The 72,089-nt window shown below is 39.6% G+C and overlaps 1 protein-coding gene across 2 annotated transcripts; it reads left to right on the top strand.

Moving 5' to 3' along the window:
- The first annotated feature begins 25,097 nt into the window (after window positions 1-25,097).
- On the top strand, window positions 25,098-28,963 carry LOC133788827 (uncharacterized). 2 transcript variants are annotated; one of them, XM_062226442.1, is made up of 5 exons: window positions 25,098-25,480; window positions 25,681-25,745; window positions 25,888-25,948; window positions 27,924-28,070; window positions 28,718-28,963. In XM_062226442.1, the coding sequence occupies exons 1-5, from the start codon at window positions 25,240-25,242 to the stop codon at window positions 28,762-28,764; spliced, it is 561 nt and encodes a 186-aa protein (XP_062082426.1). In that variant the 5' UTR covers window positions 25,098-25,239; the 3' UTR covers window positions 28,765-28,963. The 2 variants fall into 2 exon arrangements, with proteins under 2 accessions (XP_062082426.1, XP_062082425.1); XM_062226441.1 differs by having other exon boundaries at window positions 25,102-25,480; window positions 28,683-28,963.
- Window positions 28,964-72,089: the final 43,126 nt, after the last annotated feature.

Here is a 72,089-nt window from a genome sequence, read left to right on the forward strand (position 1 = left end):
AATCTAACATTGTCAAAATAACTAATGAACACACTTCGTAGGGGGGTGAATCAAAGCATCTCGAGGCCCCATTAAGCTATTGACCTTGTTAAACCAATGGTGGAGATCGAATATAATTCTTAAAATAAGTTCATTATAAAAAAAAGTATTTATATTATTTATTTTCGAAAATTAATGACTATGGTTCTTTAAAAAATTGAAAAGATTAGAATTTTTAAAATCAAATTCCTATAATTTCCTATTAATTCTAAAGTGTTACATCGAAACAAATTAATTTAATTTAGAATTAATTTGTTGCTAATCAATATTTAGGTTTAACTAATATAATGAACCTATACAATTAAGTCCAACTCAGGTAAATGGGCCTTAACAATAGGGCTTATATGGAGGAGGGTTGGGTCCAGTATGTTGTTCCCACTACAATGGCCCTCATACTTCCATACAAGGTCCAAAAGACAGGAATTTAAACATTCATTTTATTAATTGTTATTAATTGATTAGGCACACTATAGTTATACAAAGCAAATGAGCCTTCAAAAGTATAATCACCCACAAGAGATGAATTTAAACTTTACATTTTCTAATGGGCTCAAATAAAACCTATCATTTTATGAATATTTTATTTGGCAAAATCCATATATCTAGCAAACATATGGGCCACTATATGCATCTAAGCCCAATTGCAAAAATACCACATATAGTGCAAACAGACATGTTATAATTAGATAGGTCTAATCATGTTACTATATGAGCAATTCTATGAATTTATGCAAAAATTCCACAATTTATTTCATTTGCAAAAATACCACAATTAATTATCTAGAATTTATCAAAAAATTCAAATTAATTAAATTTTTACAAAAATAAGTCAATTTAAATGAAATTTATCAACAATTAACAAAAATTAATTTAAATTTCATCTGTCACCAATCAACTTGATTTAGGTTAATTTGAAAAATATTAATTTAATTTAAATAGGATTTATCAACAATTAACCAAAGTTAATTTAAATCCCATTTATTAAAAATTATATATATATTGATAATTGGTTGAAAAAATGATATTTTTCAAAAAATTAACCAATTTTAAATTTTAAAATCAATATCTTAACTGTTTTTCAAAAAATATATTGTGTTGTTACAACAATAAGCTAATATTTTAACCATTTTAAAAAAATAAAATATTAATGGCTATAACAACCCTAAAATATCTCAAAACAGTTAAACAAATTCAAATAATCTAACTAACAAATTTTAAATTTCAAATAATTTAAATATTAAAAACTATAGAATAAACGGATCTTTATATTTTCAAATAAAGATTTAATAAGTATTTTAAAAAATATATCTTAATTATAATATTTTAATATATTATTAGATTTGAAATTAAGTTGTTAGTTATTTTTAAATTTGAATTTGAATCTTTGTAGAAAATTTCTAATTATTTGAATCTCAACCAACAAAAATATCTCATTTTAAAAAACAATTTGAAATGATAAAATAAATCTGATATTTTTGGCTTTGATTATAAATAATCAATTTCATATTTTTTTATTTAAAAAAAAATGATTAACAGTACTCTACCGAAGGGCGCATGGCTGGGCGTGCGCGCGCATATGCAAGGTGCACAGGGGTATGCGCGGGTGCGCGAGTGGGTGCGCGCTGGTGCACGTGCGAGTGTGCATTCTGGTGCGCGCAAGCATGGGCATTCAGGCCAAAAAAAATTCGAAATTTTTTTTGTGCAATTTTTCAAACTAAAAACGTTTTCTAATTAATTTTTAACATGTTTTACACAAAATAAAGCATATATAAAAATTAATGGCATAGAAAACACAACAAAATAACCTAAAATTGCTAATAATCACATAGAATTCAATATGCTTCATAAAATCATGAAATCCATCAAATTACTTAACACATCCTCTAATTCAATTTTTAACATGTTCATGCATGAAAATAAAGATTACCAAAGGCTCTGATACCAGTTGTATGGAAACTTATACAGGATCTTTATTTATTTTCATGTAGATCTAATATTAAACAAGTTTATATGAGACAACCTAGAACATGTTTCTAAAATTGAATTCAAAGAGAAATAATTATAAGAATACTTACATTATACGCAGCGGAATAATAGAGTCATTCCTTCAGTTTCTCTAACCCTTGTATCCTTTCTGTCGCAGAGTATTACCAAGAAATTAAACCGAACTTCAATTTTCTTCATAGCCTTCCAAAGTATCCTTAGAATCACCAAGACTAGGGTGGGCAATTATCAACACATGAGATAGATACAGAGTGAAGAAGAGAAAAGAACAATGAGGATTAGAAAATGACTTATGTTTAGAGAGAATCTAAAACCTAACAGAAACTTGTGATTCAGAAATCTGAACTTATGTTTTTGACTTTCTCTTAGCATTCCTTTTATAGACTCAATTAGGTCATTTATTTAATTAAAAAAAATCAATAAAATAATAGCCAATTAATAGTCCTAGGTCAAAATTATCATGGGCTTTAGGCCCGTAAAATTTCCCATTTGATTATAAGCCCAATGGACTTAAAATTAAGGCTTGTATTATTTTCTATTGATTTAATTAATCAAATAATTATTTGAATCCTTTATCAAATTAATTATTTATAATTTGAACTGTTATCCCCGTTTCTCCCCAACATTACGGATCCGTGTTCTGGGTCCATGGGCCAGCCTAAAGGGACTCAAGGCCCAGATCAGGCCCGATAGACGAATACGGAATGAGCTTTGGCAACCCAAATATCGGTAAAGCCCAAACGACATCCTGGAATAAAGTCAGGACCATCATGGTGGCATGTTGCATATTCTCGGACCCTTCCTCTGATGTCTCCTGGGACGCAATGAAGACATCGTAGCTCCCAAGTCCAAAATTAGACCGGGACGACGATGGATGAACCCAGGTCCTAGTAAATGAACCAGGACCCTGATAAATGAAGAGGGATGTTAGTAAACGACCCCGAACCAGATGACCAGGTTGAGCTTGATAAGTTGTCCCTGATACTGACATCACTCTGAGAATTGTGGAGTTATGTCCTCATAACTAACCTGCAGAAGAGGTTACATAAAGAATGTACATCGTCGGTTCAGAACTGCACTGCCACTACTCTGACAGATCCAGACTGAAGCAGCATTATGTCGTTAGTCTCATAGTGTGGTTACGCTTAGGCAGGCCCAATGGGCTCTGATTAATGCATTTTATATATTAAAATCCTTTGTATTAAGCCTCCATTAGAGAGAAAATAATGTTTATACCCTTATTGAGCCCGGACTAGTCTGGCCCAAACCCAGTGCACTCAACTGCCTATAAATATGAACAGTTGTGCGGTGGGAAAGGGGTCCGTTTTTTCTCTGATAAGCATACACTCTGCTCAAATTCTCAGAGACTTCATTACTTATGCTCCTAAAAGCTCTAATACAAGTGACTCGTGGACTAAGGCTCTTTAACGCCCCAACCACATAAAATCCCCTGTGTGATAATCTATACTCTTTACTTTCTAAGCTCTCTTATCTTTTATAATTCTAGTTTCCGAATAACTCGGTAAACATTTTGGTGCTTTCATTGAGAGCTTGAGGAAAGCTAATTGAAAAAAGATATCGGATATCTATAACAATGGTGAACACAAGGCACACCACTTTCGACCCTGTTAACCAAGAACAAGGCAATGGAGAGCCACTGCCCAGTCAACCTCTTCCTCATAATCAACCTGAGGATGCACCTTATCAGATGCCCCAGCCTGACGAGTCAAAGAACTACGAAGATGGGGCGGATTACGAGGAAGATGAGGGAAATGAGGGGGAATACCATGATCATGAAGCTGAGGATCCAGCGATCCCAGAAGAAGTAGACCCCAACCAGGAGGACCCAGAGATGACAAAACTAAGGCAACAAGTCCTGGACCAAGAGGCCAGGATAGCTGAACAAAAAGAAGCCACTCACCAGATGCAAGAATCCCTCCTGGCCCTGCAAGCTTTCATTGCTGCCCAAGGGTTGGCGGCCAGCCCTCCAGTTGTTCCACCTCTAGGAACACGACCATCTGCCTCGCAGGCTAGGACTAACGTGTCCGAAAATGTGAGGTCGGTCCCTCCTCCAGGACAAGATCCCGAACACGCCCCACCTAACCCAGCTCAAGAGAAAGGGAAGGCTAAAGCTGGCGACCCCGAGGGAAAAGCAAACCCCCGGAGTGTAATGACCCAACTACTCTAGACTTTGGACCATTACTAACTTCTATACTAATCTTACGAAAACATACATTTGAAATAACATATCTTTATTTCAGAACTGTAAGGTAAAGGTTTAAAACTATATAAAATTCATAAGTAGGACATTGGGATCCCATTGTTTGGAACAAAACATAACTTTGACATAATGAAAACTTATTACAACCAATTGCGGAAAAATACATAGAAAACCATAATTAAAGGGACTTCATCCGCGAATCGAATGCTCGGTCCATTGATTCCATCCCGCCTCAATACACATCCCTAAGCTTCCAAGAACCTTTCCCGCCACCAAAGCTATTTTCCTGCACATATAAACATAATGGAGTGAGCCTAATGCCCAGCAAAGAAAACCTAACACGTAAATCATATACATAAAATTCATATCGCAACATATACTAAAACATATCATAAACATATATCACATATACTATAATGGCCATTATTACTTGGGGCTTATAAACTAAACAAGTCATATGCCCATTAGATTTGCGGGGCTTGCTAGCTAAGCAAGTCATATGCCCATAAATTTATTGGGGCTTGTTAGTTATACAAGTCATATGCCCAAGTCTATACATAACATAACATAACACATAAATCATAAGTTAACATAGCACATAAATCATAAGATAACATATAGCATAACATATAATATCCTATCCTATTTTCCTTACCAAATATACCGGGATATGTGAACAGGTTTGGGACCTTGGGACACTCCTAAAAACCATCAAAGGAAGGTGAGTATACTTAAAGAAAAAGGGATGAAAATAATGAAAGAACTATACCATCAAAAGATACTTACCAAGAACCTTATGTTCAAGATCTTAGATTTCCTAACCAAGAATAAAGAATAAAGTTAGGATGTTGAGTAGAAAACTATAAGAACTTAAGGAAAACAATACCAAAATGAACTAGATTTTGGAATACCTTGAATGCTTCTATGACCGATCTAAACCTTGAACCAAAATGTGTTATAAACCTTACTTCCCAAGTGTTTGGTAAGCTTATAATGATTAAGCTTATAATCCCCAACCTAAGTGTTTAAGCACTCAAAAATAACCTAGCAGCTTGTAGCCTCTGAACTTAGCTTGATGAATGAATAAATGGCTGGGTACTAGGTCTTATTTATAGAGTTCAAGAATGAAAAGATCTTCATTTAACTTGAATAAAATAATGGCTTTTTAAGTGAAAAATATTTGAATTATCGCTCAGCAGAGGCTGAAGACTCGGTCAGAAAGATGCTGGACTTATCAAGAGGTTAAAGATTAAAATGAGAACGTTTTCAAAAACATTCAAAAATCCATCAAAGGAGCCGATATATCGCCCCTAGTAGGCGATATATCGCCTGGGCCAGTATGCCCGAGGTTCGTCGAGGTGATCGTGCGAAGTTATGTGTTTTTCGTATCCCCGTATTGCGATATATCGCCCCCTATAGCTGTGATATATCGGCATACGCTGAATATTTAAACACGAAATTGCACATTTTTAGCCTAATTTGAATTGAGTAAACAGCCTTGACTAAGTCCTCTAATGTTTTCAAAGCTACTGACAAACCCTAGGATATTCAAATATTACTCTTAATAAACTTATTCCTCAAAAATACTTAATTATCATTAAACATACACAAGACAAGTGTTACTATCTTATTGGGTCTATCTAAACCTTATAATATAATAAATATCACCATCAATATCAGTCATATTAATCAAACCTTAGGTTAAAATTAATATTCTTAAACTATAGGTTAAACTTAGAAAATCTACAAGTGTTACTACCAGTGTCCAATTAAATCTCGGTCTGAACCAAAATCCACAGTCATAAAAATACTACTACTATTACTATTATTACTACTATCTAACTAGCTAAGTAAAGTTCTTGGACTCTACACGGAGGAAAACCCCTCCCGTTCCAAAAATAAGGGCCAACCCCCGGCCGCTCCCTAGTAGAGAGCGACTGCGTCCCATCCCAAGACGGGATCACCCGATCAATCTGCAAAGGATGCAGCGCCCGCAGGGTACCAGGCCCCGAACTGTCCCTAGGCAGATTGAACGGGAACAGCTTTTCCACCCTAGCGCCTCTGTGAATAAAAATCACCAAGGACGCCAGCATGTCGATGAGACAAACACCTTAGCTCAAGGGACGACACGTCCCGGGTAAACCTGTACAACGGGCTGAACCCTCGAAAGGAGGGGGCCCGCAAGGAAAATATTTTCCCACGAAGGGGTGATCTGAGAAACAATTTCAACGATAGGCAAAATGAGAGGGTTCCCCTAGATGATGGTACGACCAGACAATTCATGGAACAACTGGTTGCCTTAAGAAAGGTCATGGATTGCCTGGTCCGTAAGCAGGAGGGAGGAGGTTCTAATTCCAAAGAAGAGGAAAAGAAACCCTACGCCAACAAAAACCTAGATGTGGTGCTCCCCAAGGGATTCAAGATGCCAAATTTGCCTGCCTATACCAGGAACACCGATCCCAGAGACCATCTATCGCGCTATAATCGGTTAATGACCATAGCCCATGTCTGCGAGAATGGCAAGTGCCTCTACTTTTCAATTACTTTAGATGGACCTACGGAGGAATGGTGGAAGAGGCTCAAGCCAGGATCCATTCAGTCTTGGTCTGGACTACAGTCGGCGTTCCGCAAATAGTTTGTGGGCGCCATGAGGATGGATATGCAAATCAGCGCCTTCGCTAACATCAAATAGCTCCCCACGGAGACTCTGAGGGCCTATATCCAGCGCTTCATGGAGGAAGCCTCCAAAACCAAGGTGGATGATGGACAGCGCTTGGTGGCCCTGTCGTCCGGGATCCACGCCACGCCCCCCCTTTGGGACGACATGCAGCGCAATAAGGCGGCCACCCTGGAAGAATTCATAAGGAGGACACAAGGCATTATCAACTAGGAGGAAGCCCTAATCAATGCATTCTGATGGAAGACAGCTCCCTAGCCAAGTGCCCAAACCTTTCCAGGGTACGAAATACAATATACGGTCCCTTAGTATCTAGTACCCCCGATAGCACCTGGATCGACGAGTGCTCCTAGAATGACTTTAGCAACCCCGACAGTCTACGGCCCTACGTCCTACGGCCTAGCCGTCCCAGATGGGGGGGGGGGGGGGACTGAGGCAAGTGTAAACCCCTCACGGGGAAAAGACAAAATCGGTATGAGCCCTCTAAGAAGGGCAAGAGGGGCTACGAGCCCCAGTATTCAGAGTACACCAATTTAGTGGATACCAGAGAAAATATATACCTGGCCACGGAGAGGACAGTTCATTACTGGAAACCTGCCCCCATGTTCAAAGGGGGAAAGAATTCGAGGGACACCAGCAAAAGGTGCGCATACCATAAGGAGGTGGGCCACACGACCGAAGAGTGTCTGCAGCTGAAGGACGAAATCGAGAATTAGATCAAGCTGGGACATCTCCACCAATGGGCCAGGATGCCCGTGGGTGTTCCAGGAGTGCCAGCAGTTCCTGGACAATCCACGATCCTGGGTGCACTTGGAGCGTACCCGCCTCCCCAGGGAGGATGCGCGATGGGCCCGGGAGCACAGGTCCCTCAGGGGGCCCCAACTGTGTAGGCGCCCAGACCCGAGATGTCCTATCCTTCCAGAACCGCGCCCCCGCAAGTAGATGGTCATGTAGCCACCATCTCGGGCGGGCCACATCTAGGGGGACAACCTCGGAATGATCAAAAGCGCTACCACAGTGAGCTTGACTACGACCAAGAGGTATGCACCTTGGTCCAAGCACCGGCCCAACGCCTAAAGCTAATGAAACTCCCCATCACCTTCACGGAAGACGACGCCCGAAACGTCCACTTCTCGCATCATGATCCTCTGGTCATTGATGCCCAAATATCTAACAAGATGGTGTCCCGAATATTGGTGGACGACGGAAGCTCTGTCAACAATTTTTTCAAGCCAGCCTTCGTCGCAATTGGCTTGACTGAGGCAAACCTGGCCTCATGCCCAACCCAGATCTACGGGTTCAATGGAGACTCGATACTCCCAATGGGGAAGATCCAGCTACCCGTAACGCTGGGGAACAAGATCCAAGGCTCGTTCAAGTTTTGTACATTCATAGTAGTGGACAACCCCACTGCGTACAACATCATCTTCAGTCGGCCCGCACTAGTCGATTTTGGTGCTATCACTTCCATCCGCCACCTCAGCATGAAGTTTCCCTGCGACAATGGTGGGATAGGAACAATCTGGGGAGACCAAAAGAGCGCCCGGAAGTGTTACCACGTATCTGCCCAACCCATTTATATTTTTCGCGAAGAACCTCTTGAGGAAAACGTCGACCCGGTCCCGCCTCCTCCCCTAGTGAAACAAAGGGTCATGGAAGAAGACGAGCTGGATCCCATGGAAGAGACTGAAGAGGTGTGCATCAGCGGCTCCGACCCGACCAAGGTGATCCAAGTCGGGAAGAACCTGAGTGCGGAGGTCCAGGCCGCCATCGTCGCCCGGGTGAAAGAGAACCAGGATTTCCTGGCCTGGTCTCATTCGGATATGACTAGGATCAACCGTAATATCATCTGCCACGACTTTAATATCGACAAGGGCGCGACTCCGGTCCGGAAAAAATGGAGACCTCTATGGGCAGAAAGGGCAGAGGCCTTCAAACTAGATGTTGAAAAGTTATACTCAATCAACTTCATTCGAGAAGCTTTATATCCCGTATGTCTAGCCAATCGGGTGCCGGTGCCTAAGCCGAACAGGACTTGGAGAACTTGCATCGATTTCACGGACCTCAACAAAGCTTTCCCTAAAGATTGTTTCCTGCTACCCCGGATCGACCAGATGGTGGACGCAACATCCAGCTACGAAATCTTGAGCTTCATGGATGCCTACTCAGGCTACAACCAAATCTCTATGCATGTAGCGAACCAAGAACATACCAGCTTCCAGACCGACAAGGGGGTGTACTGCTACATCGTCATGCCTTTTGGACTTAAAAAATTCGGAGCCACGTATCAGTAGCTCATCAACAGAATGCTCCAAACCCAGCTAGGAAGGAACATGGAGGTCTATATCAACGACATGCTGGTCAAGTCCAAGACCTCTGGAGGACACACTGATGACATGGCCGAAGCCTTTGCAATCATTCGAAGGTATGGGATGAAGTTGAACCCCCAAAAAGTGCACCTTTGGTGTGGCGTCCGGGAAGTTCCTGGGCTTCATAGTAAGCTACCAGGGAATAGAGCAAACCCGGACAAAATTAGAGAATTGATTGACATGCCCTCGCCATGGAAGCATAAAGACGTTCAGAGCCTGACAGGGCAAATAGCTGCCTTGAGCCATTTTGTCTCAAAGGCCACAGACAAGTGCATCCCGTTCTTTAATATCCTTCGAGGAAGCCAAAGGTTCGAATGGTCGGCCGAATGAGAAGAGGCCTTCCAAAGATTAAAAGAGCATCTGGCTCGATCGCCAATATTAGCAAAGCCGGTGGATGGAGATTCGTTGTACCTCTATTGGCTGTAACTGAACACGCCATCAATGTCGCGCTAGTACGGGAAGAAGGGAAAGCCCAACTCCCGGTCTATTATGTAAGCAAAAGGATATTAAGTGCGGAATCATGATACCCACTGATTGAAAAATTGACATTTTGCCTGCTAATCGCATCCCAGAAGCTTAGGCCTTACTTTCAAGCCCATGCCATAAGAGTACTGACCAACCATCCCTTACGACAAGTGTTGCAAAACCCAGAATCACCGGGAAAGCTCTTGAAGTGGGCCATGGAATTGAGTCAGTTCGACATTGCGTATGCCCCCAGAATATCAATCAAGGGGCAGGCCCTGGCTAACTTCATCGGGAATGCATCGGGATCACTGAAGAGGAAGATCCCATCGATCCCACGGTACCCTTGTGGAAGGTTTTCGTAGACGGAGCCTCGAATGAAAATGGAGCAAGAGCCGGAATCATCCTAGTGTCACCACAAGGACACTAGTTACAAAGCGCCATGCGATTCCAGTTCAAGGCATCGAACAACAAGGCCGAGCACGAGGCCATGTTGGCCGGATTGCGCTTAGCCCGAGAAGTAGGGGTCGCAAGCTTGGAGATCTATAGCAACTCCCAATTGGTTGTCAGACAAATCTCGGGAGAATACCAAACAAAAGGGGAAAATATGGCAGCTTATGTGACGCGAACGCGAGAGATACTTCAATCTTTCAAGAAACACTCCATCCGCCAGATCCCCAGGGAACAAAACGTGTTTGCAGACACATTGGCAAAACTGGCCACGGATGCAAAGGCAGAACTCTTTTGGCTGGTCCCAATCAACCATCTCCCCACACCAAGTATTCAAGCCCCCACGATCAACGCTATAGACTACTCCACGTCCTGGATGGGACCCATCATCCAATACCTAACAACTGGGGAGCTGCCCACGGACAGGACATCAGCCAGGAAGCTTCAGTACCAGGCCCCCAGATATGTCACGATGGAAGGAAAACTCTACCGCAGAGGGCTCTCCATGCCATACCTCCAATGCATATCCGGGACCGAAATGAGTGCAATCATGCACGAGGTGCACGAAGGTTTCTGCAGAGATCATACAACCGGACTCAGCTTGTCCAAGAAAATCCTGCGGCAAGGATACTTCTGGCCAACCATGAAGAAAGACTGTGTTGATTACGTCCGCAAGTGCGACCAATGCCAAAGATACGCGAAGATCCCGCGAGCCCCTCCAACGGAAATAACTCTAATGACGAGTCCCTAGCCCTTTGCAATGTGGGGCATCGACCTAGTAGGGTCGCTCCCAACTAGAAAGGGTGGTGTGAAATATGTTATCGTGGTCGTCGACTATTACACCAAGTGGGTCGAAGCGGAACCCATGAACACCATCACCTCAAAAAAGGCCCTAGAGTTCGTCGTCAACAACATTATGTGCCGGTACGGGCTCCCCTACAAGATCATGTCCGACAATGGGAAGCAATTTGACAGCGTCCACTTCACAGACTTTTGTGAAAGGCATGGCATCATCAAAAGCTTCTCCGCAGTCAGCAGACCTCAAGCAAACGGGAAAACAGAGGCCATGAACAAGATCTTGAAGGGAGCGTTGAAGAAAAAGCTTCAAGCCTACAAAAGCAAGTGGCCAGAGGACCTGCCCCGCGTACTATGGGTGTACCAGACAACCGAAAGAATGTCTACCGGACACACTCCTTACTCCATGGTATACGGGTGCGAAGCAGTCATCCTGGTGGAAACAGTTGTCTCACCCCACAGGAGGGACATGTATGATTCCGCTCAGAACCACGCCTTACTCCAGAAATCTTTAGACCTTATCGAAGAGATCCGAGAATAATCCCAGGTTCAGTTGAAGATGTACCAAGGCAAGATTGCTCGGCATTTTAACTCGAAAGTTAAGAGCTGAATGTTTGAAACCGGTGATCTAGTCCTGAGAAAATTCTTCCCTGCAACCCAAGATCCGGGAGTGGGGGTTCTGGGCCCAAACTAAGATTGACCATACTAAATCCAACATGAAGTGTGTCCGGGAACATATCGCTTAAGGTGACTTGACGGAACCGAAATCCTAAGGGCCTGGAATGCGGAACACCTCCGTAATACTATCAATAGTCCGGAGGGCATGTTCCGGGTTTTAATTTTCCTTGTAAATAATGTATGCCCCAGGGTGGTTTCTTGACTAATAAAAATGATGTGTACAAAACATCATAAAGAAATATTGTAAAAAAATGAAAGTTCGCGTCTGCCTTCATAAACAAGTGACCCAAGACTAGTCTTCGCTCACTTGGGGGGGGGGGGGGGGGGGGGGTTACATCCATTCATACGAATGAGTCCGGGAACAAAACAAAACAGGATGCAAAACGCTCTTAGTTCGAACCATACAAATGGGTGGTAGTAGAAACCCAACTCCTAATGAAAGGACGCAAGGCTAACGCCTAGTCCCAACTCGAACTGACATGGTCCGGAGGGTACAAACCTGAAAGGACACAAGGTTAATGCCTAGTCCCAACCCGGACAGACATGGCCCGGAGGGTACAAACCCGAAAGGATGCAAGGTTAATGCCTAGTCCCAACCCGGACTGACATGGTCCAGGGGGTACAAACCCTAAAGGACGCAAGGCTAATGCCTAGTCCCAACTTAGACTGACATGGTCCGGGGGATACAAACTCAAAACGTCCAGCCCAGACATACGTGGTATGAGGGGTACGAACTGAATAAGATGTAAGGCTCAAGCCTAGTCCCTACTCGGACATTCATAGTCCAGGAGTATAAAGAACATGAAAATCAGTCAACCGAACATGGTCCCGGATAACCAGATACTTGTCCATGTCTTCGCCATAACGGCCCAAAACCATTAGAACGTGAGTCCTAGGTATTAGCAGGTCCAAAATAAGTTGATCAACTGATCCCTGATGGCCCAGGCCATTGGAACCTGAACACCAAAATCAGGACAAACAAACTTGGTAGCAATTGCTAACTCTCTAATGGCCCAGGCCATTGGAACCTGAATAGCATGATTAGAGCGAGTTAAAAATTAAAATCTAGAGTTCTACGATGGTCTTGACCATTGGAGCCCTTATTACGAAATTGGTACGAACATGTTCCACAGGCGTAACAATCGTTTTTTAATTTTCCTATATGGTCCTCGCCGTTGGAACCAGGACCGAATACTCAACTTTCATGCAAGGTGGTAAAACACTTACAAATTGAGTGGGAAAGCTTGTGCCAAAGGAAAATTAGATATATAAATTGTCTTGGACGCACCCGCGTCCATGAAAGTGTTACAAAAATAAAAAGAAAGAGAGAAAGGACAACATAAAGCGGAAGACCCGAGCTTAGGCCTCTCCATGCCCAGATGCCTCCGGGTTGGCCCCATCTGTCTCCTCCTCGTCCAAAGGTTCCGCGTCAGCTTTCTCCTTGGCCTCAAACTCGGCTCTTTTCGTGGCGAGATCGGGGTAAAGTAAGAGGTTCATGTTCTTGTCCTGGAGCCAGGCAATGTAGATGGCCTCGTCGAAGGTGGCCTCTAGTAAGGCATCTGCTTGCTCTTTCCCTTGACAGGTCTCCCCATGCATCTTCACCTCCAGCTGAAGCAGATCATCCAATGTCTGGAGCCGAGTCTCAAGGGCGGTGATCTTCTCCTGGTCCTGGTGAGACTGGGCTTCGGCTGCCTCCAGGAGAGCCTTAGACGATGCCTTAGAGCCCCAAACACAAAGAAGCTCTGCCTCCAGACTAGCCACCAGTTTTTTATACTCGGCTTCTCTCTGGGATGAAGTCTCTTCAAGCTGGAACCGGGCCTGAGCAGCCTCTTCACGATCCGCTTTGGCTTGGGCCACCTCCTTGGCCAGGGCTTCTTTAGCAGCTTCTCGCTGGTTCACAACCGCCTCAGGCTTCAGCTGGCTCATCTCCAATTTCATCACCATCTCGGCCACCAAGTCGGCATTCCGATGGGCCAGTAAAGCGTCCTGGAATAAATCGAAGTTAAAAAGAATATACAGAATTAAAAATACGAAAAGCAAAAGGAGATACAAAAGGATAACTTACAGCGGTGGCTTGGTGACAGATAGCCTGAGAGATGAACAGAGTGTCCTAGTTGGCCAGGGTGGCGTACCGTTTCAGCTGGAAGTTGGACATAGTAGCCCCAACCTGCTCCAACAGGTCCGCAGTGAATGGGGTTGTGTCTTGCCCCAATTTGGGATGAAACCCTGTCTCAGCAACGAGCCGATCCACGATCGGCTGGGAAACACTGAAGGCAGCTGGACGCTCGGAGAACTCAACCTTATGATGGATCATCAAGGCCTGATAAACTTCCACCCTCTTTCCCCGGAAGTCTTCCCATGTCCGGGACATCTTCGACCACTCCTCACGCAAGATCATCTCCCCTCTTCAGGTAGGGTCAGATTGATGGGAAGCACAGGTGCCTCCGAAAGTTCCCGGGTGGCGAGCTGACTCTCCCCTGAAGAATTCTCAGGCAAGGAAGAATCTTTAGTCTTGGCCCTCTTCGCCCCTTTCGCGGACTCACCCGTAGCCGAGTCCGCATCTCTCTTCTCGGATCCCCGACTCACCGAAGGTTCCTGCTCCAAGTCGATCACCGGAGGACGAGCAGGGTGAGGTGGGATAGTTTCGACGTGAACGGTCATAGTAGGGACCACGGTTAAGGCCTCCCCGACCGTGTTCATCTCTAACAGCGAAACCCCAAGAATCGCGTCCAACACCTTGTGCTTGGGCACGCCTTTGGAAGATTTCTTGGCCGAGGCCCTAGCCTTGGCAGCCCGGGCCTCAAGGGCCTGCTTCATCTTGGCTACCGGGTTAGACATATCGGATTCTTCTAAAATGGATTAATAGAAAGAAAGTTAGCAAAATATACGAGTCAGGATAAGAAGTGACAAAGTAAAAACTAAGCTAAAAGTCCTCCGGGATGAACCCTTATCTAGAACTCTGGCTCAATTCAATTCTCCTAAAGCGAAGGAATGAATTCAATCTCCCATGTCATCCGGGTCTGGGAAGTTGCCATATTGAAGGAACCCAGACGAGTACATGAGAGTCTTTGGGTCTACAGTGATGGGGGATGAAGGTCTCATTTCTCTATCGGCCCTGAACAGGGGGCCTCGACAAACTAGTCTATCCCTAACTAAGTTCCCAAAATGGGGAGCATAAGTCAAAAGCAAAGGAGAATTACCTTGCCCTTATACACTAGCCCCGGGAGCCCTAGTGTTCGGTTGAACCCCGTCAAAGAGAGCTTCTAGCTTCTCGGAGGTGGGCCTCTCCATTTGTTGAGCTTGTTCCCTCTTCCTTTTTGCCGCATCCGCTCGGGCCGCGTCTTCCACAGCCTTGATATGCTCGAGGGCCAGTTCCTCCCTCAAAGTCGGATCTTTCTCACATTGTAGCCCCCGGAGGTTAGGGGCCATAATCGTCTGGTTGACTGCCAACATCCCGACCACTCACAGGTTGGCGGTGTTAACGTAGCCCCCTACGTCTAGATCCTCCGTGCTTAGCGTGGAATAGAATTTCTTCTGGTCAAAGATCGACTGGGTAAGGGGGGTCTGGGCATAGGGTCCTGTCATCCAGAGCAGTAAGTTGAAAGCGGATAATAAAACAAAATGGAAAAACAAATTAAACTAGGAAAAGGGAGACTACTTACCCACTCGCTGAAAGTCCAACATCAACATGGGGTTCTTATCCAAGAGGAACCCGGATGTCATGAACCAATAGTGTCTGACATCCGGGGGATGTTTCCAGGAACTGGTGGGGGTAGCATAATTTCCACGAGGCTTCAGTCTGTAGAAGCCATCCCGGGTCTTGTCCTTGGCTTTAAGCTGCGGCTCCAGCTTATAAAAGTACAACAACTCAGATGGGATTGGCTCTAGGATTTCCTTCATCGTGCAGAAAATGCGCCATCCCGCGAGGATTCGGTAAGCCTGAGGCAAGAGCTGGAATGGCGCAATCCCCACAAACTTAAGGAATTGCGTGAAATAGTCGTGAAGCAGGAGAGTGGCTCCCGCACTAATGTGGCCCATGCTCCAAGCTCCAAATTCGCCCACTTCGGTGTGGGCCTTTTCCTCCTTTCTGGCTAGGCGATTGTAAAATAGTCTGGGAGTCGACTCCACGCCCAAATTCTTCTCCAAGGCGTCCAACATCCGGTAGTTCTAGAATAGGTTCTTCTCCCCGTTCATCTCCCACGTGTTGCCACTGGGGGTCGTCTGTCCTAACAGGGCGAAAGGTGTCCTAACAGGGCGAAAGGGGCCGCTGGGACGTATTCTTCTGGATGGAGGGTGACGTTGTAGCTCATGGCTGATGATCTGGGAACAAAAGGGAACAAAACAAACAACCAAGCAGTTAGCACCAAAACCCAAAAAGGTTGGTTAAGGTACGGGGGCTCTCCTATGAACTGCTTGGAAGAGTCCCCTCCGGATCAGATCCGGGATCACCAAAGATCCACAAAACCCTAATCGGAAACAAATAAGAAAGGTTTTTTCTAAAGCTTTTCCAAGTCAGCCTATCACCACTTGTTAAGGGACAACCCAGACCTGAGGGGATCCGGGACAGCCTAGACTATTTTTTCTCCTATTCTAATGCACCCAGAGCCACCCTAAACGGAGGCCCAGGCTCTAGTAACCCTATAGTTATAAAATCAATACAACGATATGATAAACACGAGAAAACACAAGCAAAAAGTTTGGAAAGCTTACTAGAAAGAGCTAATTGTAAAGAATGACGTGTTTTCGGCGACAATGACGGCAAAATCACAATCTTGAACAAGTGAAGGCGGCACAGAAGTTCATCCACTGGGCGAGCCGAGGTCGCCCTCTCAGGCAAGGGTGTAGAGATCAAACACGTCAGGAATAAACAATGGCGAAGGCAAAGTAACTGATGGTGAATTTCGTCGGCAAGCTCGAACATAAAAGGTCCCCTGTCTGATTTCATTCGGGGTGTGTAAGCTTTTGAATTAAAATCTGGGGGTATTTATAAGAACCAAAAAGTTGTTTTTGATCTAACGGTTCGGCGCAATCCCACCCATCGGATGATCCTAGATCTCGCAAGGGCATTAATTTGCCTACTCAAGTATCGAGTCACGGTTACCCAAAGGTGCAATCCACGCTGCCTCGATCCAACGACCCACGGGAAGAGTATCTCAAGGCCCATCCCATCCAACGATCCTCTTTAATGCAGGGATATTAAAAAGGTTGTTCGTGCAAATGGGACGCTTCAGAATTTGCGCTAACGTATGACTGCCAACATGGTAACTGATAGAATGTCTCCTTACCAATCAGACTCGAGTGCCTTCGACGCGCCAATTGCAAGGGGACACGTATGCACGCATGATGAAGCTGAAGGATCAGGAGGCATCTAAACGGCCCTGAAGTAAATGAACTAGGGCTCTGGTAAACAAACCTAGATCATAGTAAACGGATCGGGCTTCTGGGATTCAATCAGGGACGCTAATACAGACGCTCACTATACGAGCTTTCGGCAGGCAATCCCCCACGACAGCGGACCCATCACTGTAGAAATAAATCAGGATGTATAGAATTGATCCGGGAAGGCAGCAAGCCTCCACCGCGCAAGCACAGATGAAGGCTTGGGGGGTAATTTTTATCCCCGTTTCTCCCCAACATTATGGATCTGCGTTCTGGGTCCATGGGCCAGCCTAAAGGGACTCAAGGCCTAAATCAGGCCTGATAGACGAATACGGAATGAGCTTTGGCGGCCCAAATATCGATAAAGCCCAAACAGCATCCCGGAATAGAAGCCATGACCATCATGGTGGCATGTTGCATATTCCCGGACCCTTCCTCCGATGTCTCCTGGGACGCAATGAAGACATCGTGGCTCCCAAGTCCAAAATTAGACCGGGACGGCGATGGATGAACTTGGGTCCTGGTAAATGAACCAAGACCTTGGTAAATGAAGAGGGATGTTAGTAAACGAACCCGGACCAGATGACCAGGTTGAGCGTGATAAGTTGTCCCCGATACTGACATCACCCCGAGAAATGTGGAGTTGTGTCCCCATAACTAACCTGCAAAAGAGGTTACATAGGGAATGTACGCCGTCGGTTCAGAACTGTACTGCCACTACTCTGACAGATCTTGTCCCCCGGATCTCCCTCGAAGCCCACGCGACCCAAACTGAAGCAGCATTCTGTCGTTGGTCTCATAGTGTGGTTACGCTTAGGCAGGCCCAGTGGGCCCTGATTAATGCATTTTATATATTAAAATTCTTTGTATTAAGCCTCCATCAAAGAGCAAATAATGTTTATACCCTTATTGGGCCCGGATTAGTCTGGCCCAAACCTAGTGCACCCAACTGCCTATAAATATGAACAATTGTGCGCTGGGAAAGGGATCCGTTTTTTCTCTGATAAGCATACACTCTGCTCAAATTCTCAGAGACTTCATTACTTAAGCTCCTAAAAGTTCTAATACAATTGACTAAGGCTCTTTAACACCCCAACCACGTAAAATCCCATGTGTGATAATCTATACTCTTTACTTTCTAAGCTCTCTTATCTTTTATAATTCTAGTTTCCGAAAAACTCGGTAAACATGAACCTTGATCTAAACATATTTATTAATTTAGATACCAATTTATCTTAATTAATAAATCTGCCATAATTTATATTTTCTTCTCTAAATTGTATAACTCTGTGAAACTATCAAAAATTGACTTTGTCAACTTTGATAATTCTAATTGATAACTAAATCAATTAATTGAGACTATCTAGATGATTTTATCCAAGGTGCAGTGGGGACCATGGGCCTATGAAATCAAGCTCCAATAAGTTATCATAAATCTAACAAATAAATTTACTAACTTATTAATTCCTCGTGACTCCACTAAAGACTCGGAATTGCACTCTTGAATTCATAGAACGCTCTATATGAAATATAGATACATTATTAATTATCCATTGTTACAATCATAATTGTCACTCAATCCTCTATAGAAGGTCTACAATGAGATGGGAATAAAATATTGTTTTACCCATCATTGTATTTTATCCTTAAAACACTTAGTTCCTTGTAAATTATATTTCAGTAAACTAATATTAATTAGTAAAATGAGATCTCTATCATTTAACACCTTGAGCCAAACTAAAAGGAAACCATCGTTTCACTTCTTCATTAGAAGCTATAGATGTTCATATCTATGATTAATAATCCCACTCAACTATACTACTTAGTTCCCAAGATGTAAGTATGGGTTAGTCCGTAGGGTAAGCCGGTAACAAACAAGTCAAAGAACTCAAATAATACAATCAGTTAGAATACTAACCACTCAGAATTGAGATTGAATTGACCTATGGTCAACTATATGATATGACTAGAATAGATAATAACTGTATGTTTACTTATCCTATCTATTGTCAATATCGGTCCAGTCCGATGTAACAAATACATCTGATCTTATCTACTTTGCTAATGTTCTAGAAAGAACATAACACTACAATGTGTAAGTAGATCATATCGTAGATTGGCAAGTCAGTGTAAACCCTGTGCACTGACTAATCTTAGGACTAATTTATTTTGAACATATAATCATATATATATTCCGCTGTGATTATGTCACTATAAATACGATTAGCAATATGCTTGAGATTTAATAGAAGTTTATATTAAACAAATAATCATGAAAATAAAACATGTGAGCAAAGTGATTGACCAAGTCAAAAAAATAATTTCTATTCTTTTATTGATAATAAATAAGATTACAAATAAATTGAGTTTTAATTAGAGCATAAAACCCCAATAAGAACTATATTTATTGATTATATCGATGGACTACAAAGAAAACTCTGTAAATATAATTCTATAAATACTTAGAGTGCAATTCCATATTTATAGTGGAGTAATCATGGAATTAATAAAAAAGATTACTAGAATAAAGAGTTTGATTAATAATCTGGTTTATTGGAGCTTCGTATTATAGGTCTATGGTCCCCAGGTCATCTCTGTCCTACACTATCAAGGGTAACGATGTCATAAGGAATATTTATAAAGAGAATGACTAAATTGCAAATTAATTAATTTTTCGTGGCAAGGACATAATTAGGTGATAATTATGGGCTATTGATTCATTATGAATTAATTAAGTATATAACTATATACTATTTATTTTGAAAAACTATATGTTAAAATAAATATTAATCATGTTTGGATTAATATAGAGAGAGATTAATAATTATCTTATTATAAGATATTTATTTATTTAAAAATAATATTTTAAGATAAAGTTAATTTTGAATTAACTGATATTTATTTTGGGATAAATATATTTTCTTAAATATTAATTAAAAAAACAAATGAGAAAATCAAGGAATGAGAGAGAGTGGCTCACGCCACATTCACTGCATAGTAAGTGTGTGGCGCCACTCTCAGTGATTCCTATCCCTGGGATTTGAATTTTGAATTTCAAATTAATATGTATAATTAATTATATATATTTTAAAATATGATTGAAATTAAATAATAAAATAAGTTGTAACTGGTCAGTTTATTTTAAATAAAATAAAGATTAATTAAATTAGTTAATTATCTTTATAATCCTGAAAGAAGTGATACTTTCATAAAATAAGTTTAAGAAGTTGTTTTTGACTATCAGACTTTCTCAAAAAAGAAATGGTAGAATTTCCTATTCCTAAAATTCTAGAAATTTCTATAGCCTCTCTTTTCTCAATCCTCTCTAGATCTCATGTGTTGAGTACATCTAAAGAGTCTAAATCAACATTTGAACCCAACGTGCCCACACACATCCTTGTGTGTTTGAAGATTGACTTGGAAGGCTAAGGTGTAAGCTTTCATAAAGGATAGGAAGATCGTTGATTTTACGAAAAGATTCAAGGACACTTGATAGGCTACAAGAGGTAATCCCTATTCCTTTTATGTGTTATATACTATATCTATATATGTATGATCATGGCTAGTATTAATAATTTTTTTAAAAGATCATATTCTGTTGCGTATTCTTATTTTTCTAATTTAATACCAAAAACATCAACATTAAATAGCTTTGCAAAAAGAAAACAATCAATCCAGCTATGAGAAACTAGTGTTCGATCTAGCCTTACCTCCACCCAAGCATCTGTGCCACGTCCTTTCTCCTAAGTAATTGGATATCCCACCATCTCCATATCCATCAACCAACCATTTGGGGTAAGGTCTTCCTCTCCGTTTATCTTCATGCCCTAAAACGCTGTTCATATCTCCTCAAAAAGCTTACAGATCAGATCCCATGTCTTCTTTCTAAGAGCTAGGTTTGGGTCTCCATATAACCCAATCAATCGATAATCTAAGTGCTCTTTTGAGTGAACAATAACATCAATATGGTGATGAGAATAGCTCACTAACGAAACCTCCTCTTTTTCCTTCCATAGAATAGCAATTCCATTGTTTCTCCCCTGAGAGTCGACTGAAAAAGAGCCCTCAAAGCCCAAATGTCTTCTCACATGGTCCACCTTTTCTTTTTTACACAATGTCTCACATAAAAAAAAAAAAATTGGGCCTCTTTTGGATAACAATATCATTAAGGAATTGAGCAGCCCATGGGCTCCCAAGCCCACGACAATTTCAGCTCAATATGCTCATAATACTTGGCGGGTCCGTTCTCCTGACCCGGCCCCATACAAGTTTTTTGAAAGCCCAATATTGTCTTGATTCATATCCACTTCTTCAGTACTCATCTCATCCCTTTCATTTTCCTCCAGCATCCTTCTTCTTGTAGCATCTAAAATAGTCAACATATCCTTGTTCAAATTCACTTCCTTTCTCGTTGCTTCTCCTCCAGCTAAGGCAGTTGACTTATTCATAATATTCCACCAAACTATGACCTAAATCCATGCCATTATCGCCCCCACTTAGTGGTTGTCCTCTTTGTAATAACTACCCACTTTCCCTAAATAATTCATGGCTTCTCTCCTCCTCCCGACCATAGTGGTTCCCACTGGAGGATGACCCAGCTACACCATTGCGCAGCCACCGTGACCTAATGAGATGAGTAGTTCGTTGTGGTGCCACTCGCATCCATACTCCATAAGGCTTCTCAATGTGGTCCAAAGGTTCATCAAACAACCTCTCACAAAACGTTTCTGAGTGTTCTATTACTCCACAAATGAAACAAAATGTAGGAACATGTTCATATTTGTAGGTTGCCCAAAACTAGTCACTATCCTACTTTCTCATCTTCATCTTTCTCTTCAGAGGGACCTTTATGTTTATGGACACCCTCACCCGTAGATACTCCCTCCAAACTCCAGTAAAAAAATTTGGGTCTGACTCGATAAACACCCCAATGTAATTTCCAACATCCTTCGCTACTCTTTCAAACATAAAACCAAGTCGCAAATCAGGTATTTGGATCCAAATATCCAACTTGTTTAGCTTCATTAGTCTTGGATTCTCACCAGGTTTCATCCTTTCTATAATCAGTGGAATGCTTTTGAATGTCCAAGAACTCCCATCAATAACCCTCTTAATATCTACCTCATGGTAGAATTGAAATATAGAAAGATTACTCTCCAACTCCTTGACATATAAACCTCTCCTTGGCCTCCATGATTATGCCATCATATGCTTGAATGCTTCAAAGTCTGCATGTGTATCTGAAAGCAATCGACCAACAAGACACCATTGAACATCTATGCCCTCCTCCTCCACATCAATATTATCATAAGACAGTCCACCATTTTCCTCCTCTTCTAGACTCATACCATCCCACCTTTCCTCTAATTCCCTCATTGATCGATTACTTGAAGTCATGGTCAACACCACAAAAACAAAACTACAATCTGGACAAAACCACAAAGAATCTCAAACCATGTCAAAATACAAGACCCACCCCTTTTCTTTTTTAATAATGATAAGTATTGATTCATAGAGTTTGACTACATAATGTGGCAATCCACTTGTTTTGGGGGCTCAATAATTGAGTCACTATTTTTTTATTGCATAATCTTACCTCTAATTATAATTACACCAATAAAATCAATTATCATTAATATCCTTCAAATATAACTATCCCGCGAATTAATTTCATTTTACCAATTATCTCAAGATCATAAAAATTCCCAAAATACCTCTATGTTCGACCCGAGTCGGACATTTTTCCTCGTTATGACTTTTCTGCTAAAACCGCTCGAAATGATCTACTCATATTGAAAATTATATATATCTACATAATAATGTGGTCTCAAGCACATAGCACATACAAATTACAGATATACCGTCAACGGGTCAAAATTACGAAAATGCCCATTTTTAACAAAAGTGGGTCTTTAAACACATTTAATACACATAATCATGCTTACTCAATTATATAATAATATAATTCACATAATTTCCCCACGTGTCCTCTCAGCACGCTAATCAATGTACTAAATCTTATTAGGAGTTTTGAGACGCTACATTATTAGTATTGGAAGTAACCAAAATGTTACTTTTGGAAAGAAAAAAAAACTAAAACTAAAAATTTGGGAAGCAAGATTTTTCCTATTTTTTTCGATTGAAGTGACATAGTATATATATAAATAAAATTTCTTAAGGTATTTTTGTAATTATTTTGCATTGAGTGTGTGAAAAAGGAAACTTTACAAAAATATGGTAAAATTAAACATAGTTTTATAAATATGGATGGACAAAAAAATAATGACACGTCAATATAGGTAGTTGACCAAAATTAAAGTTCCATAAATTATATATGTATAAATAGCATAAACAAAATATACTATTTCACTCTCACTCTCACTCTCACCTGTCTCCCTCACGTCTTCCCCATACCTTCTCTCTTTATTTTCTCTCACGTTGGAAGCTCTCTCATGTAGGCGACCAAAACGGACGTCATACCTCCGCTCACCCCTGATATCTAGTTCTTCTTCTTCCTCGTTGTCTACTGCTTCTTCGCCGTCTACTACTACTTCTTCTTCTTCTTAGTTCTTTTTTCAAATTTGTATGGTTTTTTCTCATAGCTGACTAAGTAACCAGTTACAATCACGATTCTTCTTTTCTTTTCAAATCTGTTTTTTCTTCTTCTCAGATTTGGCTAAGTAATCAGTTATCATCACGATCATTATTTTTAGATATAATTTTTTTTCCAGATCTGACTAAGTAACTAGTTACCATCACAATTGTTTCTTCCCCCTAGATTTGGCTAAGTTACTAGTAATTATTTTGTTACTATCACGATTCGTTTAAGTTAAGAAACATGCTTTTTATTTAGGTTTTAGATTTTATTGTTATTAGTGTACGTGGTTATTGATAGTGATAAATAGTTATCACCACATCACTAAAAGAAATAAAAACTATTTTGACAATGGTAACTAATTATCACTACATCACTAAAGGTATTAAAGCTAATTTCATAGTGGTAATAAGTTATCACTACTACATCACTAAAAAAAAAGTGGTTGTAACTGGTTGCTACTATATAAAATAATAAAAAATTACTTTCACAGTGATAATTGGTTACTACCATATCAATATTTTTTAAAGTAACTAACCGGTTTCTAAAATAAAATAGATCATAAAACAAAATTAATATTACCAAAATATAGAGAGAAAAAATCCATAAAAATGTATAAAAAAACATAAAAACCCATTAAAAAAAACACAAAGTTAAAAACTCCTTATCCTATCTATCAAACTTTAAAAAAAAATTCATATTTCAAATAATTTCCTTTATAAAAATTCCATAAATACAACCGTGGGCCCGCGAATCTAGTGTTCAGCTACATTATGTTTGCAACTCTTTAACTAGTAAAGACTAGAGAGTGGTCAGCATTAGGACTGAGCATAAAATCCGAAAAACCGAAAAAATCGTGTACACCGACCTACCGAACACCGAAAAAACCAAAACCGTTTAAACCGAAAACCGAAAAAACCGTCGACGGTGCAAACCGCCACTGTTCGGTCGGTTTGGAAATTTTGGGTGAACCGACCAATAAAACCGAAACCGACCGAACACAATAAAATAATAATATAATATTATATAATTATTAATTATTAAAAAATTTAATAAAAAAAAAAACTTAGGGCACTTGTAAATATAATTATGTTCTATATATTTATGTTTTAAAAACACACAAAAATGGATTCTAACAATCCAAAATTTTTAATTTTTTAACTAAAACTTAAAAAAAATATATAAAAAAAATAATCAATTCGGTTTGGTCGGTTTAATCGACCAAACCGCGGTCCAAAACGGTCGGTTTTTTTTTAAACTGGTTTGGTTCGGTGGGTTTTTGGATTGCACCAATCCGAACCGAAAACCGAATTCTGGATTATTTTTTGTGAAAAAACCGCCCAAACCGACCGATGCTCACTCCTAGTCAGCCTCCTAGTCAGCATGATGATTTTTGTTATCCAAAAAATAAATTTGTCTAACCACAAACTGGAAAGAAGAAAACTGCCCCTATATCCACTAACATCCATTACTCTCTTCACTCCCATTACTCTCTTCACTCGTACTCTTACTCCCAATTTGATTTTATACATTTATTTTCAATAGAAAAAGAAAGATTATAGCCATAGTAATGGAAATAGCATCCAAGCTTCCAAAGGCTTCTCCGTCGCATAAATTATTCCATCCCAGAGCCTCTGTTTTGGTTTCCAATTTTGTTCCAATTTCCAAGAACACTATTTTACAGCAGATTCGTGGCCTTAAAATCAAACAACGACAGTTCAAGAATTTGGGGGTCGTTTTTGCAAGTTCTGAGCCTCAGACTTTTCCTAATCCTACCATTGTTTCTGATAGATGGCTCCTTCAACCTATTGGTTCGTCTACTTTATTTTTTTTTATTTTAAGTGAAAAAATATTATATTAAGCTGTCTGCTAATTACTGAGTTTTGATCATATTATTTTTGCTTCAACTAAATTATCAGTTCAAAAAATTTAGGGCAGTTACTTGTAGTGTTTTTCATTATAATTTTTGGTAGAAGTTAGTAAAAAGAAGTGCTTTTGTGTTGATTGACAGGTGACGGAGACTCAAGACATATAGGATTTAAGGTTGAAATGCCAAATGCATATGAAATTGCTTCGGTGAGTATTACTATTAATTTTGTTATACTTATATAAATATAGATATTAATTACAAGTTATTTGGGCATAAGTTAAGCTACCAATACCATTAACTGAAATGAAGTAAACATTAAACTAATCTTTTCTAGTTTGCTTTTATTAGGATGAGGTCACTGTTGGTCGTGTTCCGGATAAAGCTGACTTGGTCATTCCGGTTGCCACAGGTACTTGAAAACCTAAAAACAATTTTAATTATGTAAAATAAAATGGTAAATTTCACTTGATTGAGATATCCTAGAGGAATGTTGCCTGTTCAGGACTGGTTAAGTTAAGAGACATTTAAGATCCAATATAAAATGTGATATTTTCCTACTTAATATATATATATATATACATATAATGATAATATTTGAAATTTTGTTTGCAAAAAAAATATGTGATATTTTTGCAAAATTTGAAGCTTCTTTTGGTTGGGGCCTTAGGCATAGACCCGCTTGAGCTGGACCTTCTAATCTCTATTACAACATACGAAAATATAATTAGTGAAAATTACATGGGATTTTTAATAGATTGCAAAAATATAACTTTTTTCAAGAAAAGTTAATCTATGATTTTTTTTTTAATTGTACTTTTGTGGGTTTAGTTTCCCATATTTTTGCATAAATGTTTGTTTATGCCATAATTTTACTCTTAATCAAGTTTTATTAATTTGGAAGGGTATGTTTATAATTTGATTATTTTTATATTAATTTTATATAACTATTTTTATATTAAATTTTTCCATGGTTGTTTTGCAAATATTTTATTAATTTTTTTTGTAATATGAATTGTGTTTATTATTATTTTTTATTTATTATAAATATTTTTTTCCTTTTTTTTAAGTTGTATGTTTTTTTTTTCAAAGTCTGGGTAAGGTAATCAGTTACTTAATTGATTTTTCAAAGTTACGTTAAAAAAAAAATCCTACTGCTAGGTTAAATAATATTTATCCATAGAGGTAACCAGTACTTGTTTGATTTTTCACAGTTATGTAAAAAATAGTCTTAGAGGTTAAATAACATATATCAGAAGGGGTAACCAGTTACAGTGAGATGAGTAACATACTGCCATAAGAGAGGTAACCAGTTACCATAAGAGGGGTGACGAGTCACTCATATTAGAAATGAAAAGAAACATCACATTTGAAGGGGGGAAAAAGGAAGAGTAAGAATGATTTAGTAACCTAAGTAATCAGTTACTATAAATAACCCAGAAATATACACACACATCAGAATGTGAAGGTAACCAGTTACCACAAATTTGAAGAAAGAAAAAAAAACAGATCTGACCACAAACCAACCTCCTCCCTCGCCTCCGACCACCACCAGACACCCCCATCCCCTGCGTGCAAAACCCCGTCGCAACCCCAACCATCCCCATCGTTTTGCGCAGCTCCAAGCACCACGAATCGCACTCAGCCCAAGCGCCACCCTTCTCCTCGCCTCCGACCACCATCAACACATCTCTCACCTCAGCCTATCCTCGTCGTTTTGGATTTGGAGGCTCGCGAATGGAATCGCGCAGAGATGCACGGATTGAGGTTGTGTTCGTCGATGGTGCGGCTGGGTTTCACAGAGGTGTGCACCTAAGGTGAATCGTAGGTGGTGACGGTGGGTGGCCAAAGATGATGGTGAGGCAAGCGAGTGGAGGACAGGGAGGTGGCGGCTAGGGCAAAATGAAAGAGAAGAGGTGGTTGGCTGAAGGAGTTTTTGCTATGTTAATTACCATAGTACCATTCCTTTTGCTGATGTTTTTTTGTTTAATTTTGATTTCTAATATGTGATTAATTTTCTCATAAACTAAGTTTTTGTTAATTAAATTTCCCCATACAAATTAAGGAAAGTTTAATTCCCATATTTTTGCACATTGATGGCTAAAAAGCCATATTTTTTTAAAATTCTCATATAATTATATGTGATTACCTGTCAAAGTGTGATATTTTAATAATAATGATTGGCAAAAAACAAAGTTTCTTTTTTCCCTCCCTTGACGGTTATTTTTTTTTTCCTTACAAGATAAATAGCAATGAAATGAATGTAAAAGTTTGAATAAGTTGGTAAGTTGGTGTCAAATTATGAGTTGGCATTTTCAAAGAGAGTTTAGAGTAGTATTTTGTTAAAGAAAAGCAAAAATAATTGTGGTTTGTGAAATAACATGCAGTATCAGCTCGTCACGCCCGGATTCAAAAGAAGAAAGAGAATCTATTGGTGACGGATTTGGACAGCACCAATGGCACTTTCATTGGTGATAAACGCCTCAGCCCTGGTGTTGTCGCCACTGTTTACCCTGGAAATTCCATTACATTTGGTAATATTGTTATTCACAATCGTATACTATCTTCTTATGAAACATATGCATGCTGGTTTGCCTTTCGAATCTTCAACTCCCTTCAAAATCCCACGAGTAAAACAGTGCTAACCCCAGTCATCATCATGAATTCTCATCCTCTTCCACGAATTAAAAGAGAATTATTCAAGAAAAACTAATTAGAAAGAACACTATATATTATTGGACAGAAAACTTCATTTCGAACCGAATAATGCCATAACATTAGTGATAGACAGACTTGTATTATTCTATATTAGAATATAAACTTTGAATCATTCCAATGAACTGATCTATGCATTCAAAATTACAATCCATAAGATGCCAATGACTTGCACCATAACAAAGTTTTTTTTTCTTTCTTTTGAGTAGTTTATTAGCTTCTAGATGTTGCAGTTGTTGACAGTTGACTTGATGAATGGTATTATTGTTTGTTTGTGAGTCATATAGTTAAGCTCTTTGTCTTAGTGGGTGGACTGCATGTAGCCCATAATATATAATTTCAATTATTAATTGTGTTTTTTTAGGATGTAAAATATGTGTATATATAATTAATATGGATAATAAATAGGTTGAGCATAAATTATCTAACAGGAGATACCAACCTGGCCATATTTCGTGTGACAAAGCTAGAGACGACGACAGTGGTATCAGCAAGCAATGCAGAGGAATCTGATCAAGCAGAAGAGACTCCTCCTAGCCCCACTGTCTCTGAGACTACCTAAAATAACATAGTAAATACAATGTTGTTAATGATATATATATATATATATCATAATCAATCAGTGAACCAAGTTATTATGTTTCTTTTTCTTTTTCTTTCCCTAATATCTGGCAATAAAATATTTGATTAATAAAGCTAATACTACTTTATATGTTCTGCCGCTCAAAGGTTATGAGAACTAATCAACAAAGAAACTTTTTGTCACCAACTGATCATATAATAATATATGTATGCATAGCACAAGGGTTTCTTTCTATTAATATTTTCTCAAGTATTTCTTTTTTTAAAAAGATTATAGTTGTAATTAATTTGATGATTTAGCTAAAGCTAGCCTTTTCAATTATGTTCCCACGTGAAAGGAATTTCTCGAGAGATCTCTCTTTTTGTCAAACAAATGTGAGGCATGATCCTTCTTTGAAAGACTTGTTCAATAATAAGGATAGGAAATTAGGAATACTGTCCTTTTTTTCTAAGACGAGAAGTTTTCTACATATAATAAATACAAATACATATAAAAGAGAAGAGGGTGTGAGTCTTGAACTAGAAATCTGACCAATTCTAAATAGCAATACTCTTTAGTTGAAAAACAAACAAAATCATTATCAGTGTATCGGATAAAAGGTTATTTAAGGTGGTTATAGTCTTGCCATGTGTTTTGGTTGGTACTATTCTTGACATTTTTAAGAAGCACTAAAGTCTACTAATAGATATATAATGCAAGTTGGGTTGAAGTACTCAACCCCATGTCAAGTACTTAGGCATTGAGATTTGGTTGATTTAGTCTGCAACCCTAGTTTCACATTTGGGTGTTCATCGGTATAATTGGAGAGGTTGTGCAACCAGTCCAACCCAAAACTCTGATCCACAAATGCTAACTTGCAATCTGTCTAAATAAGAGCTTAATTGTGCCCTAAATTATTTTATTTGGAATTATTTCATGCATGCTCAATTTTTTTTTTGTTCTCGCATAGTTCACTTAGAGATAATTTTTTCGGTCATTTGGCAAAATGATATAATTTTTAAAGTCATTTTGTACTTTAGCCTAGTTTTGATAATTCTTTAGAAAATGAAATCTAATAATTTAAACGGTTATTCAAAAATTTTAACTGATCGAAAAATTCTGACAACTAGTTTAAAATTTTAGACAACTGGTTGAATTTTTAGAGAGAGGTCATTTTGTAAGAATTATCAAAAAAATAGACTAGAGTACAAAATTACTTAAAAAAAAGTCATTCTCACAAATTTCTCTAAAAAAAATTTCTCATTTTCTTAAGAAAGTATTCACATTTTTCAAATTACTTTAATTGGTACATGTAAAAAAAAAAAGAAAAAAAAAGACGTCTATTCAACAATTTTATGTTTCAATTTATCTTAGAATCAAATTCTCACTAGTACCATTCAAGGGAATGAACACCTATTCTTTGATTTCCATATAAAGAACATTGGGCGAGTTAACCCAACAATATGTATTTTATTTCAACTTTTAACTTATTAAGTTAAAATTTATAATTTTTTAAATGAAAATATGTAAAATAATATATCCAAATAAGTTATTGATTATTTTAATTCAACATATTAAAATTTAAACCTAAACATTCACAATTTTAATATATAATATATTTTTATATAAAAAAATAAATATATATATGTTCAAAATCTCTTTTCTCAAATAAAAACAAATCTCATTTGGTCAAGTTGGGTAACTTAATGGTCATTTTGAAGAAAAAAAAAAGATTAAATAGTACTGTCACGATTGATTAGTGATAGTTAAATGTTAACCACTTTCTTTGATTATGGATGATTCAGTGGATATTATTCGTTTCTTAGGGTTTTTCAACATTTTGTCAAGAATTGGATCAGATGTTATCTTAAAAAGACTTGGTTTATGCTAAACTAAACATTCACGGGCAACTCCCATAAATTATGTCATTTCATATAATAATTTCTTTTTCAATATCAACACGTGTATATATAGATGTACTAATTTAATCTCTGTATTATGGCCATTTTTCCAATTAAGTGTACTTATTTAGCTTTTTACAGTTGGACCTTTCTCAATGGAGAGGCTTTATTTGTTAGAACTTAGACTCGTCATAAACTAGAAAATTTCAAGAAATGTGAATATAGATTAACTAAAATAAACTTTAATTGTGAAACAAAATTCAAGAGAGGAAAAAGTGAAGAGGAGATGGAAATAGAGAAAGTGAATGAGATTAAGACTAGGCTTGGTAAAAGAGATGAGTGAAGATAATTTTCTATTATTTTTTGCATGGTATGAGAAAAGAATAATTGAAACGGTAAAAGAGATTTAATTGTGTATAAATTATTAAAATTATGATATTTTGTATAAATTACATACATATATAATATGATTACATCATTTAATCAATATATTTATATAAAGATTTATTTGAATATCATCTAAAGTGAAAACATTTTTTAAGAGGAAATTACATGTTTTATGGCTTTTTTTTAACAAGTTTACAAAAGTACGCTTTTTTTCACAAAAAAAAAAACTTACTTAAATTTTTTTTTTTAAAATTCAAATTTATGGATTTAGTTTCTCATATTTTTGTATAAAAGTTGGTTTATACCATAGTTTTACTCTTAATTAAGTTTATTTAAATTATGAGGTTTGTTGATGCAGTTTTTCGCTAACAGTGGATTAAGAAATCCGACAATAGAGATATTAGGCTTTTTTACTAAACCGTGATTAAACAAATGAAAGATATCACAAACACTCACACTTTTACGTAGTTCAGTGGTTAAAATCCATCTGGTCCACGAGACAATCTTATTAATCTCTTTAGGGCTCTGGGTGAAATTTATCTTGACAATTCCAGCAGAATTTCTGTATATCCAGAATCGATCCCTTTTTCTGTCCATTCCTCTGGTATATATAGAGGGTTTTCCTTAACAGATTTGGGTAACTGCGTACATTAATATAGTAAATTATAAATTCGGATAACCTCCCATTTACATAGGGATATGATTGCCTATGGAATTTACATCCGTTATCTTAGGTAATAAATGTGCAATAAAATTTGGGCATTAATTAGCGTAAAAGGAATCTCTGAGTCTTTTGGGTTCCTTCCTTGTGCGTCATGATCAAGCTTCCGCAAGTTGGTCACGTCCTTCGAGTTGAATGCCTCAGAAATAACATATCCTGACACATGCTAAGTTCAGAGTTTCAAAGAAGGTGATATGGCCATCATGAATCTCGAACTAGGTTGTCGGCGCAAGAGGCGATCTAAAGGTTATCTGGTTGTCATAAGTTGTCAAGTTGAATTCGAGTTGCTCATTCCATAGTTAACTAGATATTCTATCTGTACGCTTTCTCCATGTGCTTATCTGACAGGTGTACCCCGTGCTAAGTGATTCAGTTCATATTTATTTTTTAGTACAACAAGGTTATTTTAGTCATTTCAATATTTTTTATTTGATTATTTTTATATCAATTTTATTATACAATATTAATTTAGTATTTTAAAAAGGGAGCTTAATATATTTTATTATTTGTATATTGTTTAATCTTTATTTTTTCGTAATTTAATATTACAATTCAAAATTATTTGTACATTTTTACTTTACCATTTTCAGTTTTCATCTCTTCAACTTCTCTTCTCTGTGACGTCTTTTTTCTCATTCCTCTTTCGTCGAGCCTTTTTTGAGAGAGCCTCCTATTCAGTCGCATTACATTCAATTCAAATTATTCCACGATTTGTTTTCGTTTTTTTATTATTGTACTTATATTTTTTACTATATTTAATAAAATTCAATGTTAATTCCATTTTTGGCATATTTAATTTGACAAAAAAAATGTGTATTTTCTTATTATATTCGACTATATATAAATATATATTATTAATATATGTTTTACTTGTTTTAAATAATAAAGGTATAATTGATGACAAACCTTTCTATATTAGGAAAGTTTGCCAAAAATAGTATGACTTTATTATTATAAAAACAAATCTTTTTGAGCTGTCTTTTTCTAGCCGATTACCTCATTATATCTGATCATATAATTGAGTTTTATTGCATGATCGGGTTATAAAAAGGAAATCTTGATTGCTACATCAAAGGATGGATTGTTACCAAATATAGCTCACGATTATGTAGCTACAGAATCAGGAAGTCCTGTAAAATTGAAGAATTCCTTTAGGAAAGTTACCTTGTGGGCTTAGGTCAATTTAGACTGTGTATTAGTTGCCTAACATGAGTATAATGAATATAAATACTCACATTGGCTGCTAGGTTTTAGTTACCTCTTTTTGTATTTCATTCTTATTTGTAAAAAAGAGTCTTTGTTATGTAGAGGTGAGTGAGTTCGACTCTACCTCAGTTTTTCAGTGTCCTTGTAATTGTTTTGAGTCTTCAAACAGTTCTACAAAGGAGGAGAACAAAGTGCAAACCTTCGGGAGAAGGTGGTTCAAGTCTTGCTTCGGGAGGAAGCAAGCACACTTCAAGCAGATCGAAGGGAGTTCGTATTCTTGAAGGGTCAACAAGGTTCATTTGTCAAGGTGGAATACATCAAGCTTGCGGCATATAATAAGAGGGAGTCTATTTATGCATAAGTAAAAAAATTGTATTTTTGAGATCTTACTAATGAATCTTATCTCTGGGCGTGGCCCTGTGGACTAGTAGCAATCTTCAAGGATTGCTAATACCACGTATAAAAGCCTTGTGTGTTTTTATTTTCTGCACTTTAGTTCTTTTTTGGTTTTCTGTTATGTAGTTACAGAACTCTGGTCTGCAGCTACAGAATATCTGTTTCAATACCAACTTAATTATTCTGCATTTAATTAGTTGATTAATTAAATAATAAGTTGGTAATTATAAAATACAAAATTTCAATTGGTATCAGAGAAAGTCACTAAACTCTCAGTGAGATCTTGAGGTTATATTATTATGTTTAATTTGTTTTGTGTGAGATGTCGTTCTTTGCAGAAGGAAACTCCATCACTTGGCCACCTCTATTAAATTACACTAATTATCCATACTGGAAGGTTAGAATGAGGGCATTCATCAAATCACAAGATGAGAGGGCTTGGAGATCTATACTCTCGGATTGGACTCCACCAATTGAAAAAGATGATGAAGGTAATTCAAAGGTAAAATCTGAACTTGAGTGGTCCATTGAAGATGAAAAATTATCTGATTATAATAATAAAGCTTTGCATGCAATTTTTTAATGGTGTTGGTGAAGGCTTTATAAAATTGATATTGTTATCCCCATAATTTCAGTTTGATGACGTGGCAATCAGAAGTAACAAGTGGCAATGCATGGTCAATAAAATGGCACACTAATAGTCAATAAATGTGTTGGCTCTTCGGAGTTGTGAAAAAGTGATCTGACCGATCTGATAGAATTTATGTCCTACCGGTGAAGATTTTTTACTGACCAGTCACCTGTCTTGGCCGACCGGTGGAGTGCATGGCTGACCAGTGATGTGTTTGGCCGACCGATGGAGTGCAAGGCTGACCGGTGAAGTATTTGGCCGATCGGTGGAGTGCATGGCCGACTAATTAGGTGTTTGGCCGACCGGTGGAGTGCATGGCCGACCAGTGAGGTGTTTGGCCGACCGGTGGAGTGCATGGCGGACTAGTGAAGTATTTGGCCAACCGGTGGAGTGCATGTACATCAGATATGCAAGCGAAGTTCCAGTAACGACTTCGGCTATAATTAGTCGTACCTACGCGGGAGTCTCTCAGTTTATCCCAAAGAAGTCGCATATTGTTGTATTTTAAATGTTATTATTAATTAAATATTGTGAGAGTAACAGAAATGACCTGGTCAAAGGGAATATCTGATGTACGATCCATGAGCCCATAAATAAATGGCTCATGACATCATTTTTTGGGGGATCTGATCTTTTTAGACTAAGAAAAACTCTCTGGTTTGGAGACTTTGGGACTGTTACTTGGGGGATTCTTGGGGCATTTTCTAAGAGAGTTTAGAGAGAGAAATTATCTATTTTTCTACTTACACTTAAGAAACTCAGTTGGCTCAAGTTCATCTGATCTTAAGTGTAGGATATATATCACAACTCCAAGTGGATTAGGCTATTACCAATAAATTAGGGCTGAACCACTATAAAATTATCTGTGTCGTATTTTTCTCTTAAAGGTTCATTGTAGTTTTGACGTCTACTCGTCGTTGGCCAAAATCTTGGTCAACATTTTGGTGCTTTCATTGAGAGCTTGAAGAGAAGAAACACGCGACTATCATATCAAGATGGCGCCCAAGAATACCAATGTGGCATCCAAAAATTCAAGCACATCAAAAGAGCCTGTTAGATCAGAAGGTCCTGGACCGCAAAACCCAGAGACTGAGCCCAGGGTCTCTCTCGAGGAGACCACTCCAGAAGTTGAACAACTCCAGGAAGCAATAGGCGCTTTTCAAGAGGAGATGATGCAATTCAATGCTCAGCAGGAGTCTTTCGCTGAAGAGATGGCTAGGCAGAGAGCTGCGTTAGAGCAGCAAAGGCGCGATATGGAGGCTAGAAGCAAATAGCTCAGACAATGACAGGAGGAAGTCGACCGGAGACATCGTGAAGCAGCACTTGCTCTAGAAGCGGCTACCCAATTGGCCCAAGCCAATGCTCAAGTCGCGGCATAAGCAGCCACCCAGGGCGCAAGAAATAATAATGTTGGTCAGAGGACCACTGACAGAGCCAATTCTCGGGGACCGGACAGAAGCAGGAGTAACCCCCCTGGTAGGGAAGATGATGGGGTTCGATTTGGAACTGCCTCGACGCAAAGGGAGAACTCTAGAACCCCCTCCAGGAGCCACCAATTAGAAACTTCTAGATCAGGGAGTCACCGCTCGGGCAATAAAAAGACTCCACCCAGGCAGGATCAGACCAGGACTCCTCGAGATAAGAGGACTTCACAATTCAAAGATGGGCATGGTCGTGATGAGGCTGATAGTCATCACACCGAACAGTCAAAGGAAAAGGAGGGCAACGACCAACAAAGAGGAAAAGACTGCCCGGGGCGTACCGAAAGGCCGCCACTACACCCCGGCCAGCAGCGTAGTAGGAGAGTGCAAGTCCCGCGTAGTAAGCCCTCTGAAAAATAAAAAATTACGCTGTTCGATCGGGCAGGAGAGCATGCTTCCCGAAAGGATCTGAGGGAAATTATCACCAACAAGAGGAGGACCGTCCCGGTCGAAGGGCAAAATCTGAACCACCCTGCCAGTCAAGTAGAAATACTTGACGACAGTGCACCAGATGGTAATGCCCGACCAAGCAGTCAAGACCTTGGAACTTCATCAGTTGCACCAGCCATCCAAGCCCAGCTTGACGTGCTAACAACTGCAGTGCAAGGTTTGTCAAAACAACCTTCCGGGATAGATGCGATAGACCACCGAAGTGGCAGCCCATTTTGTGCCCGGATTAGAGCAGCCCAGCCGCCGGAAAAATATAAAGCACCGGTTCTGCCAGTATATACAGAAAAGGCAGATCCCATCAGACATGTTGGGAAATTTGAGGACCAGATGGAATTGCTCGGAGTAAGTGACGATTATCGGTGTAGATTTTTCCCGACTACATTGTCGGATACTGCCCAGGAATGGTATTGGAAGTTTAAGGCGAACTCCATTACCTCTTGGGAAGCATTCAGGAAGGAGTTTTGTAGACAATTCAACACTTCCCGGACTCCACCAGTTTATGCCAACCACTTGGCAGATATCAAACAAGGAAAAGATGAGTCTTTAAAGAATTATATACAGAGATTCATGAGAAAAGCCAATAGAGCAACTGCTGTAAGAGATGAGGGGAAGATGGTTGCCATATCCGCTGGGATAACTTATCGGAGCCCTTTGTGGGACAGTATACATAGAAATCCAATTTCAACACTTCAACAATTTCTTGACCGAGCATATAAGTATATGAAATTGGATGATGCAATCGAGAAATAGGAGAATGGCATAAACAATCCGGGCGGATCAACTGACCCTCCTAAGGATGGTGGAAAGAAACGTGGAAATAATGGGTCTGACCACCATGAGGAAAAGAAAGAAAAGTTGAGTTCAAACGAAAATCCAATCAAGTATGAGCCTCAGTTCACTAATTACACCACTCTTTTGACCAGTCGAGCGGAAATATATCTTGCTATTCATGAAGAGGTTCCCTACAAGAAACCTCCACCCATCAGGAAATAGATGAGGAAGAGAGATATGAATAAGTTTTGTCGTTTCCATGGAGATTATGGTCACGACACGAATGAATGCAATCACCACATGGACGAGATAGAGTTTCTTCTCCGGTCGGGCAAGTTGAGAAAGTACCGGGCAGAGACACCCCAAGGAGAAGGAGGCAGCAGCAATCCTGGGTTCAAACGACAAAGATCTCCACCCTTGCAGCCCGGACCTGTGGACTTTACCTTAGACACTATATGTGGAGGTCCACACTTGGCTGAGGATAGCAACGAAGCAAGGGAGAGGTATGCTGAGCGGGAGTGCTAGGATCAGAAACCACTGGAGCGGCGAGCATCGGAGGATATATTATCACTAAATACTGCTTTCAGAGTGGTAGTTTAATTTCAAGTTGTTTAACTTGTTATTTAAATTTGGTTTATGAGCTGGTTATTTGCTGACCAGACAGCTATTTTTGAACAATTTTTGTTGTTTAAGACTCGTTATTAGACACGTATTGTCCTTTTTTAATTTACGAGTAATAAAAGAGATTACGCGCAACGTGGTCGATTCTTGCTACAAACGTGCATGTGTGTTAATTATCTGAATAGTGTTCAACTGGTCAGTAAAATCAGACAGTGTTCAACTGGGCGATACGTTCGAGCAATGTTCAACTGCTCGAATATTTTCCATATATTCTATGTGTTTCACGAGTAATTAACTGCTCGAACTGATTCGGTCAAGTAGCAAGTGACTAAGAGTCTTTCAACCCTCGATCACTTAGGGGGCACATGAGGTATACTGGTATATAATTTAACACAGGCAATAAGAGCACGAGTTAAGATATTTGTTTTTAGGCTGACTTGTAAGTTTTCGAAGTCCAAAAAGGCCATTAAGCTAACTTGTTTGACAAAGCTTAAGTAACTTAGAATTTTTTTTAAATTTCAAGTTAGAAACAGATATTCGTGTGACAATAAATATTATGCTCATAAAATGTTAGAGTAAGAAGAGTGTGAGAAAGTATACTTAGTATGGACTTATGAAATGTCTAGAATTTCAAAGTTATAAAACTAAGTACTCATGCGAAAATATAAGGCATACATCAGAGTGACTTTACTATTCACAAAAAACTTATAACTTTTTAAGTCTAAAAAGACTTAGAATGTTTTAAGTTAACAAAGAAAAGTAAAATATAAATGCCAACAGCTCGGCTGTACGAGAAAAATATCAAAGCTACTAAGCAGCAATTGTCTTCATAAGAAAAAAGAGTAAACTACTGGCCAGGTACAAAGTTTAGCTGATCAGGTGCAAAGTTTTCCTGGTCGGGAGAGCAGATACAACTTCCCTGATCGGTTGAGCATATATCACTAGTCGAGTAGGAAACTCTGTTGTTGAGCATGACCAACAACGATGAGTCCTTGGAGTGAATCAAACAAACACGAACAAATGAATTCAAAAGGAAAGTTCAATCGTGGGTTTATTACAAAAGTGAAAGTTACTGACCGGATGGAAGCTTTTGGATGACCTCAAAAACATTTTCCTAGAGAAAACGTTTATCATACGAGTAAATCATATAATAAACTTGGGGGGCAAATGTTATCCCCATAATTTCAGTTTGATAACGTGGCAATCAGAAGCGACAAGTGGCAATGCATGGTCAGTAAAAGGGCACATTAATAGTCAATAAATGTGTTGGCTCTTCGGAGTTGTGATAAAGTGATCTGATCGATTTGATAGAATTTATGTCCGGCCGGTGAAGATTTTTGACTAACCAGTCACCTGTCTTGGCCGACCAGTTAGGTGTTTGGCCGACCGATGGAGTGCATGGCCGACAAGTGATGTGTTTGGCCGACTGGTGGAGTGCATGGCCGACCGGTGAAGTATTTGGCCAACCGATGGAGTGCATTGCCGATCAGTTAGGTGTTTGGCCGACCGGTGGAGTGCATGGCCGACCAGTTAGGTGTTTGGCCAACCGGTGGAGTGCGTGGCCGACCAGTGAAGTATTTGGCCGACCGGTGGAGTGCATGGGCGACCAGTGAGGTGTTTGGCCATTCGGTGGAGTACATGGCCGACCAGTGAGGTGTTTGGCCGACCGGTGGAGTGCATGGCCGACCAGTGAAGTATTTGGCCAACCGGTGGAGTGCATGGCCGACTAGTGAAGTATTTGGCCAACCGGTGGAGTGCATGGCCGACCAGTCAGCTGTTTTGGCCAACCAGTCTTTCTTCAAGGAGTGAAGTTGGCCGACTAGACAGATCATAGTTATGCAAGCGAAGTTCCAGTAACGGCTTCAGCTAGAATTAGTCGTACCTACGCAGGAATCTCTCAGTTTATCCCAAAAAAGTCGCATATTGTTGTATTTTAATGTTATTATTAATTAAATATTGTGAGAGTAACAGAAATGACCCGGTCAAAGGGAATATCTGATGTACGATCCATGAGCCCATAAATAAATGGCTCATGGCATCATTTTTTGGGGGGATCTGATCTTTTTAGACTAAGAAAAACTCTCTGGTTTGGAGACTTTGGGACTGTTACTTGGGGGATTCTTGGGGAATTTTCTAAGAGAGTTTAGAGAGAGAAACTATGTATTTTTATACTTACACTTAAGAAACTCAGTTGGCTCAAGTTCATCTGATCTTAAGTGTAGGATATATATCACAACTCCAAGTGGATTAGGCTATTACCAAGAAATTGGGGCTGAACCACTATAAAATTATCTGTGTCGTATTTTTCTCTTAAAGGTTCATTGTAGTTTTGACGTCTACTCATCGTTGGCCAAAATCGTGGTCAACAGATATCATCTTGTGAATCTGCAAAGGAGGCGTGGAAAATCCTTCAAACTCAGTTTGAAGGTACCGCTGATGTAAATAGATCCTGTTTTACCATGTTGCAAACTAGATTTGATAAATTAAGAATGTTGGAAACTGAAACTTTATCTGAGTTTTACGAAAAGTTGTCTGATATTGCTAATGAGTTTTTTGCCTTGGGAGAAAAACTAGATGAATCTGTGTTGGATCGAAAAATAGTTAGTGTGCTTCCAGACAGGTTTGACACAAAATTTCTAGCAATGGAGGAAGCTAAGGATTTTGGCAAAATGAAGGTTGAGGAGCTTATGGGTTCGTTAAGAACATTTGAGCTAAATCAACAAATAAGGCAAAAGGGTAAGCCGAATCCTTCAATTGAAAAAAGCGAAGGTGTTGCATTTAAAGTTTCTTAAAAAGATGTTTCTGATGATGAAATGGCCTTGTTAACAAGAAATTTTCAAAAGTTCATGAAAAATGTTGGAAATAAAAAGAATTTTTCAAAAACTCCAAAAGGTAACACCTCTTCTAAACCTTTTGTTTCTAACAATAAAAATGGTATTCAATGTCGGTAATGTGAAGGTTATGGTCATATTCAATCTGAATGTGCCAATACATTGAAAAAGAATAAAAAAAAAGGTTTTAATGTTACTTGGAGTGATGATGATTCTGAAAGTAGTGAGGAGGATAATGAGAAAATTGCTTTAACCAATGTTTTGTCAAGTGCTTTTCAGGAAAGAGGAAAAATTTTGTGTTTAAACAATACCTTGACTGATGTTGATAAAAAGGAAATTGACTCGGATTCAGACAAGTCAGAACTCAATGAGGAATCATTGGCTGAATCATACAAGGTAATGTATGGTAAGTGGTTACAGGTTTATATTGAATATCGTTCCTTGGTTAAAATGAATAAAGAATTGTCTCACAACATCAAAGATCTTGAAGAAAAGAATAAATGTTGTAAATTTGAGTTGTGTTCAAAAAATTCTGAAATTGTATTTTTGACAAAAGAACTTGACAAATTGAAAAGAAATGTTAAAATGCTAAATCCAAGTTATAACCTTTTTGAGAAGGTTCAGAATTCAGGTCAACTGAGTCATGCTAGATTGGGTTTTGTTGAAACTCAATCAAAAATGAATACTAAATTTGTTAAATCTGAAAATATGTCTTCTGGATATTCTAATTCAACTTTGCAGGGTTCCGTTTTTACAAATGAACGTTCTGTTTCTACAAAAATGAAGCAGTCAGGTAAACCTGAAAATTCTCATGGGAAAAAGAAACGTTTCATTCCCTCTTGTCATTTTTGTGGAGTAAAAGGTCACGTCGACCTAGATGCCTTACTTTGCAGAACATGTTTAGTTTTAAATTTTTTGGAAATTTTAAATTGTTTCAAAATAAACATGTTTTTCAAAAACAAAAATGGGTTGTCAAAAATAAATGTCTTGCTGGTATCTCTTGTTTTAAAACTCCTGCTTCTCAAATGTGATATTTTGACAGTGGTTGTTCCAGGCACATGACAAGTGATAAAGACTTTCTTGTCAACATTAGACCAATGCAATGTGGAGAAGTTACTTTTGGTAATGGTCTAGCTGGAAATGTCATAGGGATGGGAACTCTTAATTTTGAAGGTCTACCCAGGTTTAAGAATGTAATGTTGGTTGAAGGACTACGAGCTAATCTTCTTAGCATTAGTCAAATTTGTGATCAGGGTTACACTGTTAATTTTAATAGTAATCATTGCTATGTTGTTAATGACCAAGGTGAAATTATTTTGCAAGGGCTTAGATCTAATGATAATTGTTACACTCTACCTATGAAATTACACGCATTCATTTCAAAAATTTGAAAAAACTGTCAAATGCAGGAATTGTTCGAGGATTACCCAAACTGGGTAAAGAATCTGTGGGAAAATGTGAACCATGTCAACTTGGTAAGCAACTGAAAATTTCTCACAAAAGTATTCCTGATGTGAATACTTCCAAAGTTCTTGAACTTCTTCATATGGATCTAATGGGTCCAATTCAGGTTGAAAGTTTGAATGGTAAGAGATACATTTTTGTGTGTGTTGATGATTTCTCTCGGTTTTCATGGGTAGATTTTTTTAGAGAAAACTATTTATACATTTGATGCTTTTAAATCTCTTTGTTTGAAATTGTGTGTGGAAAAAGATTGTAATATTGGAAAGATTGTTCGGATTAGAAGTGATCATGGAAAAGAATTTGAAAATACTGTTTATGATGAGTTTTGTAAATCTAAAGGTATTTCTCATGAATTTTCTGCTCCTAAAACTCCACAACAAAATGGATTCGTTGAAAGAAAGAACCCAACTCTGACAGAGATGGCTAGGGTAATGTTAAACAACAAGAAACTTACCATGCGTCTATGGGCTGAAGCAATTAACACTGCTTGCTACACCATCAACAAGGTGTTTTTGCGACCAGGTGCTCATAAGACTCCTTATGAGATATGGAAAGGTAAGAAACCAAATGTGAGTCATTTTCATGCTTTTGGTAGTGCTTGTTATATTTTGAGGGATCGTGATCATACTGGTAAATTTGATGCAAAAAGTGATGAGTTTGGTACCATCATTCGAAACAAGGCAAGATTGGTTGCTCAAGGTTATACTCAAGTTGAGGGTATTGATTTTGATTAAACTTTTTCTCCAGTAGCAAGACTTGAGTCCATCAGGTTACTTCCTTCTATTGCTTGTATTATTGGTTTTAAATTGTACCAAATGGATGTTAAATCTGCTTTTTTGAATGGTTTTTTGAAAGAAGAAGCTTTTATTGAGCAACCCAAAGGATTTGAGGATCCACATTTTCCTAATCATGTTTATAGGTTAGACAAGGCATTATATGGTTTGAAACAAGCCCCCCGTGCTTGGTATGAACACCTAACTGAATTTTTAATTTCTCATTGTAACGCCCTGGATAGCCAAGACCGCTACACTGTGTACTTATAAAAGTGCAAGACTTGCTAATCAAGTCATCATTTTAAAAACGTGTCATTAAACATGTAAGAGCTAGGGTTAAAAAGGTTTTGGTCTCAAAAGACCCATTTTATGTAATTAAATTGTTACATACACAGGATCCCAAAAGCAACAGAGTTAAAAGTTAATTTACAGACTCCCAAAAACACAAAAACAAAGGTTAGCCATACTAAGGCAAAATAGACAATTTCTGGGTCTCGTGTCCCTGTCTAAACCTCAACTATGGCGGCTGAGCAGCTGGCTATGTACATTTCGCCCACAGAGCTCTCCAATCAAGGCTGATCAAGCTTACCCTTGCCTTTACCTGCACCACGTAGCACCCATGAGCCAAGGCCCAGCAAGAAAACATCATATACAACACAATCAATGATATCAGGCAGTTAATTCATTAAGCATGAACTCTCATCAGATAATCCACAATAGACATTCAACACAAATATTCAGATCTAAGATGCAATTAATCACTTATCTCACTCATATCACATAATACTTAGGGCCGACGACTTAGGCCACACTCTCAGTTTATCCCAATGACTCATGCCGGCTTAAACCGAGCTTAGTGCATATTAAGCTGTCCTCAGCTACCAGTGGCCGAGCCGCGCCCTGTGCGCTAGTGTAACCCTTGGCACCATTAGGTCGTTGGTTCACTAAATAGCTTGCATGGCGTAATACCATCATTTCAAGCATATACAAAAGGGAACCCTTAGTTCCGTCACATATATTCAACCAGGTGCATTTTTCTTACCTTTAGTCTTTATGGTTATTGATTATGAGCAACACTCCTCAAGCACAATCTGTTCCCGAGCCTAAGCTTTTATCACCTAGTCACAACCAAGGTATAGGGTTCCATTAATATTCAATATAAGTTTCAGGTTACAAAACTAACTTCCGGGAATCCGATTTCCACCAAGCACGGTGGTGAAATCAATCCTGAGCATACTAGACCACATTCCCATGCCTAAAATCCCCAAAAGTTCAAGTGCAGAACTAAGGGTTGCGACCCTTGAAACTTAGCCGCGACCTTAGCCTCAAAACAGAACCAAGGACCACCCTGGGCAAAGACACGCGCCGCGGCCCTTGCAATGGGCGCCGCGACGCTCACCCCTGGGCGAGCCTCCTTGGCTCATCTTCATCCTAGGGTCGCAGCGCTCTAGAACAGAGCCGCGGCCCTTCCCTTCGAACCCATAATTCCCACCATTTCTAGGCTTGAAACCTTAGCCAAAACCACCCTTATTCTCCCTACTTCAACACCCAACAATCCCAACACTTTTAGCATGACTTAAACAACATAATTCCACAGAAAATCCAGCCTAACACTCACTAGAGTTCTCTTTTCAATTTCTGAAACTCAAGAGCTATAAACACTCAAACCAGCCATTCAAACACAAATTAAAACTTCTAAATCATGAATTAAGACTTACCTCTTCTGCTGGACCACTTCACCAAGCCAAAACCAAGCTAATTCCCAAGCTTTCCTCCTTAATTCTGTCTTTAAACATCAAAACCATATTTACCTCAAAACCCAACCAAAACCCAGAATTTCTAACCATAGAAAAGGAAATTAAGTGCTTACCTTAGCCCTGATTTAGTTCCTGATTAATTCTGGAGCCTAGCCTCCAAATCCCCACCTCAATTCTCAGAAATTCCCAGCTTGATTCACTAAATTCTCAATGGTTTCCTCTTTGTGTTTCCTTGAATGAGAATAGAGAAAAAGAGATGATAATAGATGTCGGTTTAATTTTCTATCCACTGTTTTCTAAAGCATCAATCTAATCTTATCTCATTAAATCAATCTCGAGACTCACGGTGCCGGAAACGTCCCCGAGGGCAAAACGGTAAAATCCCCCAATATTCCCGCCTAGACTTCCTAACCTCAAATATATCTCCATATATTTATTTTCATAACCCGATACCTAAAATACCCTTGACTTATCCAAAGTCAGCTGTTAAGCCCTATTGTGACTTTTTCACGCTAACTAGCCCTAGGATCGCCTTGAGTCGTGCTCTGCAAACCTACCCAAACCTACCCACATAATAATGTGGTTCTCACAATACCATATATATATCACATTAATATCAATATAATCATACAAGCATTCCAATCATACAATTATACATTTAAATCACATTTAATCCAATAATGCCCTCCTGGCACACTAATCAAGGCCCTTAAGCCTCATTAGCGAATTTGGGGTTGTTACACTCATGGTTATAGAAGAGGAAATGTAGATAAAACACTGTTTATCAAAAACATTAAATCTGATGTTATTGTTGCTCAAATATATTTTGATGATATTGTGTTTGGATCTACTTCTAACTCTGAAGTGCATGTATTTGTCCAACAAATACAACAAGAATTTGAAATGAGCATGGTAGGTGAACTCACCTATTTTTTGGGTCTTCTGGTGATGGCACATTTGTTTCACAAAGTAAGTATGCAAAAAACTTGGTGAAGAAGTTTGGGCTTGAAAACGCCAAACATACTAATACTCCTATGAGCACAACTTTGAAATTATCCAAAGATGAACAAGGAGTGAAGGTAGATCCTACTTTGTACTGAAGCATGATTGGTAATTTACTTTATCTTACTACTAGTCGACTTGATATCTGTTGTAGTGTTGGTGTTTGTGCTCGTTATCAGGGAAATCCCATAGAATCTCATATTTCTGCTGTGAAAAGAATCATTCGCTATGTCAATAGCACTGTTGATTTTGGGATTTGGTTTTCAAAAGACACTAACTCTAATTTGGTGTGTTTTAGTGATGTTGATTGAGCAGGAAATGTAGATGATAGAAAAAGTACTAGTGGTGGATGTTTCTATCTTGGAAACAATCTCGTTTCATGGCACAGTAAGAAGCAAAATTGTATCTCTCTATCAACTGCAGAGGCTGAGTACATTGCTGCGGGTAGCTGTTGTACCCAATTGTTATTGATGAAACAAATGATGGAAGATTATGGCTTTGATTTGAAAACTTTAACCATTTTCTGTGATAACACTAGTGCTATAAATATTTTAAAAAATCCTGTTCAACACTCTCGCACTAAGCACGTAGACATTCGTCGTCACTTTATTAGAGAGCTTGTAGAAAATAAAATTCTTGTCTTGGAATATGTTGAAACAAGCAAACAAATAGCATATATTTTCACTAAAGCTCTTGATTCGGTCCGCTTTATTTCTCTAAGGAAATCCTTAGGGGTTTGTACCATTTAATTTTGTGTTCTTTATGGTTCTTGATATTTTTGCTTTGACTTGATGGACATAATGTTGTTGTGTTTTGTTTTTATTCCAAAAGAATGTTTCAAACTCAAGAGAATTGTTGATTATTTTTTTTTTTGATAATTTTTTGGTGCAATGCTTTCATACAAGTTTAGTTCATGAAAAGATTTTCACTCCTTCTAGAAATATTTGGGTCATTCAATCAGTGTTATGTGTGTGCTACCATTTTAAAAAAAAATAAAGATAAAAAAAAATGTGTGTTCAAGCTCCATTGGAATAATAGAGCTACCTATCTCAATGTGTGAAAGTCATCACTGAGTATGTTGGTACTATGTAATTAGGAGTTATGTAGAGGATACGCTACCATTGAAAAGGGCTACCATTGAGGTAGTGTGATAGCGTCTCCTTTGGTTACAAATACTCAGAAAAAGTCTATTTGACAAATTGGGCAATGTTCCATGCTTACACTTTCACACACAAATGCTTGACACATTTTTTTCGAGAAAAAATTTGAATTAAAATAAAAAAAATGGTTTTAAAAAGTTGTTACATACTCATTGAATTTCTTAAAATATTTTTGGTGATTGAGAAAATTCCTTTCCTGTGTAATTTGTATGGTCTTATTGCAATAAGAAATTAGCTTGGTAAAATAATATCTGTGCATTCTTTCGAGTTTGATTTATTCATCAGGAACAAAGGCAAAGCAAACATGGTGTTTCATATTGTTGGAAAAAATATCAAGATTTGATTTATTTTGTTAAAAAATAAAATAATACTTTGTAACCGATTTTCATGTTGAGCTTAACTAAAAATATTTGTTTCTTTGTCTTGTTTTAATTATATTATTAGACAAAAAAATTGCTCTAAAAGTGTTGGTTGTTTGTCTTGTGTTTCTTAGTGTTTTGTCTTTATTTTTTCCTGTTTCGTTTTTTTTTTCTTAATTAAAAAAAATGCATAAATTGAAAAAAATCATTAATTGAAAAAATCATTAAAAATGGGAGGGGCATTATTTTTTGGCTGGTCATTTATTTTTAATTATTTTGTCCTTTTATTTGATTTGGGGTGTCCTATTTTCATAGGATTGGTCTCTTTTTGGAAACTATTGATTTAATTGCAAAATTATAATGTTTGTTTCCCTTTTATTCTTTTTGGGTAAGTCAAAGGTAAGGAAATGTTATTTTTTATTTTATGATATTGTGGGAGTTATTGCATTAATTGAAAATCTGGTTTAGGTAACTTCCCACTGTGACGCCCCACGTCACTATGGTTGCTTTCTAGAATGACGACTGGCCCTACAAACCAACACGAGTCTTTTCAGCGTGCTTTGTCCTCACTCGCATGCTTCCTAGGAAAACTTCCCAAGAGGTCACCCATCCCTAGATTACCCCAGGTCAAGCACGCTTAACTTTGGAGTTCTCAAGTGATGGGCTACCGAAAAGAAGATGCATCTTGTTGATATAGGTAGTACCCATCAATCCATTTAAGCCATCTTCAACTGTGTAGTCCCATACCTACACAGTCTTAGAATCATCACACTTGACCTTCCCAGGCGGTGTGGGATTGCACAGCTTACCCCGTCTTTCCCCTTACGGATCACGGGATTCTGACTGTCACAATCACCCCCCTTACGGGCCCGACATCTCCGTCGGCCACACTTCCGGCTGGGTCAAGGCTTTGACACCATTTGTGACGCCCCACATTACTATGGCTGCTTTCTAGAATGACGAATGGCCCTACAAACCAACACGAGTCTTTTCAGCGTGCTTTGTTCTCACTCGCATGCTTCCTAGGAAAACTTCCCAGGAGGTCACCCATCTCTAGATTACCCCAGGTCAAGCACGCTTAACTTTGGAGTTCTCAAGTGATGGGCTACCGAAAAGAAGATGCATCTTGTTGATATAGGTAGTACCCATCAATCCATTTAAGCCCTCTTCAACTATGTAGTCCCATACCTACACAGTCTTAGAATCACCACACTTGACCTTCCCAGGCGGTGTGGGATTGCACAGCTTACCCGGTCTTTCCCCTTACGGATCACGAGATTCTGACTGTCACACCCACTTTCCCTTTCTTTTCATTCTCTTTATATTTACCCTAACCCACGATCTAATCCTCTCACTCACACTCTCTTCAAATTTTTTTCCCTCTTAATTTTCTCTCTACGTGTGTGAGTTTCCCTCTATGGTTTTCAAAGTTTCAAGCTTTTCAATGGCAAAAACCAAGAATGCCCGAGGTGTTTCAAAGAGGCATGTTCGTGGTTCCCCGTCTGTCCCAGCTTCTCCTCCTCCTGCCCAGCAACCGAAGCTCCAGTGCAGGCTTTTGCTCCTGTAAAACATTATGGGAAATCAAAAACCTCAACGAGAAAAAAGACATTCACTCCAAATTCCCCGCTTGTGATAGCTTCTCCAATCGCCTCAAATATCCCTGGTCTCAGTGGTCATGATGAAATTCTTTCATCCGAAAAATCTTTGTCCAAGTCCTTTTCTTCTCAAAAGGGAGGTTCCTCAAGAACAATCTCTGAAAGGGTCATTGTTCCTATGCCAATGGTGAGTTCTCGAACACGTTCTCGGACCTTCACTCTAAAGCAAACTGAGGTGCTTCTTCCCAATGGTGTTCCCAAAGTCAAGGAAGTTGGTTCTTCTTCTCGGGTAAAAAATTTCAAAATTCACCCCCCTTCTGCATCTTCTTCATAATCTGATTCAGAAGAAGAAACTGAGAATTTGGAACAAGAATCAGAGGCTGGATCTGATCCTAGTGCATAATTTCAAGAAAAAGAAATTTTAGAGATTGAGGCAGTTAGAGATTGGCCAAGGCTGAAGAATGCTTCATAGATCAGAAGTTTCTTAGGATTGGTAGGTTATTACAGACGCTTTGTGGAAGGTTTTTCCAAGATTGTGTCACCAATGACAGAGTTGACATGCAAGAATCAAATGTTAATATGGTCTGACAAGTGTGAAGACAGTTTCCAAAGACTGAAGAAGATTTTGATCACCGCTCCAGTTCTGAGTCTTCCTACAGATCAGGACAACTTTGTGGTTTATTGTGATGCCTCGAGGCAAGGTCTAGGTTGTGTCCTTATGCGACGGGGAAGGTGATTACCTATGCATCACATCAATTGAAGGAGTATGAGCAGAGGTACCCCACATATGATTTGGAACTTGCAACAGTAGTCTTTGCAGTGAAGGTGTGGTGGCACTACTTATATGGTGAGAAGTGTGAGATATACACATATCACAAGATTTTGAAATACCTCATCACTCAAAAGGATTTGTGTAATGACCCAACTATTTCTAAGACCTTGGACCATTAAAACTACTAGACATAGCTGCTATTTTTTTTAGAAAACATACATAAGAAATAATCATAACTTTATTAAAACCCCAAAATAAACATTGTGCAAATTACAAAATAAGATGTAAAACATGGTATGGGTACCCATTCTTTAATAAAACATAAAACATAACTTTAAATCAATTGTTCAAAAACTAAATGCGGAATTACAAAAGAACATAATTCAAAAGACTAAAATAAATGTCATCCTCAATCGACATGTAGTCCATTCATTCCATTTATCCTCAACACACAAGCTAAGCTGCCAAGAATCCTTCCGCCTTCCATAATCATTTTCATGCATCAAAAATAAAGGAGTAAGCATGATGCCTAGCAAGGAAAATCTACTAAAAACATACATCATAATTCATAAGCATAAGACTATATCATAAACATATATTATAAAACATATGACTATAAAAACATATATCATATAGGACTACAATATTAATGGTCATTAACTCATTAACATGGCATGTGATAAACCATCTAAGTCCTATGTCTAATAATCGAGGTAGGTAGATCTCATGGTATTATATGATAACCCATCTAGGTCCTCTACTAGTCAAGGTAGGATAAATCATAACTCTAACCCATGAAATGATAAATAATCTTGGGGCTCGCTATCTAAGCAAGTCATATGCCCAAGCGACTAAAAACATATCATACATATACATATCATAGCATAAACATATCATAACATATACATATCATATCATATCATAAAAGTACATAAAATCTATCATATTTTCCTTACCAAAAGCCGGGATATTTGGGAACAAGAACGGGATTAGAAACTCCTATAAACCAACAGTAAAATGGTGAGAATCTCTAAAGAATAAAGATGAAATGAGAACTAAACCATCAAGAAGAAACTTACCAAGAAGGACCTTAAGTTTCAGGAACTTAAATACCTAATCAAGAATCAATAATAAGAGTTAGGATCTGAATAAAAGAAACTAAAGAAAACTAAAGAACCAAATAGAACTGAACTTAGGAATAGAAATACCTTGAATGACCTTGTGGATTGGTCTAAACCTCAATGCCAAAATCACACTATTTCTCACTTCCCAAGTGTTTATAAAAGCTTAGAATGATAAAGATTTAACCCAAAAACCCAAGTGTATCTCTCTATAGTGACACTAGCACCTTGGAGGCTTTGATCAAATGCTTGAAGAATGAAGAAAATGGCTGAGCACTAGGTCCTATTTATAGAGTTCAAGGAGTAAAACTAACCCCTTTTAATTTGAATAAATAAATGATTATAAAAATGAAAAGATTTGAATTTTCGTTCAACTGACGCCCAGAACTTGGTCAAAATCATTCAAAGGCAGGTCTAAGAGGTTAAGGGTATTTTTAAAATTCAAAAATCAAACTTTCAAAAATACATACATGGAGCCGATATATCGCCCCCCATAGGCGATATATTGCCTCCCCCTATATTCCCGACCCTTGTTCGATCATTTGTGCAAAGTTGACGTGTTTTCCGTATCTTCCGTAAGCGATATATCGGCCCCTATGCTGCGATATATCATAATACGTTGATATATTAAACACGTATTTGCACTGTTTCAGCATAATTTGAATTGGATAAACAGCTTTGACTGAGTCATAATATGATCCTAACAACTGCTGGAAGGTTCTAAAGCTTCTAGATCTTTCTTTTATTAAAACTATTCATCAAAAATACTTAATCCATTAATAATCATGACTATGACAAGTGTCATGCTCTTAATGGCTCTATCTAAGCCTTAGGTTATAATAAATAATACATCTATGACCAGCAATATTAATCAAACCTTATGTTATAATTAATATTCTTAAACTATAGGTTAAACTTATAAAATCCATAACTATTGCTATGAGTTTCCAACTAAGTTCCGACTTGAACCAAAATCCAGGGTAACTAACATACTATAAACTAATACTAACTACAACTACTACTACTATCTAGCTAGCTAAGTAAACATTCTGGGACTCTACAATTTGAATATGAGGCAAAGACGTTGGTTAGAGCTAGTAAAGGATTATGATTGTGAAATCCTCTACCACCCAGGAAAGACCAACGTGGTAGCAGATGCCTTAAGCCGGAAAGGTCCAAGACAGTTGTATAGTGCCAGGAAAATATCACCCTACAGTCTATTCTTTTGGAGAGGATTAGGGAAAGAAGTTAAGTGATCCACAGTTGGGAAAGATCAGAGGGGACGTACTAGCTGAAGCAACTAAGGACTACACAATGTCAGGCATGGGCTTATTGAGATATAAGGATTAGATTTGTGTTCCAATGGACACTAGGATCAAACGAGAGATTCTGGAAAAATCTTATACTACCCCCTATTCTCTACATCCAGGCACCACGAAGATGTACCAGGATCTGGAAGTTTTATATTGGTGGCCTGGGATGAAGAGGGACGTGACTGAGTACGTGGCAAGGTGCCTGACCTGTTAGTAGGTTAAGGCAGAGCATTAGAGTCCAGCATGGCTATTGCAGCCTCTGGATATCCCAGAGTGGAAGTGGGAGGTTATCACGATGGATTTCTTTGTAGGATTGCCCAGGACAGTAGGCCAGCACGATTCAGTTTGGGTCATCATTGATTGGCACACAAAATAAGCTCACTTCCTACCAGTGAGGACGACTTACACGGTGGACCAATATGCAGATCTCTATGTGAGAGAGATAGTTCACCTTCATGGGACTCTGAGGTCTATCGTGTCTGATAGGGACACTATCTTCACTTCAAAGTTTTGGGGAAGTTTACAGAGGGTGATGGATACATAGCTGAAATTCAATACAACTTATCATCCTCAGACTGATGGTCAGTCTGAGAGGACCATCCATGTAACGAACCAAAATCACTATTAAGGCTTAAGGGCCTTGATTAGCGTGTCGGAAGGGCATAATTGGTATATGTGTGATTAAACGATTAAATGCGTGATTATATGATTATATGACTATGTGACATGCATGTTTGTGAGTATTAGATATGCATGTGGGCCCTTTATAGCTTATAAGGGCATATTTGTAATTTTGGCATGTTGAGGGCATAAATGTGATTATATGTGATAAATTGTTAAGACCACATTATTATGTGGATATATTTGCAACGTATGGCTAGAGATGGTCCTAGTGAACGGATTGGCAAAATAGTCACAGCGGGGATTAATACCCGGCTCGGGGGAGCTTGGGGTATTTTTGAGAATTTAGAAGATATTTTGGGAATTATTAGATATTGACTAAGTTTGTGGTAATTATTTGGAATGACGGGATTAATTGGTAAATACTAGGAACATTTGAGGAATTAGCAGGAACTGGGGAAGAATGACCATTTTACCCCTAGGGACAACTTGAGGATTAGTAAACCTTGGAGGGCAAAATAGTCTTTTCATAGGCAGGGGATATACTCAGAACTTGGAAGGTAGAAGTAATTGGAAACTGAAGGAAATCTCTCTCCCTCACTCTCACGATTTCTCTCTCACTCTCTCTCATTTAGCTTTGTGGATTAAGGAAAGAAAAAGGGCAGAACTTAGGCCTTGAGCTAGTGTTAATTGAAGGAGAATTTAAGGGAAAGGTTGAGCTAAGGCTTGGAAGTCAGAGATTAAGCTTAGGAGCTTGGGGATTTAAGCTCAAGATCAGAAGATTGAAAGCTTGTGGAGATTCAACAACTAATTAAGGTAAGTTCATAAACTGGTTTTTTCTGGAGAGTTTAGTTTATTATAATAGGATTTAAGTTGAGTAATTGAATGAGGAATTGTCACAAATTTAGGATGGAAACTTCAGCCTGTATTGTGGTAGTTTTATGTTTAAACAGGTGAATTAAGGTCTTGAATTCGTAGCTAGCTTGATGTTGAATTGGGGAGGTTTGTTTAGGTAAAATTCTGGGTTAAGGTCTTGAGGTTCTTGGCTCGGAGAAGCATGTGAAAAACCCAGATTTTCTGGGATTGAAGGGGGCGCACCATGACCCATCCCTAGGGCGCCGCGGCGCGTGTGTCCATTTTGGCCTGGGATGCTCTCTGACTTGGGGGCGTTCCGTGACCCACTAAACCAAGTCACGGCCTGCCTCCCCTTTGGTTTGGGTCCTTGCTCTCTGACTTGGGGGCAATTCAGGACCCACTAAGCCAAGTCGCGACCCGCCTTGAGATTTTAGCCTTAGAATGGTTTCTAGAATTGGTAAGGTTCGGGGGTTCAAACCTAGGCGCTCGGGACAATTTTTACTACCCGGTTTAGTAGAAATTGAGGTCCCGAAGGCTAGTTTCTGTCTCCTAAGTATTTATTTGGATTGGAAGTTGATGATTGCCCCTTTGGGCAATGTGACTAGGTTTATCGCTAGGGCTCAGAACTGAGGATCGTGCTCGGGACCACTTCACTACCTCCATTCGAAATTCAAGGTAAGAAAATTGCACCCTTCTGTGGCTGTGTTGGGACTGAGATTCCCTGTATTTGAATACAAATGTTGTATGATTGTGATATGCCATGTGAGCATGAAATAAACAGCCTAAGACAGTCGGGGCTGATAATTTGCGCACAGGATGCGGCTCAGACACTGAGAGCTGGGGTCAGCTAGATAAACACTGGACTCGATCTAAGCGAGTCGGAGTCAGTGGGTTAAACAGAGGGTGCGGCCTGAGGGTGTCGACCCTGAATATTTTATGATGATTGTGATAAACTGTTGAATATAAATATGTTTTTTGTTGTTAATCTGATGCTTATGGCTAGTTGAATATCTGGATGATTGACTTGTGATTCATTGATTGTCATCATTGATTATGTGTCTGCAATGTTGTTATGTTTTTCTTGTTGAGCCTTGGCTCACGGGTGCTACGTGGTGCAGGTAAAGGCAGGGGTAAGATGGACCAACCATGAGTTGGAGAGCTCTGGGCATGAGGTGTACATTGTCAGCTGCTGGTCCACCACGGTCGAGGGATTGTACAGGGACAGAAAACCTAAAATGTGTATTTTTCCATTAGAGTGGCCTTTGATTGCATATAACTTTTGGAAGTTTGTAAATTTGTCCTTTAAACCTTGTTTTTGGGATCCCATGTGCTAAACATTTATTTTAATGAAAATTGTCCGTTTATGACCAAAATCTTTTAACCCTAACTTGATTGTGACTTTAGGATCACATCTTTATTCAAATGACTTGATTAGCAAGTCTTGCACTATTTTAAACACACAGTGTAACGATCTTGGTTATCCAGGGCGTTACAATCCAGATACTGGAGGACATGCTGAGAGCATGTGTATTGGACTTTGAGGGGTCCTGGAGTAAATATTTGCCTCTGATAGAGTTTTCCTATAATAACAGCTACCAGTCAACTATTGGGGTGGCACCTTATAAGATGTTGTATGGTAGGAAGTGCAGATCACCCATTCACTGGGATGAGATGGGTGAGAGGGAATGTTTGAGTCCTAAGGTAGTAAAGAGGACCACTGGGGCTATTGAGAAGATTAGAGCTCAGATGCTCGTGTCTCAGAGTAGACAGAAGAGTTATTTAGACCCAAAGCGGAGGAACGTGGAGTTCCAGGTGGGAGACTATGTCTTCCTTAGGGTTTCACCACTGAGAGGGGTGAAGAGGTTTGGGAAGAAAGGCAAGCTGAGCCCTAGGTTTGTGGGACCATTTGAGATCCTGGAGAGGATCATTCAGGTGGCATATAGGTTGGCCTTACCCCTGCACTGTCTAGTGTGCACAACGTATTTCATAATTCTATGTTGAGGAAGTATGTATCAGATGGGACTCGTGTATTGAGTTATGTGGATCTAGAATTGGATGAAATTTTTTCCTATGAGGAGCGACCAGTTCAGATTTTAGACAGGAAGGACAAGGTCCTGAGGAACAAGACTATACCTTTAGTTAAGGTATTATGGAGGAACAACAAGGTTGAGGAAGCGACCTGGGAGCTGGAGGCAGACATGCAAAGCTCAGTATCCCGAGTTGTTCAGGTAAAATTTTGAGGACGAAATTTCTGTAAGGAGGGGATAGTTGTAACGTCCCAAATTACCTAATAAGGCTTAGGACCTTCATTAGGGGGCCAGGGTGGAAATTTGTGAGAATTATAGATATATGTGATGTGTATGCATGTAAATTATGTGATTATGTGGATTCCATGATAATATGACTAAATATGCATGTTTAGGTGTACTAAATATCCATGTGGGCCTGTTTCTTATTAGAAGGGAAATGTTTTGTAATTTGGTTGATATGGGAATAATTGTATATATGTGCATATACGTGATATATGTGAGAGACCACATTATTATGTGGGTTTATTTGGGTTACTCGGCATGAGACGATCCTAAGGAGCAAGTTAGCAGGAAAGTAACAACGGGGCTCTATACCCAACTCGGGGCGAGTCAAGGGGTATTTTGGGTAACTAGTGCGTTACCGGGTTATCGGGTAACGAGAATAGATAATTGAAGATATATTTGGAGTTAGTGAGAATAGGAGAGAATATCGGGGATTTAGACCATTTTGCCCTCGGGGACGTTTTTGGTACCCTGAGCCTCTAGATTAGCTTAAGTTACTTAAGCCTTAAGAAAATAAAACAAAACATAAAAAACATTGTTAGCAGCTCCCCAACCAACTTTCTCTCTCTCTCTCTCAACTTTTGAGTGACTTACTTGAGAATTAAGGAGATCTTTGGACTGAAAGCTTGGGAATTGAAGGCCTAAACCTGGGATTGGATTAGCTACAACTAGGGGGACTTAATCATAGCTGAGGTAAGCTTTAGACTCTGTTTTCCACTGAATTTCTGTGTTGGTTTGACTGTTCTTGGGTTTTGTGGCTCAAGGTTGTGAACTTGAGTTTTGGGTGGAGTTTATAGTGTGTTGAGTTAGGGTTTTATTGCTGGTATTATGTTAAATGTGTTATGGGGATTGAACTATGGTTCTATGATGATTTGGGGTGGTTTGTGGTTGTGTTTGGCTGAAAAAAACTAGAGAATTCTGGGTTGGTAGGGTCGGGCTGCGGCCCTGTTCTTGGGGTGTCACGGCCCTCTTGAACCCAGAGGCTAGGGGAGGTTTCTGATGCGAGGTCGCACCGCGGCGCATGTTCAGTGAGATGGGAGGCTGGGGCCTCTGACTTAGGCGGGCTGCAGTTCAGATGCTTGGGGTTGCGGTGCTTAAGGGGTTTTGAGCTCTTGGAGGGTTTTTGAATGCGGGAACTCAATCCTAAGGGCTCGGGATCGATCCTACTACCCGGTTTAGTAAAAGTTGACGTCTTGGAGGCTAAGACTCGGTCTGGAAGACTTTATTTGTTCGTTATTAACGAGTTCCTAAATTATGGTTATGATAAGGTTACCGCTAGGGGCTTGGAACCGGGATCGTGCTTGAGGGTTGTTCTTATTATTACTTCAAACTTGGACCTGAGGTAAGAAAACTTCACCTGGTCCACGTTTAGGGCTCAACCCGAATATAGTACAGAATTAATGTTGTCTTGAAATTTTTTTATAAAACATATTGAATGTGTTATGTTTACCTATGTTATGTAATGACTGCTGATTGGTATATCTGATTGGGAATGATCAGCTTATAAGCTGAAGATTTATCCATATTATCTGATGAGGGGCTTGGCTTAATAGTCAAGGGTATAGTCAGTTTTAAAGAACTTGACTTATCAGTCGAAGATTAAGACTCGACTTATCAGTCGAAGGGTAAGACTCGACTTATCAGTCGAAGGTTAAGACTCGACTTATCAGTCGAAGGTTAAAGGCACGCCTTATCAGTCAAAGATTTAAAGAACTTGACTTATCAGTCGAAGATTAAGACTCAACTTATCAGTCGAAGGGTAAGACTCGACTTATCAGTCGAAGGTTAAGACTTGACTTATCAGTCGACGGTTAAAGGTACGACTTATCAGTCGAAGATTGAAAGATTTAACTTATTATTTAAATGTTAAAGGACTTGGCTTATGAGTCAAGAGTTTGAAGGCTCAGCTTAGAAGTTGAGGGTGGTAATAGCCTATTGAACGCTGGTCGATAGGGTTAAGCCGACCCGAAAGGGAGATACATGCTTGAACGCCCCTAGAGACGTCTAGAATGTGAACTATCAAACCCGCTTGGCCAGTTCAAAGACTAGTTATGTGAGAGATGGGCACTTAAGCCCTAGTGTGACTCTATAGTCGATTATATGAGTTAATTCCATGCATGAGTTGGGTTATTACTGCTAGCATGCTAGTTATGATTCTATGATCTGATAATGTTATATTTATAAGCATGTGTTATGTTTTCTTGTTGAGCCTTGGCTCATGGGTGCTAAATGGTGCAGGTAAAGGAAAGGAAAAGTTGGACCAACCATGAGTTGGAGAGCTTCAGGGGCAGAGTGTACATATACAGCATTCTCATCCCCCACAACCAAGGTTATTACTAGGGACTAGGGTCGGACCCTGATTTTTCCGCCTCGGTCGGCTTTTGTATTCGTTTTTAGGTTTGTAACCATTTTAAACTACGATGGGATCCCATGTATTGTAGGCAAACCATTTTAATGAAATCTTTGACTTTTAACCAAAATTTTTAGTACCTAAACATGTGGTTAGTTTTAATTACAACATTTAAACTCAAAGGACTCGTTTAGCGAGTTAAGCACTATTTGAACTCCACGGTGTAACGACCCTTGATTAAGAGGACATTACATTGCCCGTTTGAATCTCATGCCCATCACTTGTGTTATTTAAAGGTCCTAAAGAGAGACCTATCATAAGTGACATGAATGGTGGCACAAGTGTCATACCACCATCCTTGCACTTTCCCATTGATGGCAATGACCTTACATAGTGTAGCCACTAAATCTTCTTCACTTGAACTCACTCTTGGCTCATTTTCATGGATCTTTTTGAATCTACAATCCCTTGCAATATGGCCAATCTTGACGAGTAAAACCCTTTGGAACTTTTGAATTGTCCTTCATTCTTTCTAGGACCCAAAGGTTTGTCACTTTTTCCTTGAGGCTTCTTATGCCCTTTGCCTTTGTTTTTAGGAGGTTTGGCCACTACATTGGCTTTGGAGCGCCCACCAATAGACCCATCCACATGTTTATCCCTAGAACAAGACTCCATAATTATTAGGTGATTTAGAATCTTTTTGAAAGAGATCTCATTCTTGTGAAGAATTTTCTTCCTATAATCTCTGCAAGATAGAGGTAATTTTGCTATTATACTACCAACAAGGAATTGCTCCAGCAACACAATATTAAGGGTGAAGAGTTTATTCACAATGATTGTGATAGAGATGTGCACAACCTAGTTGTTGAACAAAACTCTTGTTCTTCTTGCAAGCTTCAAAACCCTTGATGGAACACCACTTTTAACCTTTGATGGAGATAATCAAACACAAGGCTAATACATGAGATGTGTCATTGTCCAAATTCTCCATTTATTAGCCCTTGATGGATGTTTTAGGCTTTCTCTAGTAGGAAAGAGAATTGGGATTGAACAAGCCGTGAAATTCACAAAGACAAGCATTTTCTTTATGAATTTCTTGGATAAAACTTATGATCTTGAGAGCGAGGGGGTTAGAGAGAGATTTGATAGAGTGATCAAGTCTATCAAAACTCTAAGAGAACCCTTTTATAGTGTAGGCATTGTCATTAAGTCTAACCAATAGGATTAGAGCTTTTAAACACATTATTTGGAGCTTAAAACACGTATCTGTACGGACACATCATGCGACGCGTTGCCTGCTGGGCATAGGCAATGCAATGCCTCTATGGTGGCAACACAACGCCACCTACACAGGTCAAAATTCTCAAAATTGACCTTAAATACCTCCAAATGCTTCCAAACTTTTTGTCCATCCTTAGATACCTCAATGTATCACTTTGAACCCAAAGATACAACTTTAAAATGCCTCCAATAGAAACTCAAATTTCATATCTTCACTATGTGAAACCATTTAGTATTTTACACCTAGCTTGTGTAAGAACACTTGGACTTTGTATTTTAACCAATCCTAACAGTCCATGGGTCCATGCCCAGAGATAAAACGTGATTAGTAAAATTATCAAATGTACAATAATTCACTTGTCTTATGCACAAAAAGACCCCCTCTTTAATTGAGCCACAAGAACCTTGTACCAATCTTCAATCCATGTTTTCTGCAATTACCTTCTAGCTTGAACTCCCTTCAACTGATGGTGATGCATCTTCTTCCGAAGACAATGCTTTCTTTCTCCTACAGAAAGACTTGCAGAATTCTTCTCCCAAAGACTTCACAATTCCTTTATCCCTAAAGAAACTCTAAAAACCCAGAATACACAAAGTACAACATCCAAATACAAAACCAGATTGAGGTGCAAAACTTAATCTTATAAATCAAAGAAGCTTAACAAGATTTTACACTTTTATCCAAAAATACAAAAATGATATTAAAAAAATGATTGAAAATATGTCTTAGATTTCTTCATTTTATAGGTTGAGAAGAGATCTTTCATAGCTATCAAATTGAGTTGAAAATCAAAGACAAACTAAAAATAAACAATATACAAAAACTTGTCAAGATTTTCTTAAGCAACTTAATTAGTTGACTCAGCAAATCAGTAACATACCTAGTTCACAAAGTGAACCAAATACATTTCCAATGAACAAATTTTCTACATTGATTATATAAATATGAAAGATATTCAAATCAATCAGCTGAAAATAAAATAAATATAAATATTGCCTTATAAAACATCACAACATGTGCTACTTCCCATTGCACAATGACTGGCACAAGCTACGGTTTAAAATCCCAAATTTGAATCGTTCAAACGTATCAGTTAGAAGTTTGGCTTATTCTTAAATTTATTTATCAATTATTTAAAAATATATTTTGATTTGATTAAAATATTTATTAAATAAATAAAACCTAAACCTAATTAGTTTTTATATAGAGTATATATTTGATAATTTCTAAGTTATAAAAAATAGAATATACAATATATAAGAAAAGCCTGAAAAATATATTGATACTTTTCTCTCTTCTTCTATTTCTCTTAGCTTTCTCCTTCTCAAACATATTGTTGTACCCTAATCTTAGCATGAGTTCATTCATTCAGCTCGGGTACAGCTGGCAAATAATTACGTGGAAAAGTAGTCAAGTAGAATATCTGATTATTATCTATACGGACAGCTCGAGGTTCATAATGGTTAGACCTGGTGTTAGGCGTCCTAACTTTACCATGAACTACGAATAAGATAAGTCATCAAAGCACTAGCTCGGCGTCAAATAGCTATCAGAACACAAGCTAGTGGAAGATACATAGCTCGGGTGATTCAGATATAACACATATTGCATACTAAGAAATTCCCAAAGATTCGGGATTTGCTTATACATTTATTCATGACCAGGCTGTCATATTTATTATCCAAGATAACAAGACATATCTACTTTGTGATCAAATCATATCCCAATATAAATGAGAATTATTTGTATTGAATGTAGACATTATGTAAATGTGTGATTGACCCACACGGTTACCCAAACCTATCCATGGAATTCCCCTATAAATATTGGGAATATTGGACAGAAAAGGGGGATAATTCTGTAATACCGAAACTCTGCCAAAATAGAGAGAGAAACAAGAATAATATTGACTTGTGGACGAGGTGGATTTTAACCACTGAACCACGTAAAATTTCTGTGTTCTTGATTCTTTTTTATTACGGTTTACCATTAAGCATTAATCTGCCCTTGTTATTTCTTAATACATTATTGGTGAAAAACTGCGTCACACAGTTTGGTGCTTTCATTGAGAGAAAATTAGTACTTCTTCAAAATCCCATTCGATTCTCATCATGGTGCTCACTCGCTCAATGCATGATAATGAGATGGAACAGCCTAGTGGGCAGGAGGCCCATCATATTGCTATTCCGGACGAACGTGGCCCTGAGATTCAACAATGTCCAGGAAAACAACTAGCGGGACAAGGCAACACTGGGAGTTCGGTGTCATTGCCGCTGAATCCAAATCCAGAATACCTAACTGCCTTCAATTTGGAAAACATGCAGTTAAGGAGCCATCTCGCTAAGGAAAGTAGGCAGATTGAGGCGGTTTTGGTTCGTTACCCCCTCTAGCAACCGACGTTAATGTCGAAAAGAGGCAGAGTGGGTCTCATAGGTCCCATAGGAATAACTGATCCAAACCGAGTCGATCAGTCAGAACTAAAACTCCAAGTTCTGTACCTACGGGGCAAGATCGCCAGAATGCTCGACCCAACGATCATCATAGGGGTCGTCACCATGTCAGTCGTTCGGTTAGGACTACAACCCCAAGTTCGGTGCCTTCTTCATCGGCCTCTAGGAATGCCCATGAAAATCCCCGAGGGGTGGTTGGGACAGACTCACGAAGGAAAAATACTCCAACAAACCCTCCTATGCCGCGATTGGATCACCAGGCACAGAGAACTAGAGACATTGGAGTAGAAAATAGGCAGGCTAATTTAGTCCACCCTGATGGAACGAGGATAGCCTCACCAATAAGGCATCCCTCGTAACCTATAAGACATCTGACACCACCTCTTCCTCAACGGGACATTCCAGTTTATGGAGACAGTAGGAGAAATCCTCCACATCTGTCAATACTTACATCCCACAAACACGTGTCGAAAATCCAGATCCTTGGACCCAACCATGAGATGTAAGCTTCGCAAATGGGGGCTATTGGACCGAAATTCGTCATAGCGGTAGGTCCGAGGGCGACCTAAGAAATCAGTTATATTCAGCACAGAGCCCTCGGTACGATCCGTAACCTGATTTGCGCAATCGTTTGAATTCACAGAGAAGGAATCCAGCTCATAATGAAGATATTAGCTATACTCGACAAGAAGAAGGTCCATCCATAGTACGCGATAACAAGAATGCCCCACAAAACCAAGCTCGAGCTTGGAGGGACAATAACCCATCAAACACATACGATAGGATGGGAGCTGTCGAACAGCCCCCAGGTAACCTAAGGACTAAGGACAAAACCCTTGAAAGACTAGCCTTAATGGAAGAGCAAATGAAGAGGCTTTATCTAGAAAAGAAAAAGACGATTGCGACTCAGATGAGGAGCTCGAGCCTTTCGCTCCAAATATTGCAGCGGCCACATATCCTGTAGAATGCCACACCTGTCAAAATTTGATCGAAATGGAGATCTATCATATCACCTCAGAATGTTTAACACCATGATGATGGCTCACAATGTTAGGCTCGATCTAAGGTGTATTTTATTCCCTGCAACTCTGGTCGGGCCATCTAGGCGATGGTTTAAGCAATACAAGAGGCATTCCATAAGCTCATGGAAGAAGTTTTCTTCTGATTTCAAAAAAGCATTCCGAGCTTCATAGGCAGCTCGGGTTGATACTGATTCATTGGCCAATGTAAAGCAACAACCTGGCGAGATGTTGAAAGCATATCTAAGTAGATTTGCCAATGTCGCTGGTAGGGATGTTGATGATAGCTCTAAGCTAATGACAATGAGGACGGGAATCCTCGTCAGGGGTGACCTGTGGCAGGAACTTCAAAGAAAAGGAGTTAAGAGTGTGGACGAATTCTTGGCCCAAGCTCAAGAATGGATTAACCTAGAGGAGGCATGAGCTTCTGTTGCAAGAACCAGCCAGACCCATGTTCAGCCCGTTGGAGCAGTAACGGACGTTGCAACTACAGCTCAAACCGTTACCCAAAACAACCAAGGGGGGAATAACAAAAGGAAGGGAAATGGCGAGGATGACCAAAGTGGGACGAAGAAAAATAAGTATGTGGAGAAGTTCAAACATGTTTACGCTACTTATACCGACCTAACGGATACTAGGGAGCACATCTTCCTAGAAAATTCTAATCGCCTTCCATGGAAGCAGCCAGAACCGTTCAAGAACCAGAGGGCAAAGAGAGATTCTTCAAAGTTCTGTCAATTCCATAATGACATCGGTCATAACACTGATGACTGTCGACAGCAAAGGATGAGATTGAAACTCTCATCAGAGCTGAACCGTTGGCCCAGTACGCCCGAAATTGGATGGTACCTAATCAGCCCGCTGGACAAAACCCTCAATCAGTCCCTGAAGCTCCAGTAGGTCAAATCAGAGCTCAAACAAATCAGTTCGAACCTCCTCCGATAGTGGGAGGAGATATAACCACCATTTCGGGAGGACCTCATTTGGCAGGCACGAGCAGCGGGGCCCAGAAGAGGTACATTAATGACCTGAAGTCCCATAACGGGATGGAGTTCGTCCCGGAACAACGGTTATTGAAACAACAATAATTGGAAAAGCAACCAATCATTTTCACAGAAGAGGATGCTAGCCACGTCCAATTTCCACATAATGATCTGTTGGTCATAACTGTTCAGCTCGCCAACCGGAGGGTCTGAAGAACACTAGTGGATAATGGAAGTTCCGTGAATCTACTTTTCAGGACCACCCTAGAAAAAATGGGGTTATCTGTGACTTATTTGAAGGCGACCTCAATGACTTTGTACGAGTTTTTTGGTGAAGGGTTGGCAGCCATCGGGACGAACGGATTGGTGGTGACATTGGGAGAAGACTCGCGAACTATTTCCAAGTTACTTGAGTTCGTGGTAATCGATTGTCCGGCTGCATATATTGTGATTTTGGGCCGACCTGCGCTGATGGCGTTTGAAGCCATAACCTTTATCCGCCACCTAGCAATGAAATTCCCCTCAGCCGTGGGAATATGCACCATCAAAGGTGATCAACTCGCTGCCAGGGAATGTTATAGCATTTCTATGAAGGGAAAATCACAATCTAGGCAGCAAGCGATGGTCATAAATGACAGAGGTGAGGAGTATCAGGAATTATAAATTACTCGTGGGACGGAAGAACCTCGGCAAAAAGAGGATGGTGACGTTGCCCAACGCGATGACATTGACCCACGGGTAGGCAAAGATAGATCAGAACTCCAAGCCATAGAAGAGCTCGAGGAAGTAAACATCGACCCCAAAGATGCTTCAAGAGTCGTAAAGATTGGGAAGAATCTTGACGATAAAAGAAAGGAGGAGAAGGTTGATTTCTTACAGGAAAACCTGGACATTTTCGCTTGGTCACATGAAGATATGGTGGGAATAAGTCCAAATGTAATCATGCACACCTTAAATTTGGACAAGAATGTGCCTGCAAAATCTCAAAAATGGAGACGTTTGGGGGCGATCCAAGCTGAAGCCCTTGAGGAAGAAGTAGCTCGATTATTAAAATGCGGGTTTATCCGGGAGGCAAAATACTCGATCTGGGTCGCCAATCCCGTGCTGGTCCCGAAGCCAAACAGGAAGTTGAGGACCTGTATCGACTTCTCTGATCTAAATAAAACTTATCCCAAGGATTGTTTCCCACTACCAAGGATTGATCAATTGGTAGATGCCACGGCAGGTCACAAGCTCATGTTCGTCGTGGACGCGTATTCTGGATATAACTAGATTGTGATGAATCCTGCGGACCAGGAACATACTAGCTTCATGATCGAACATAACATATATTGTTATAAAGTTATGCCCTTTGGTCTTAAGAATGCTGGGGCTACATATCACACTTGGTCAACAAGATTTTCACTAGTCAGATCGGGAAAAGTATGGAAGTGTATGTCGATGACATGCTTGTCAAATCAAAAACTGCCAACACCCATGTGTCCAATCTAGAAGAGTGTTTTGGAATATTAAGGAGGTATGACATGAAACTGAATCCCCATAAATGCACTTTCGGAGTGGCATCTGGAAAATTCCTAGGGTTTATAGTCAACACGAGGGGGATCGAGGCGAATCTTGAGAAAATCATATCGTTGTTAGAAATGCCCTCACCCAGGTCGCGTAAAGAAGTTCAAAGTCTAACTGGAAGGGTGGCGGCTTTGAATCATTTCATTTCAAAATCCACTGGCAAGTGTCTGCCATTCTACAACTTGCTCAGAAGAAACAAAAAATCTGAGTGGGTCGAGGAGTGCGAACAAGCATTCCACAACCTAAAAATGCATATGGCTGAACTCCCCATATTATTTAAACCTATGTCTGGAGAATCTATGTTCCTTTATTTGGTCGTGATAGAGAATGCAATCAGCGCCGTATTAATTCGAGAAGAAGACCGTGCTTAGAAACCAGTTTATTATGTAAGCAAGAAACTTCTCGGAGTCGAGTCACGATATCCACTAATAGAGAAGCTGGCATTTTATCTGATATTGGCTTCGAGAAAGCTCTGACCATATTTCCAGTCCCATTAAATCAACGTCTTAACCGACCAACCTTTAAGGCAAGTTCTCCCAAAACCTGAGACATCGGGATGTCTTCTAAAATGGGCCATCGAACTTAGCCAGTTCGAGATATTGTACATGCCACGGACCTCAATTAAAAGTCAGGCCCTTGCTGATTTTATGACTGAATGCACCAGTTTTCAAGAGGAGCTCTTGAGGGAGTCGGTGCAGGAATTATGGAAAATTTTTGTTGACGGGTCGTCAAACGAGAACGGATCAGGAGCTGGGATCTTCTTAATCTCACCAAAAGGGCATCGAATTCACACAGCTCTAAGGTTTGGATTTGAAGCATCCAACAACGAAGCCAAATATGAGACCTTACTAGCAGGACTGAGGGTAGCAAGAGAATTCAAGGCAAAAGCCATCCAATGCAATAGTGATTCCCAACTTGTGGTCAATCAGGTAGTGGGAGAGTATCAAGCCCGAGGTACCAAGATGGCGGCCTACCTAGCTAAGGTAAAGGGAGAACTGTCAGAATTTGAGTACAGCTCTGTTTAACAGAATCCCCGTGAGCAAAATTCTAACGCTGATGCTTTGGCACGGCTTGCTACCACAAAAGAGGCTGAGACATCGAATGTGGTGCCAGTGGAGTTCTTGGAGAGCCTGTGTGTGACAGGAGAAGTGATAGAGGTCGGAATGATCGACATAAAGCTGACCTAGATGACTCCTATAATGGAATACCTCGCAACTGGAAAGTTACCTGACAGCAAAAAAGATGCGAGGAAAGTACTTTATCAAGCTCCATGGTATGTAATAGTGGATGGAACCTTATATCGTCATGGTCATTCGTTGCCTCTCCTACGATGCATTCTACCCGAAGAAGCCAAAACCATTTTACAAGAAATACACGAAGGCTTTTGTGGAGATCATGCTGGGGGGCAAAACCTGGCAATGAAGATACTGAGGCAGGGCTATTTCTAGCCCACTTTAACGAAAGACTCGATCTCGTATGTTCAGAAGTGTGACGAATGCCAGCATTTTTCCATGGCTGCCCAAGCTGCTCTAGTCGAGCTAACGATGATTTCATCCCCATGGCCATTTGCGGTATGGGGAATCGACCTAATAGGCTCCCTACCTATGGGAAAGGGATAAGTTCGTTACGCAGTGGTGGAGCCTCTGGCAATCATCATTTCAAAAAGAGACCTAGACTTCATGGTAAAGAATATTATATGCTGGTTTGGGCTTCCTAAAAAGATCGTGTCAAACAACGGCACATAGTTCGATAGCGATCTCTTCACTGACTTCTGTGAAAAATATGGCATCACAAAGAGTTTCTCGTTAATAGTATATCTGCAAGCCAACGGGCAGGTCGAGGTTGTAAACAAAACACTTAAGACAAGCCTGAAGAAGAGGTTAGATGAAGCCAAAGGATTATGGCCCAAACAGCTCCCACAAGTACTTTGGGCCTACCGAACTTCTCACAGGACCTCCACGGGACATACTCCTTTTTCCCTAACTTTTGGAAGCGAGGTCGTACTTCCAATCGAAGACATGGTAGCTACTCATAGGCAAAGGACATTTAATCAAGAACAGAATGATGGACTACTTAACGCATCTCTCGATCTGATTGAAGAAAAATGAGAGGAGTCGCAGTTACAACTGGCCCATTATCAACAAAAGATCACTCACTATTTCAATTCAAAGGTCAAGGGTAATATATTGGGATTAGGCGACCTGGTTCTCCGAAGGGTCTTTTTGGCAAATAAAGACCCAAGGATGGTGTGTTAGGCTCGAATTGGGAAGGACCATACCAGATTGTAGAAGTCTTACGCGAGGGAACTTTTAAGATAGCTCAACTGAATGGAGAAGTAGTCCCACGGACTTGGAATGCTCTGCATTTGAAAAAGTATTATCAATAGTATCACCATCAATGTAAAGATTATTTATAAAAGTCATTTTTATTGCATAATAGATGGATTGTTAAATAACTATTTCTTAGTAACATTATTGCAAGCTCGTGTTCTCATATTTGTAAAAGTAACTAGGAAAGTTTATGCATTCTAGTTACTTGGGGAGCACATAACTGAGGTTGGAAAAATTAAGCCTGCTCGGATAAAGGTCCAAAACTTAGAAGCTTGGAAAAACTGATTATTCAACGGCTTTTAAAGCTCGAGTTTTCAATAAACCTAGCGCAAACTAAGTTTAAATCATTTGAAACCCTAGACGTAACCAGGTCCGAAACTTAGAAGTTTGGAAAGATTGATTATTCAACGACTTTTTAAAGCTTAAGTTTTCAATAAAACTAGCACAAACTAAGTTTAAATCATTTGAAACCCTGGACGTAACCAGGTCCGAAACTTAGAAGTTTGGACAAATTGATTATTCAACGACTTTTTAAAGCTCGAGTTTTCATTAAACTTATTGCGAACTAAGTTTAAATCATTAAAAACCTTGGATATAACAAGGTTTGAGGCCTAATTCTTAACAAGTATGATACAAATAAGAAAACAAAAACTTGGATATAACCAAGTTTGATAAGATCTATCCCGATCTAAAAATCGATTCCTAAAATCTCGAATGTACAAGAGTCTAAGGATTTGTAAGCATGAGAAGATAATAAAGGAAGGACAAATGGATCAAAAGTTAGATATATATTAAAAATAAGGCAAACAAATATATTGTCACACTGAGGAGAAATAACCTCGAACTGAGCCCGAAGGCAATTTTTGAATATCAAATAAACTGTTAGACAATTACAAAGAAAGTCATAAATAAAATCATTGGGCCCCATCAGCTCGCCCCGCAAAGGGGACCTCCTCGCCATATCCCTCCGCTGCTCTAGAAGCCTCACCAGTTTTTGAGGGTTCTTGCAAGAACCGAGCCTTGGATTTAGCAAGGTACGAATCCCACAACCCGATCTCCAAAAAAGAGAAGTTCCCGTCCTAGTTGAAAGCCCAGCAGTGGTATATCATCTCCTCCATGACTGATGATGATGTCTCCTTTTCCTCCTTGGGTTTAACTTCGACCTCGAGTAGTTTTGCTTTGAGCTCACCAATCTTGACCTAAAGTTGTTCAGCATGATGGTTCGCTTTTGCGGTCTGAGCTTGGGAGGCAGATAGTGCAGACTTTGCGGCATGCTCTTTTTCTTAGGAAGAGGTGAGAGTAGCCTTGGCAGCCTGCTCATTCTTCTGAGCAGTTGTCAAGGAAACTTTGGTGGCCTACTCACATTCCTTGGCAGTGGCCAGCTCGACTTGGAGCTCTTCATTTTTGGCCCTAGCACGTGTTATGCTACGGTATTGGGTCGAAACGGACTACAAAATAACAACAAGTCAAAGATATAAGATGAAGAACACAGTAAAAAAAAAATCATCACCATATGTGGGAGAAGAACTCACGGCGAGGTTCATCTCCATGGCAGACTCAAAGACATTCTCCGGCCAACCCTCCTCTATGGTTCTCAGGTCCCTCACACTAGCTTTATAGGCGTGGCCCACCATATGAGACGATGTCTCATAAATAATACCCCGAAAGGCTTCAGGGATCCTCTCTAGGTCCTGAGGATCAACCGGTATTTGGATGGTGGGGGCATCGGCCTGTATCACTTGAGGAGGAGGCATAAGTTGAGATGGGGGAGGGGGTACCTGCCCAACGGTGACAGAGGTCACTGGAGCTGGATCCCGAGCTGAGCTCTTTCCTTACCCTTAGCAGGGGATTTTGAAGTATTCCCCGCTGCAGGAGTGGTCTTCTTTGCCACCCTGGGCCTCTTCACAATGGAGCTCGCTCTAGGCTTTTTAGCCTAAAAAGCAGTCCATAGGTTGGGAGATCCTGCTTGTTCCATTTCCTCACCTATAAGGAACAAAGGGGGTTATTTCTTAAAAATTGTCAAAAACATATATAAAGAAAGAGGAGATAAAGATCCTACCCTTCAGGCTGGGGGAGGAATCTATAATCACCAGCTCGGGTGTATGAACCGGGCTAAGCATTGTGACCTCCGGCTTTGGGAGTAATGGAGAGGAGGGGGAATCTAGGGGTACAATCTCTAAAATTCTAGGGGGTTCAGGTCCCTCCTCAGGGCTAGATTCGTCTACATACTGCCTAGATCTAGGAGCAAGTGCCCCTTGGAGTAAAGAGGGCCAAGTCCTAAGGTTGTTTCCATATTCTTTGAAAATAGACGACCTAAAGTGCAATGTATTATCAACAACAATGGTGCCTTTGGGGTAGCTATGGTCGTAGCGCACCACCAAATGGCCAACGCATTGGAGGAGAGCTATGTTTAGGTCCGGATCGGTGGGGTGGCGACTAACTAACTGGTTGGGGTTGAAATGAATTAACCTAAAGCTAGCAGCAGCCCGATCTAACTCCCTAAAAAGGTATGGGTTACCTTGGCCGGAGGGGCCAGCTGTTGCCCCAGAAGCAGCTCGGTCAGGATCAGGTCTCTGGTCTGCTTCAGGGGCCCACCTTTTTTGCACGAGAGGCACCTCGTCCTCTTCCTGCTCGGTGTCCTCGGTGGCTGGCAAGGCCTCTTGAGAGGAGGGAAGCTCAAGGATCGCTGGAAAAGGAGCTCGGGTCCTCAGGGCCAGTGTTTGACCCTCGCCGATCAATTTATAGGCCAGCATCGTGACGTTATTCATGACCTGGCAATAGTCTTTTTTACTGGGGGGGAAGTCTAGACAGCTTCTCATACTGACCCTCAAGGGTCACAGATTTTCCCATCCTGGAAAATATGGCTGCATGAAAAGCAAATTCATTCAGGACGTATACAAGAAAAATATATTAAGTAAAAGAAATAAAAGTTTGTGAGTTGGATTTACAAAGATGGAAGACTTACAAGGTTGTTTGAAGTAACGGTGTTCGCAGTTCCTGAAGCCCTTCGACATAAAGAATAAATCTTTATAGTTGTTTGGATGGCTGGGGAGCTCAATGATGGAGGCGAAGTTTGGAAATCGTGTGAGGTAGTAGAACCCTATCGCCACGTCCCCTCTGGTCAGGGCTTGCCTTGAGGCAGAAGAAGTATAATATGTCTGCCGGGGTGGGGACCTCCCACTCATGTCTCAGGAACAAATATTTTAGCCCCGCCAAAAGTCTATATGAATTTGGGGGGAGCTGAAAAGGAGCCAGTTTTTCGTAGTTTAAGAAATCTACGAAATACTGGTCCAAGGGAATGAAGGCCCCAACCTTCAGGTTCTCATCACTCCAAGCTGCATAGTCATCTTGGAAAGGGGCACAAATCCATTCCCCTTCGAACGCAGGTCAAGCTAGGATACCACTAGCTCCCATCTCGATGTTGTGGCTCAACATTATCTTATTCACCTTCCCCTGAGTCGTGATCTTTGAGATGATATGCTCAGCCTCGAAGAACATGTTAGGATCGACGAGAACTTCTTTCTCCACTACCGAACCGAAGTGCGGAATGGGAGAGTCAGGGACGACCTGCTTCCCTTTGTACTTTCGTTGGGTAGATGAGCTCGCAGATTTCTTCTTTGGGGGAGCCATCAGATCGCCTGACGAAAAAGCGGCCTAATTAGTAGGCGACCTAAGATGATCTATAACTAGGTGCGAAGGTTTGGACGAAATGGGCTATTTTTGTTATATGAGCTAAAGTTAGCCGAAACCCATCAAGTGGTGCCACGTGATACCCAAAGCTACGCGCCTCGATTTCTTAACAGTCCCCTAATATTTAGGGATCCGTGTGTCATAAATGTCAGAGTACTACTTTCCTTGGGAAGCGATTTAGTGCAAAACCACCCAAGAAAACGTAACCCCTAAGCTATCTGGTTTTAAACCTAAAAGACCCTTCAGTTTCCCTACCCTAAATGGGTATTCTTTAAACCAATTCACCATTAGGGTTACCCAGATTTACCCAGAAATTTCCCCAGTTTTATGAATGTCTTATCTATAAAACATGTTTGGACTCACCCATTGAACCTAAATCGAAACCTATTCCCTATGAACATTTAGAAATAGCCTAATGGTAACTACAATGAGTGTTGTGGACGAACATGGTTAAGAACAGAAATTCCATTGGATGAAATAAAAAAAAGGAAAACTTTTCAAATCAAGGGAAGAGATACTTACAGGAAATACGTTCACTGATTAGAGGGAGTAGACTCGGCAATGGGAAGCTCCTAGAAAGCTTCTGAATGTCTGGGCACGATGAACAATTTTGGGGATTCTGGGGAAGAAGGGAAACTTGGAAGTTCAGAAAAGGGAAATTTTTTAAATGCAAAGGTGTGTGAGGTTCGAAATCTAGTCATCTTATTTATACGTAAATTACAGAATTAATCTGGGCCATCCAATTTGGTTAGCTCAAGATCCAAGGGTCAAGATTAAATAGACCAAATGGTGGAAAAAGATTGACAAGACAATTATTGCAGTCCTCGAAACCCGAACAGACGCCAATTGTAGAAGAACACGTGTCCAGTAGTCGAGTAGTAGGCAGGCATGGTTTTATGTAGCAGAAGTTTAAAAGCCCCTACTGTGTAGGACAAAAAATGATGATGTCATACACGAGCAAGAGCTTGGGGGGCAAGTGTCGTACCCTAATCTTAGCACGAGTTCATTCATTCAGCTCGAGTACAGATGACAGATAATTACGTGGAAAAGTAGTCAAGTAGAATATCTGATTATTATCTATACGAACAACTCGAGGTTCGTAATGG

Source organism: Humulus lupulus, chromosome 7 (genome assembly GCF_963169125.1).
Source record: "Humulus lupulus chromosome 7, drHumLupu1.1, whole genome shotgun sequence".
Classification (NCBI taxonomy): Eukaryota; Viridiplantae; Streptophyta; class Magnoliopsida; order Rosales; family Cannabaceae; genus Humulus; species Humulus lupulus.

Coding starts and splice junctions, on each gene's coding strand:
- LOC133788827 (XM_062226441.1), top strand. CDS start 25,240: ATGGAAATAGCATCCAAGCTTCCAAAGGCTTCTCCGTCGCATAAATTA. Junction 25,481..25,680: donor ATGGCTCCTTCAACCTATTG/GTTCGTCTACTT, acceptor GTTGATTGACAG/GTGACGGAGACTCAAGACAT. Junction 25,949..27,923: donor GGTCATTCCGGTTGCCACAG/GTACTTGAAAAC, acceptor AATAACATGCAG/TATCAGCTCGTCACGCCCGG.